The 65,066-nt window shown below is 39.1% G+C and overlaps 5 protein-coding genes across 7 annotated transcripts in view; all 5 read right to left on the minus strand.

The window, feature by feature from the left end:
• Positions 1–3,334, minus strand: part of LOC140927727 (allene oxide synthase-lipoxygenase protein-like) — a 21,066-nt gene extending 17,732 nt beyond the window's left edge. Inside the window, exon 1 of one of the 2 annotated variants that reach the window (XM_073377411.1) lies at positions 2,886–2,906. The gene's annotated coding sequence lies outside the window, so the exon portion shown is untranslated. Of the gene's footprint in view, positions 1–2,885; positions 2,907–3,204 lie in introns of those variants that run through there. The other variant, XM_073377409.1, reaches the window with a different exon arrangement.
• Positions 3,335–8,035: 4,701 nt separating this feature from the next.
• On the minus strand, positions 8,036–19,314 carry LOC140927729 (allene oxide synthase-lipoxygenase protein-like). Of its 2 annotated transcripts, XM_073377412.1 has the most exons (14): positions 19,250–19,314; positions 17,226–17,437; positions 16,424–16,503; positions 15,513–15,943; positions 14,956–15,144; positions 14,357–14,829; positions 13,624–13,887; positions 12,838–13,118; positions 11,660–11,860; positions 11,161–11,424; positions 10,591–10,792; positions 9,615–9,826; positions 9,033–9,380; positions 8,036–8,599 (listed from the first exon to the last, which is right to left on the minus strand). In XM_073377412.1, exons 2-14 carry the CDS (start codon positions 17,422–17,424, stop codon positions 8,420–8,422), a joined length of 3,324 nt encoding a protein of 1,107 aa, XP_073233513.1. In that variant the 5' UTR covers positions 17,425–17,437; positions 19,250–19,314; the 3' UTR covers positions 8,036–8,419. The 2 variants fall into 2 exon arrangements, with proteins under 2 accessions (XP_073233513.1, XP_073233514.1); XM_073377413.1 differs by lacking the exons at positions 17,226–17,437; positions 19,250–19,314 and having other exon boundaries at positions 15,513–15,933; positions 16,424–16,462.
• A 929-nt stretch (positions 19,315–20,243) lies between these two features.
• LOC140927730 (allene oxide synthase-lipoxygenase protein-like) lies at positions 20,244–45,162 on the minus strand. Its single transcript, XM_073377415.1, has 14 exons — positions 45,057–45,162; positions 40,017–40,145; positions 39,552–39,631; positions 38,736–39,166; positions 37,572–37,760; positions 36,354–36,844; positions 34,814–35,086; positions 30,833–31,116; positions 30,400–30,600; positions 29,113–29,376; positions 28,463–28,664; positions 26,978–27,189; positions 21,834–22,181; positions 20,244–21,515 (listed from the first exon to the last, which is right to left on the minus strand). The coding sequence occupies exons 2-14, from the start codon at positions 40,117–40,119 to the stop codon at positions 21,336–21,338; spliced, it is 3,258 nt and encodes a 1,085-aa protein (XP_073233516.1). The 5' UTR covers positions 40,120–40,145; positions 45,057–45,162; the 3' UTR covers positions 20,244–21,335.
• A 1,977-nt stretch (positions 45,163–47,139) lies between these two features.
• Positions 47,140–59,798, minus strand: LOC140927731 (uncharacterized). The gene is made up of 9 exons (XM_073377416.1): positions 59,663–59,798; positions 59,028–59,324; positions 58,691–58,730; positions 57,315–57,461; positions 55,427–55,637; positions 55,048–55,202; positions 52,174–52,288; positions 49,721–49,823; positions 47,140–49,400 (listed from the first exon to the last, which is right to left on the minus strand). The coding sequence occupies exons 1-9, from the start codon at positions 59,715–59,717 to the stop codon at positions 49,051–49,053; spliced, it is 1,473 nt and encodes a 490-aa protein (XP_073233517.1). The 5' UTR covers positions 59,718–59,798; the 3' UTR covers positions 47,140–49,050.
• Positions 59,799–61,564: 1,766 nt separating this feature from the next.
• The window catches only part of LOC140926622 (CD320 antigen-like), a 5,590-nt gene continuing 2,088 nt past the window's right edge, over positions 61,565–65,066 (minus strand). The window contains exons 5-9 of the mRNA XM_073376343.1: positions 65,000–65,066; positions 64,037–64,102; positions 62,972–63,094; positions 62,349–62,474; positions 61,565–61,883 (exon numbers count right to left, since the gene is read on the minus strand). The exon at positions 65,000–65,066 is cut by the window's right edge and continues 80 nt beyond it. Coding sequence (XP_073232444.1) covers positions 61,723–61,883; positions 62,349–62,474; positions 62,972–63,094; positions 64,037–64,102; positions 65,000–65,066 — 543 coding nt within the window. The 3' untranslated portion in view covers positions 61,565–61,722. The remainder of the gene's footprint in view (positions 61,884–62,348; positions 62,475–62,971; positions 63,095–64,036; positions 64,103–64,999) is intronic.

Raw genomic sequence — 65,066 nt, forward strand, 5'->3', positions numbered from 1 at the left:
GATTGCTCATTCAAAATTAAACCTATTCCAGTTTCAAATTAAGAAGTATACCTATCTGACACGAATCATCAAACGGATAACCCGTCTCACACGAGTAATACGTCTCTAGTGTGAACACGGCCATTTCTGTTATAATGAATGTCGCGCCCCGGCCTTGAGTTGGACGTTTGCGTGTTCGCTTTTGCTTTTTCACAAGATTATTTTTAATTTGACTATTGACATTTCTATGTGTAAAATAATATTAGAAGTGAAATACTTTATAAAAAGTATGATATATCAAATGTTAAAATTTTTCAAAAGAATAGTTTGTTTCATCCCGAGATGATCCGAAGACCTTTATTTCGATTTAAAGATAGAAAAAATACAGGTTTAACTTTTTGAAACAAAAGAAGTTAATTTTTAACTTTTTTGTTAACCGTAACTGAAAAAAATTAACCGATAGCCGTAAAAGAGCCAAAATTTTAGCCGATAACCGTAAAAGCCACCACCCCATTGAGACCCTCAACTTGCCCTGATTTTCATTTCAAGAAAACAGGGAAAAAGATTTTTGGCGGCGTATTAACCGTGACGAGATTGTAACTACACCAAAGCTGTCAATGTTGATGCATACCAGAAAAGGGACAACAATAGTGATACAGCAGGAAAAGGTTACAAACGAAACCCGACAACAGATGAACTATTTATTTCAAAGGTTCTTCTCTGTTCGATCCTTCTGTTGTCGAGAAAGCATCTTTAGTTATTTGCGACGGGCAGTTTTCATTTTGAGCCAAGCCAACTTTTACTCGATACATTTTCTAAAAGTTCGACACTTCCCTGAAAAAATGTACAACAAACCGCTCCCTGGAGTTTTTCTTGAGGCTACTCTCCCGCTAGAATAGACTTTCAAAAAAGTCCTTCGTCTGATTTTTATATGGCGCAGAACCTGTCGCGAATTTGTCGCTCGCTTGGTCGCTTCGCGGCCTAAAAAGCTTGCCCCCGCTCGCTGAGAAACATCGTGAAACTCGATTTTGAGGTAGTTTCAGTAGGTTTTTCAGAAGCTTTGTAATCTTTTAGCCATTTTTCTTGATTGTACTAGGAGCCCTTGTCGCTCTCTGCTAATTTCGAAGCCCACACTTTGCAAAACGATTTTGTCGTCTTCTTTCGTCTTGGAGTCGAGGACGAAAACGGACAAGCTCTTTTTTCTTCTTTGGAGGCATTCACTTCCGAAATCCAGGGAGTGAGCACTATACAACAGCGGCATGCGTATCAAATATGACAGGACTTGTCAACGATCAATTAAAATAATTAGCATAGAAAAAACTTTTGCGCTCCATAAGTCTGCACAGAAAAAACATTATTTCCTGGAATCTTTTTTAAAAGAAAGGTCTTGATGAGTTCTACTTTATGATCTAAAAATTGAAAATTTTGAAAAATGATGATTTTTTACCCTGGATGATACCTTAACTAAATAATACAGTGTATCAGTCACTTATACATATGAATAATTAGTACAACTCGCAAAACCTAAATGGGTTCTACATTTACAGTTGTACATTTTTATCGGCTCAATTCTGAACCCTTTAGAATTTTTTGCAATCTGCTTCAGTTACAGAAATCCGGTTCGGGGTTTGAATGATGGTAATAAACTATACGGTTTTAGTTTGTGGTCGAGCAGAGTCAGTCAAGGCGTTTACCTGGATAAATTACAAATTCAGTTTTAAATTCTTAATGCAATGCATTGATAGATCAGACGTGCATAATAAGGCGTGTAATTGGCAATACAAATAAAATGAACTCGACAGCCGTGACACAACCCATTTAACTCTGTTTTTGCAGAGGTATTCTTTTTAACTCTATTGCATTGGGAATTCGAATGTGTTGTTATAAAACTTCGCGAGTTTTCATCAGAGGAAATGATCGGACATTAATAAAGCGATTGTGCAATGTATTCAAGCATGAATGTCTGGCAGTTCAGCTCGAAAAAGTGCCATTGGACCAGAGAAAACCTGTGATTTTGGTACTGCAATCTGACCAAAATTGTCACGTTGGAAACTGAAATTTTATTTCATGATCATAAAAGAACTTCATCTATCCTGATTCCGGCCAAGGTTTGAGTGGTTTCATTGTGGTATTTTTTCTGTAATACGGTGAAAAAAAAACCAAAATCAATTTCTTTCCCAATAAGGACAAATCTTCAGACAATAGAACGGATAAGGCACAATTACCTTCATTAAACCATGATTAAACGTTGATGAACATACCCTTTTCAACGTGATTTTCTTAACGAAGTTACAAACATGTCAATGAATATTACATTACGTAGTATTGCGACTTCTCTCTTAAAAATGTCAGTTTGCTTTTCCAAGTATCCGACGCTGAAAACTCGAAATTCTACTAAAACAATGTTTGCACTTATTAACGTTATATTTGCCACACAAATTTTTTTTTTACTTTTTCCAATGTTGCATATTTAGTTGACGAGTTTTCAATATTGCCACGGACTGTGAAATCTTTAGCTGATATCTGTTCATATTCATTACAATTCATGCGAAACAAAATGCAATATCCAAAATGTACACGTTGCGAAATACAGTGGTGTAGATAGCAGAAAAGAACGAACTCCCTCGATAACTAGGAATACTAGGCAAAGTATGCAATTTATACTTCGAAATACTAAAAACACTCCGATGTTTAAAAACACCCACCACAATGTGCAAAATTGACTTCTTTGGGATGCACTGAATTTATCTACGTGCTCACCCCAGACGCTACTTGATCTTTTTGCACGTACAACACTAAGAAGCGTTGCATGCGACAATATTTTTTATGTATGTGTCTTATATTGTTAAAAAACAAACCTGAAAGGTTAGCTACTACAAGTATAGACGTCTTAACTTATAACATACCGTTTAGCCGTCTTGCAACAGGCTGCAGTACGAAACTTTGGTTGTATCTCCTTAGCTTGACCACAGCATTATGTTAATGTTGTTCAGTCGAGGGCGTGTTAGTCCAGGATTTTGAGGATTACGTGGAATGCTTTGAATATGGTCCTCTGTTTGCCCTTGGGACCACGTGCTCACCCCAGACGCTACTTGAGCTTTTGCACGTACAACATTAAGAAACGTTGCACTCGACAATATTTTTTATGTAGGCGTCTTATATTGTTAAAAAACAAACCCGAAAGGTTAGCTACTACAAGTATAGACGTCTTAACCTATAACATACCGTTTAGCCGTCTTGCAACTGGCTGCAGTACGAAACTCTGGTTATCTCGCCTTAACTTGACCCGAGCAGTATGTTAATGTTGTTCAGTCGAGGGCGTGTTAGTCCAGGATTTTGAGGATGACGTGGAATGTGAATACATGTATGGTCCTTTGTTTGCCCTTGGGACTGAGTCGAAGCTTAACCGAATTGCACTCTGGGATCGTTTTAGCGACGAATTTTGACCCAGTTGCCCGTGCAACCTTTTGACAGGAAATAAAAATAATGGTCAATGAAATGTTTGTTTCACCTTTTCTCGAAAATTTTGCTAAAACCAATCACTGCCGTGCATCTTGATTATTGATAAACTGATCTGACTTGACAATCCTGGCCCCAGTTGTTCAAAAGGTTGATAACGCTTGGATACCGCTAAGCGCTTAGCACTTGAAAGTATAAGCGCTATATAAATATTTTATTATATATTTGTTATATTATACCGCTATCCACTGGATAAATCTCTATCCACTGAATAGCGCAACTGGTTTTGTTAACACTTATTCACTGGATAGTGATTTATCCGGTGGATAGCGCTATCCAACGTTAGAACAACCCGGGTGTGGTCAATAGTGGAATTCTCCTTACGACTGGACTGGTTTGGCCAGCAAGTTCTGGTAAAATTAATGGTAAACGCCCATGTGTGAGGTCGGACACCTCATGGGGTTTAAACAACGTAGTATTTGTTATTACCTTTCAAAAAAAGAGGAAAAAAAGGATATTTGGCAGAAAATCTTGATCAATTTAGGTTTCTGGGAAACTGTCCACCTACCCCTCCCCTAACCCAACATTTTGCCTAAAGTGAGAGTAAGTGTTAATGTTGACTTAGGGGAGGGGTAGGTGGGCAATTTCTCAGAAACATAAATAAATGTAGTAAACCGTGATCAAGGTTTCCTTATTTTCCTTACTTTGGTGTTTCCTCTTTTCTCCTTGTTTTTCTTCCAAATTTATGATAAGGTTTCCTCAGAGTGCAGGGTTCATGAAGTGTCAGACCTCCTTCTCAGCTGTAGAATCTAGACCTCCCAACTGACTGGGTTGCTAGTTCTTCTTGGGTACTTTTTTTTCAACCTTTTTGTAGTGAAGATTCGAATTCATTGTTGTGAACCTGGTTGTGATGATGAAATTATTTAGCTTATCTTAACTGCGCTATACAGAGGCAATATCAGCCGCCGTTAGGCGGCTATTGCGGATTCGAGAATGTTTTTCTTTTTAGAACATTACCTCTAGTTCAAGGATAATCATTCCCCATGCAAGTCTACATCTTGAGCGCTTTCGCTATGAACTTGAGGGGTCTGTGGGCAGTCCTATCTTATGAGACCATGTCTGCAAGAGACCCTTGTTCTGGATTTAAACACATACTCACGCGTTTATGACTAACAAACGATCACCTTCTCTGAGGAGCAGAATACCTGTTAATGATGATCGTCTACGTTAATTGACTGTAGTATGCCATAACAAGTACGTTTTTATGCGTTTAAAAACTCCGATTGACCGGCATTAAAATAGAATATTACTACCAAGTCTTTTCGTACTGTTTGCAGGAGACCTGTGAACTCTCACGCAGGATACCCAAACTCATCACGCCGACCTGCGAGTAGACGCCTGTGTACTAGTTGAATAAATCGTAAAATGGCTTGTTCTGTCTACCAGCAATGTTTGAGTGTAAAAATCTGCTCAAAATCCTGCTTGAAACTCTATATAAGTGTGCTCGAATTGTGCTCGATACCAAAAAAATTCATCTATGTTTGCATAGTAGCCGTGGGTACATTACCGGAGCCATCCCCTAACTCTCCCCTCCCCTCTCTCTATCCCAGTTTGTTTGACTTGAGGGGCGGCTGTAAACAAGCTATATTTGCAAATATAAAAGGCAATCTGAGTTTAACCTTATAAATAATCATTATTGATAGCAAAATTAAACAAACTTTGTATAATTTCAGTTATATGTAAGTGGTAACCGTGACTTTTTGTCTTTAGTCTACCATTTCTGCCACAACCGATACAACTGTTATGTATATCCGATAAGTGATACTAATTTTCCATTATTCTGCTCATTCAAATTATGCTAAAAAGATTGTTTATGTATTACATCTTTTACAGCGGAGCTCCACGCGCGCGTGGGCGGAGCCCCATAGCTTAGTGCATCTACCATCCCAGAAAATTTGGCAATCACGTGACCGTACACTGTCCGACCGACCGCCCGCCCGACCGTCCGTCCGCACCACAGGAAAATTCAAATTATTCTTAAAAGATTGTTTATGACAGCTTTTACAGCGGAAACTTCGTCAACAACACCGTAAATCACGCTTCTCTGGAGATAAAACGGCTCCTTTGGTTGTCAGTTTTCCACCACTCTTGAGCCGCCATATTGGCTGTTTTCGAGAATTTCCGTAGTCGGCCCGAATCGGAAACTCGTTCCCAGTACTCCCCCGCTGCCCTTTTGGACGGTATGATTTAGGCAACACCGCGGCAAAACGCACTGCGCATGAGCACAAAATTTAACATCCCGTCAGCTTTTTATTTCGGGTCTAGTATATAAACTAATTGCGTAAGCATAACTTTGCCGTCGCGCTAAGTTTAAAAGCAAAAAGGGAGAAACAGACAAAAAGTAAACTTGTCGAAAGCAAAACATTCTGCCTGATTTGTTTTCCAAGAATTTGTTTTCCAGGCTTAATCTACTGTGATCAAGAGCTGATTATGGCTCTTGAATGTGATCGAAGATGATTGCTGTTTTTTGGGTGTACACATATGGCTATCAACTCGATGTAAGACGTTTCACTCCAAAATCACTTAGCCTTTCCCTGAAAAGTCACATGAATTTGCCTTTAAGTTAACTGATATGTGGATTCCAAGTTTATTGTTTGATTTAAATAATAAATTTATTAATGGGAGCTTCGCTTTTACCCCTGGCTAAATCTATATATTATGAAATTAAATAAACAACTGTGATACACAAATTAACAGTAGTGACGTTAGAACAGAGCTGTACAGTTTTATGATCGCAGCGTCTTTCTCAATATGACGTCACGTCCGTCATATTGATGTCCTAAAACAACGAAAAGGCCGCCATGTTGGTGTTTCAAAACAGTCCGGTGGGATATGAACATTTTTCTTATTTATAAAAAGGTTCCAATAAATTTACATCACTGCTGGCCACTTTAGCGGCGCCCTATTCTTGGTTTGCAACCACGTAACACGGCGACCATGTTGGGGGTCAATACAATAGAATTTTTTCTCGAAGAATCTACATGAAAATAGAGTTTAATTCCCAGAGGGGAAAAATGCTATTGTTCTTGACCACCAGCATTGCCGCCGTGACGTCACCTGCAAACCAGCAATACGGAAGTCGGAAGTCGGAAGTCAGGTTCAGCAATATCCAGGCGTCGATTTCGTATCGTTTTGTGAACCTTGTCCTTACATTCCCTTCCTCTTCCCTTCCACCTTTAGGATGACGTCGTTAAAGAAAGACGATATCACGTGATTGTTGTGCAACCACCAAGAACAAATATTTATACGTTTGACTGGTCCAGAGAATCCCAGTGTCCAAGGAGTCCATTGCCTGCGTCGCAGACGCTCTAAACCTTCTGTATAGAGCGTCTGCGAATGAGTGCACAATATCGTGTTCGAATCCCGCAGAGTCGCAAGGACATATGTCGGCGTTTTTGTTTGGCTAGTTTCTTACGCGGTTTGTGATAAGTCCGATTTGAATTAAGTGTTGACAGGCCAAACAAGACTTATAGCTCGTGACAAGAGTCGGATTGAGCTTGTGATAGTGTGGAACGTGACCTTAGAGTTAGCTTGAACAATAGAGGTTTTTCTTGCTCTCTTTTTGCGTAGTTTATGTAGTAGTGCGTGGAGTATTCTAAACTTTGAGCAATTTTTTTTTGCCACTTTGAGTCTCACATTTAGAGGTTATGAAGCTGCTCTGTTCCATGCATATTGAGTAATTAGTTAGTGTGGTTTATGTTTCGGCAAATGTTTTCTGACAGGATGTGATCACGGATGCAGTTTCTTTTACTTCTGTTGAAGCCTTAAACTTTGTTATTGTTCTAAATGCCTGGACCTGAATAGCTACACGTGTGTAGTTTTTTTTTTGGCCGTGAATATCATGATTTCCTACTTTGTTTTGACAGTAGAACTGCTGTTTCATTGTTTACTGTAAACGATCCTTGTCAACTTCCTTCTATTAATTTTGACATGTCACTGCACTCAACCGTTACGCACACGTAAGAATTAGGCCAATCGTGAGGCGCATAAGAAACCCGCAAGAAACTCGCCTATCAGAAACGCTTACATATGTCCTTGCGACTCTGCAGGATATTAGAACGAGTTTTTGTGCACTAATTCGCAGACGGACTATATTTACGAGTGCGTGGGCCGGCGGCAACGCAGTCTAAGGAGTCCAGGGAAACATTAGGGCCATTTATACCAGGAAAAATAAGACGCGTCTAGTTTTCCGAAGGACCAGTCTTTAAGTGATTGTCATTTAGCTCACGAAAAAAAAGCAATGTCTCCCCTTTCCCTTGCCGGGAAACGGTGTTATTTTTATTCAGTCATGTGACTTCGCAAAGAACTACTGTTTTTGGCTGTAGGGTGAAAAATGTAAACTATATAAAAATATCATAACATGGAACTGGTAACCTGAAATAACCGTATACATTAAAAATTCCTAGGTGCCAGTTATCTCTATGATAAACTGGACGAGGCTATTTGTCAGATTCAGAATGATCAAGGTCGAGTTATCGGCCTCGGCTGACAACACTTACCTCGACCTTGATTATTCTGGACAGTACGAAAAACCGAATCTAATAAATAGTTTTATTATACATTGTTTGGAAGAAAGTAACAACAAACACATATGGAGAACAGCTTGACATTACTCTTGGAAAAAATGCATTGCGCGCGAATCCTACGGCTTTAGTCAGATATCTACTCGCAGGTAATTAACTAATTTGTCCTAAGATTGCATTGATTCGCAAAATTAAGGGTAGCCTCTTAGACAGATAGACAGACAGAAGAAGACAGAAGACAGATAGTAAGTACAATGTATAATAACGCAGCGAAGTAAACGGTACCTGTAGTAAATCTTACAAACAAAGCATTATATAGTTAGTCATGATGTTAAAGTGATTACTCTTTATCTATGTACAGTAGTGATATATGGTAAATTACAAATATACTTGGTCTTCTAGATGCCGATTCCGTTTGGTACCCTTTCTGGAAGCAGGTAAGTATAAGGAACTTCCAATGACTCATTGCGTAACTTAATGGATCGCGAAATGCGATTGAGTTTTCCTTGGAAGCGTAAAATAGCCTCTCTGGCCGCCATGTCAGTGAAACCCCCGTCAGTGTAGTCGCCAAGGAAACGCTTGAAGGGAATAATAAAAACATATAGGAAATGCAGTAATATCAAAATTACAAACAAACCACTCAATAGATACAAAGCACTATTTGGGAAGATACCATCACTCAATCCCGGACACTCCCTTTTCGTGTTCATATGACGACGTCATTTTATTTAATACTTAATAATATAATTCAGTATTTAGTCGTGGTTTCAATGATGATAGTGGTATCGAATAGTAATCTTAGTCATCAATCAATGGGACATTTGGAATTGTAGAAGGCTGAACTGTGCCCCCCTTCAAAACTACATTAAATCAAAATCATGAAAAATGAACTGTTTTCTACTTTGCCATGGTAGCAAGAAGTTTCCTGCACTTGTCTGAACAATTTTTGTCTGAGATTGCTAGCCACAAAAGACAGGGTAGGCTAAAAAATATAATGAAAGAAATGGTTACCTCATCAGGAAAGATACGAGTCATATCATACACCGTCGCTATTGTGACTCCTGCTTGGTGCTTCGTGGCAAGACTTTGCATCATATCTTTCATTGACAACTTGCCTTTTTCTGTTGGCGGAGGTTGCCTCATCAGGGCCGGAGAATTTGGCGGGAAACCGAAGGTATCCATCTGAGAAAAGTTGACGGCTGCGTGTTGACAGGAGAAGGTGAAAACCATCATGGTAAGTAGATGAGTGAGTTGGTCAGCGGATGTAATGGACTTAGGGACGCCATGATCACTTTCGTCTTCTCTGATTGAGTAGCCGTTGTCGTGGAGATCAAGTATCCACGCTTGCAGCTCTGTGTCCTGTAAGAAAAAATTAAGGTCAATGGGGGTCAGTTGATCGGCGTCAAACGATCTAAAGAGAGTTAAGAGCATGTCATGCGTAGTTCAATGATATGTGTGGCCTTTGTTTTAAAATGGTAAGAGGCCGGGGGGGGGGGGGAGGGGGTCCAAGCCTCCCGTCTCCCGAACCTTGCATTTCCAGCTTCCACCCCATTTGTAATAGGCCATTTGTAATAGGCATTTTTTATTACTTACCTGCTGTATATCTTCATCTGAATGATAATAAAATGAGAGAATCTTGGTGATATACCCTTTTATGGCGTGCCACAGTTTCAAGGCGTCGTCACGGTAATGGAAATTAGGAAGCTTCTCCGGGTCATCCACGCCTCTGTCTTTTAAAACTTTTGGCAGATCGTGGGAGGACCAATTCATGGTCTTGTAGTACTTCTTCATCAGATTAATGTGACCTAGCAAAATGGTGATCAAGTGAATTAACAAGAATATAGCAGCAATAGAGCTACAGTATATTAAGTATTTGTATCATGCACTTCTTGAGGCCAATGGAGCTTAGAACGTTTTGACTCTGGTTTCATTCCATTTTCTTTATGCTGAATTGGGGAACAAAGAAGCTAGCAAGTGTAAGATGAAAGTAGCAAGAAATACTTTGACGCCAAAATATCAGGTCTTGAGTATTGTGGCTGAAATTAGCCTATCATTGTATTGGGTGACTTAACTAATAAAGAAATTTACTAATCGCGGAATTAAACGCGTGAAATTTAGCCCTGGGGGGAGGTGCATGGTCCTCCCGAAAGCTTTGGGTTGGATGTTCACCATGCTTTCTAAAACACTCACCCTATTTCTTACGAAAATTTGTAACATTCCCTACACTATTTCAGACCAAAATACGTGATTTCCATACACTATTTCAGAACAAAATAGATGATTTTTTCTCTCCCATTTTACACCTGAACAGTTGTTCTTTCACCTGTGTCGAGACCCTGTTTACACAGAGCACAAACCCTTATACTCTTTTTCAGGGCTAAACGAATTACAGTCCCAAAGGGTTCAAATACCTTCTCTCTTTATTACGGTTACGTACGAGTACCCCCTCTGGGAATTTATTCACGAATGATTTTGCCTGTACCGTTGATCGGTTGAGAAAGTGGCGCGTCATTAAGATCCACCACCATTCTCGTTTTCTTGTTTTTATATAGTTATAAAAAACGTATACCTCCTCCACCCACACTGAGAGTGTTATCCGCCACACCTCCAGCTGGAATCAGCCTTTCCCTGCCAAGAGTGTTGATGGCTATAACTCCTCGAATATGAGGTATCAGTAGCTTCCATAACGGATGCAATGAAGGAAGCTGTCGCCAACAAGCTACAGCAATCGGTTCCATGAACAGGTGACAGCGGAGGAGATGTGTGATCATCTAACAAAATGAAGTTAACATCATACTTCAGCTTGACATTAACGGAACTAAATTCAGGCGTAAAAGGTCAGTATTGGATATCGAAAAACTGCAAGATACACCTTACTCGTAAAAGGAGCTACCATTGCGCGAACCGTCCGGGAGTGCAAGATACAACGTGTGCCACGTAATAGAAAGGAGAAGCCCTTGGAAAGAGTAAGAAAAGGCGCGATTGGAATACCAGGGGATGAAATTAGTGGTAAAAGGGTCATCAAATCGACTAACGCACACAGTCGTTTCCTACATGAACCAAATCTTACTGGACTGGCAGGGTTGTTGAGGAGATTTAACAACGGGATAAGGCAATGGTCAAGCAAAGATATACTTACTTGATGCCACTGTGTGTCAGCATTCCGCAGCCACATTTTTGCGTAGATCCAGTCCATTTCCGTATCGTTTGGCGTCCATATTGGGTTGGCCTCACTGGGCACCTGATGAAACTGTATGGCTATGGGAACAATGTCTCCATTGCCTCTGACGTAGAACAAGCCCATAGCTGGGCAGGTGTAACGTCTCTCCAATGACTCATCCTTCTGGCCATAGTGTGGAATGTCTTCGAGAATCTCAAAGTCAACCATGTACACACGGCCATCCTAAAAAATATGGTTCTATGATCTGAGCTGATAAGATAAGTGCTTATCCTACCTGCCTTACACTGTAAAAGCGCATTGGGATGAGATAATAGAGAGCTTAAAATAAATACGTTTTTAAACGATACAAGTCAAACGGAAGTGGACGTTTTGCTCTCTTGGCCACTCGTTTTAGGCAAGTTTTTGGGCAAATCGTCTCTATCAGTGTAAAGACAACAAAATATGGAGAAAAACCAACCTCCATCGCTTTCTGTAAGGTATCGCTCTCGTCCAGCAAATTTCCAACCAGTTCCTGAGTGACAGGAAACTTTGACGGCAGTTCTATGCAACGCTTGATCGTGTCTGGGTTACAGCCATTCAAGAACTGCGATCCGTAAAAACGGTCATCTTGCCAGCGTTCGGCAGCTGACGGAACATCACCAACAAACGCGACAAATGCCTGAAACAAAAGGATTATTTCTTGCTGTGGCATTTTATTGGTTATGTCTTGGTAATTCCAGCCCCTCCCTCAAAAGTTGAAAGTGGGCACCTAAAGCTAATTGCTTTAACTAAATTATAAGTATATTGACGGAAGCTCCGCTCTTGGACTTGCCAAATCTATATAATATTGATAACCGTTTTTCTGATTCCTTTGCTGGACTTCATTTGGTGATAGAAAGGATCAGAAAGTTTTGCAGTACCAGGGCATTATACCGATCACGTTGACTACCTTTATTAGAATTTCACTATCCTTTCCACATTTATCGCCCATTTTTGATGTATTGTAATTTGTTCAGCTGTGCTAATATCTGAATATTGATGAGATAATCACGACTGAGAGATTTCTGTGCAGGTTTGAGCTCCCAGTATCGAAAAGACAAAAGCTGTCTAACCGGTCGTCACAGATTCGCACTCTTGCGTTCCGTTAAAAACGAATCCAAATGCGAAGCAAATTAGCGGCGAACAAAGTGGAAGGAAAAGAAGAAAGAAAAGAAGAACAGCCCAAAGGAAATAGCTCTCCCTAGAAAACTGTACGTGGTCAATTTAACTCCGCTCTTGACACACATTTCGTCATGTCATAGCCTGTATTAGGCTTTAAATTTCTAATGTGGGGGAGAAGAAGGCTCACTGTTGCCACGGATTTTAGCTTCCACTTACCCATGGCCCAGGAATTACTCAAAACCTAGCGAATGTCTAGACTTACGGTAAGTAGAATCATACAGTTACAATACTAGCCCTCAGCTGCACACTGAAAACGTATTGGATGTCTCCTGCCATTCCATGCGGGGCTATTTTCTAATTTCTTCTGTCATAAAGCGCAAACGACTTTGTGAAGCTATGTATTTAACTTACACCAATAGTTTTCTTTCAAAGGAGCGTTTTGTACAACAGCAGTAAGAAAGGAATGCGTTTTATAAAGACATCGTGTATCTATACCTTGCGATAGTCATCAAAGTCGTCCCAAGAATCAAAGAGATTAAATAATTTAATTAGCCCAAGATTTGCTAGCGCTTTCTGTTTGGCATTATGGAGGTCGTCTGCTCCTTCTTGTGTAAACTGGACATCTTTTGGGAGAGTGCTTATTTCAGCCTTCATGCAACCTGGTAGGTGGTATAAAGTAGGATCATCTGCCCATTGAAAGATTTCTTGTCTTTGTTGAAGTTCCAGCTTTCTCTGATTTTTCACGGCTTCGTGCTGCTCATGAGTGACTGTCATTGCTATGAAAAGGAATAATAAGTTGAGGTTTGAATCCGCTCTTACTCCATGCAAGCTTAATACACAGATCTGCAAAAAAATACTGGTTGAAATCAACTCTTTGACGGGAAAAGGAATCTATAATACTCGTCGCAGGCTAAAGCTGAGGATTTTTCCAAACCATATCTTCACAGCCCATTTTTGCATCTTTTCCTAGCATGCTATCCTTCTCTCCTTTTCCCAATGTCGAGTCTACCAGTTTTTTGAAGTTGACGATACGTAGAGGGGTGCACGTGACAAGCACTGTTTCCAATGTGACGAGTATGGTAGCATTAAGGTTAGGGTAAAGCATGTCCTTATATATGAGAAGGGCTTAGAGTACCAGCTGAACGCACCACTATAGAGAAAAACTCCTCCCCCGATCGGTAACTCATCAGCGCCATAGGTATATTCTTTTGTTATGGGATGAAAGCATGATTCAATTTTCCTAATGTACGGAGCTAAATAAGACAAAACACAAAAACCTACCTTTTCCTTCAAAGAAAACAGATTCGCTTTGCACCCAGCGATGGCAGGGGAACTCGTACAGCCTCTGAGGATTCTGGCTGCAGGTTATTAACACTTTCTCCACAAACCAGTCGCTAAACAGACCGTTCTGGTCATTATCCAGTTTAATCATCAATAGCTCGCCCACATCCTCTCCTTCCAAAGTGTATGTATCTTGAGTCCCCGCCTCGAAGTCATTGTGAAACCATTTGTCCATCAAAAGGGGTTTTGTTCTTCCATTTGTTCCTAAGAAATTGAGATAATAGAGGTTTGTAAGAGACATTCATCATCAGAATAAGAATGCGGGCTCAGTGTCATAACCTGATACAAACATTGTTCGTCTCAAAATTTGAGATATCTTCCCTGGCTCTTTCGCCAGGGGGCATTGTATGGATCGGCAGTTTGACCTTTGTAACACTTGATTAGTAACACGGTGTACACAATATGAGATATAGGCATACAGTATGCGACGCCAAAGGGTATAGTTGTACGCCTAGGATCTGAAATTGTGTATTGATATTAGCTGTTTGAAACTGGCAAATGGTAAGGTTTGGAACTAAGATTGGCAATTATAGTAGCAACTAGCTATACCCATTTACTTGTATGGCGTCACAATGCGATTTGAATTAGGGTGGTGACACTGGTGATGAGGCGAGGTGCTCTGGCTACTGCACCACCCCTGCTTTATTATAATCGTAATAATTGTGATCCTTACCGGTTATTGTGAGGGTCACGTTAGCATCAGTACCAGCTCCTTTTCTGTTCCCAGTTGTCACAGAAATGCAGTAGATTGATATATCTTCTTTTACAGGGGATTTCGGGACACTCAATTCACTTGAGACGATGCTGACTTTAGTTCCCAGATATGCCAGGGAGCTGTAGTCATAAATAGTCTTGGCAGGGGGAAGCGAAATAGACGGTGGGGCATTAGTCAATGAGGTGTGCGTGTCCCTAACTACGTCACCCGGCAAAAGTGACGTCAATTTTACATCAGCAAGGTCTAGCCAAGGGTGAGTGTCTTGATCCCAGGCTCTTGCCGCGTGAAGTATAAGGTGGGAGTCGCCTGGTTGAATTTCATGGAGTTGTATTTGGAGCTTGTATTGTATACCTTCACCCGATATTCGTTCTTCAAACTCTGCAGTTAAGTAGTTCTCTGGTCTTCTTTCCCCTATTGATCTCCAATTGTCCCTGCAAATGTGGTTTTAGATAACAAAAATTATGAAAGTGGTCGTTACATGACTTAAGAATTGGCATGTTATTGAAAAGCACAATTACTAACATCTCATATAGGCTATATAGTTCTTTCAATCTTACCAAGGAGTTCTTTGTTCTTGTTCTGTCATCAGTCCAGTCTCCACTCTGTAATCCGCGGGAACGAGGCGAAATTTGGCGTAACGTGGCTTGCCATCCTTTGCTTTGTATTCAAAAACCATCCACGAGTAATATCGTTGATCGGTAAAAGATTTTGGTGCTCGGCGAAAAACGGCTATGGCTAGGTAGAAACTAAGAATTTGAAAATAATAAAAATTGATGCGAAATTTAATGATAATAATAGCCTGCGTCGCAAACGTCATCTAATCCTTGTTAGTGACGTCTGTGAAACAGCGCCAAGATCCTTGTCCTGGGCCCCCAAAGGACTCAAAGAAGTACCGAAAATTAGTTCAACCTGATTGGCAAATCGACAATGGCTTTTTCGGCAGGTTAATCATTGCGCGTACTCAAATCCTGGTAGACAGCCGGAGACCCAGAAAAAGGCGGCACTGTTTAGCAGTTAATTGCATTAACAGTGTTGTCGGGACAAAAAAGATGTTTTTAAATAAGGTCAGGGAGATACATTTAATAAACAAATGAAATCTATAATCAAGACTTACTGCCAAGGATCTTCCAGACAATATTCTTTAAAAGCTTTTGGGCCCTCCTTTAAGGCTGATAACATCTTGTCAAAGCTAAAAATGCTCCAAAATGCCGCCTCTTCGCCCGTTTGCATCATCAGATCAAAAGGGGACTCCGAGTCACAGTCGGCAAATTTTAAAGAAACTGTTCTAATGTCCAGTTGTGCATCGTCAGTTGCCATAAAGTTACTGTGACGCAAACGCACTGGGAACACGTGTCCTTCTGGGAAAAAGTCGTGAGCAGGGAGGAGTGGGTTTTTCAAGACTGTTACGGCACCTATAGCCCCGACTACATCAGGAGAAGTCCCTTGTTTTTGCGTTGCCAATGTCCTTAAGGCGTAGGCGATTTCATATTTCTTAACAAAGAGCTTCATTTGTGATGCACTGAAGGGTCCAGAATCTGGAGGGGGCTTAAAGAGACAGGACTAAATCAGTGAATTTATCGTTTTTATTCGACGAGAGTTACGAACGATTTAACGGGTGACTTGTTGCAAGAGTGATGCTGTGTTGTACTGATGAGATCAGGGTGTGTTTTATAACTCCCGTAGAATTTTTGTGGCACTCTCTCTGTGTTTTTCCAAACGATACAACGCACAATGATTGCCGAAAATTTGACTCACTAACTTGATAGGTCCGAAATTCGCTTGAAGACTGGGACCGGGTTTATGAAAATTAGCCTCCTTTTATTAGTATTGTGATATGATGGCCTATTGTACATGTTATGAAACAATACTTGGGATATTTCTTTGTATATGACAACTCAAATAAACCAATTTCTTGGTGCCAAACAAACCAGATTCTCTTCAACCCGTACAATTCAAAATGTCAGTCAGCTTTCAGTCAGTTAAAAAATATTTTGGTGAAATCTTAATGATTTGACGAGTATATACCTCATCAGCCTCTTCCATCTTTCTCTTGAATAGTTCCTCTCCCATAATTTCCTTGAAGATCTTGAATCCCATATTTTCCCCTGTGAAAAAGAATTTTCAGATAATTATTTCCTGGAAGCCAACATATAAGCAAACCAGACTAAAAAACAGATGTTAATGAATATTTAAGTCGGTGCCAGGCCTGGTTGCAAGTTTCTTTTTCTCCAGCTTCAACACGAAAAGGTTTTTGCCACCCTGCCCTCTCCCTAAAGAGATAAAGAGATAAATCACTTTTTGTAGATGTCATGTAATTTGGCTAAGTTTTTATCAAATACATGGCCACGATTGTGGCTAAATGTGGCATGAAATATTGCTACATCTTTTATGCTGCTTTCAGCAAACCAAACCTCAGGCCTGGCAATGCGCTTAAGTACATACATACATACATTTTTGTTGTGTTTTGAGGTAAAAGTACAATTATAACATGCTCGCGAGTAGCTAAGCTAATCTAGGCGGGTCATGTTTACAGGAAATAAATACAACTAAATACAACTAAAAGTAACAAGAAAACTAAAGAAACTAATTAAATTGACAACAATGACTAGAGACCGACTGATAAACTAACGGTATTACTAATAATAAATGACAACAATTATGACAAGAGACTACTGATACACTAAACGATATTAATGATTACATACTAAGAGGAAAACAATTCAACTTAACTTTTTGAACGATTTCTGGAAGATCAATATAACAGTCTTCTGAAGCTAGGATCTTAGTTAAGGTTAAGCGGACTAGAGACATAAAAAGTAATTCTTACATTCGATGGACTCATGCTTAGTTTCAATCGACCTCGGAACCTGTATAACTTGTTCATTCTGCACTGTTTGGCTTGGCGCCGGCGTCTTTATAACGTGTTCACTCAGCACTGTTTGGTTCGAGGCCGCCGTCTGTATAACTTGCTCATTCTGCACTGTTTGGCCGTTATTCTTTCTCTTCTTTGAAGTAATGATCCCCATATCTATTTTCAGCCTGCTAAATGAAAAAACGCTTCGTTAAAGTTCTAAAATCTCTGTGTCAAAGGCACTAAATTGTACACTTCAGCAATGCAGCTCTTAAAACCATTTTTACAATTCAATCTTGCTTGATTTTCCTGGCATCTAAATTTTTGACAGATCAGATGCCCTCTTTTTCATGGAAGCACCAAATTAGCTTCCCCTTAAATATCATTTCCACAGGGTATATTCATCAAAGTTTACCGATGGGGTAATACAGCTACAATCAATCTGAGTTTGAACGAAAACAGTCTAGTACATAATTATACATCTTCTTTTATTTTTTTGGATGATTTTACCATAAATATAAGTTCATTTCCGTCCTATTTGACAGGCCAAATTTTTGTATCATTGCCATAGATAAAAAGTCGGTGATAAAATGAGCATGATAAACCTTTTAAAACTTTTTCTCTTCCTTTAAATTGTGTTCAGTAACCGTCTTCAGCCTCCCCTGCTTAATTTTGTAGATATCTGTTTACCTGTCCATTCCGCCGCAATATTTGGCTTCTAAGATGTTTTTATATTTCATACAGTGTAAATACTGCCCTAAAAGAACTGCTATATGATATTGTTAGTGCATTAACGGCTCTTCTGAACGTTTTTGTTTTACATTTATGCTTTAATTTCTGGGCAATGAACCTAATTAAAATAAGCCACGAAAGATAATCACAATTTTAATTCCCTCAGTTTTTTTGCTCACAGTGGGACCCGAAGAAATTACAATCTGTTAAAAACCTTTGCTCCGATCTGCTCGGTTGATAAGGTAGTGAAGTCAGAACCGCGCGGACTTCGAGACGCCAACTTCGTTTTTAGGGACCTATATAGATAGATATGATTCCTACAAGGCAAGGCCTTTCCCATGGGTTTATTTACTACTAGAAAGAAGATTGATCGCGCTCAGTTTAATAAAAATAGGATAACGAAAGTTCTAAATCGCCAAGTCGTTTAAAGTAGATATGGATCTGTTGTCTTCTCAAGTGACGCCGGTAGTTCTATGCCAGATTCATATTTTTTGTTTTATTTCACTATGGCAGAATTTTAGCCACCGTTTCTGTCGAAGGCAGCTATATGAGACCCCGTAAATCATTTCTGTAACATTCAAAGGTTACCGATGGGTTATAAAAGGAAAGACGAAACAAAATCAATCTACTGCATTGTCACTCCAGACGTAATCAAAACTGTTCTGCAAGTTCGGCAAAATCTAATTTTTATGCATGGCTTTCTCAATTTCTATTAAATTTAAACAATCTGCAGAAACTATAACTCAACTTGCGCCGGTGACGTCATTCCCTTGAGTGACTGTATTTTATAACCTGACCGTTACTGTTTTCCACTTTCAGAACTGTTCTGCGCATGCACAAAAGCAAATGAAACTGACAACAACATGGAAAAAATTGCGTAAGCACTGTTTAAAGGGAAAGAAATGTCGCTAATTAATTTTCGCCAGCTTGAAAGACTTCGATTCTGCAGTTCGGTCACGCTTGTTTTAATTAAGCTGCAGGTCTGTACACAGTATGATATTGGACGAACTATTAGTTAAAAGCAGCAATCTCTGTTACACTGTTTACGAGAACAGAGCTTGCTTTTTTGTGTTGAGATACGAGATAATCTTTCCCCAGAAAACATGTCGGAGTTGGCATCCTCTATCAACAACAGCGAGAGAAACATGCACCGTTACAATCTTTTGAAGGGAATATAGAGTTGCATTCCTTCACAATCGCTCCCTAGAAACACATCACATAAACAATATAAAAAAAATGATTCTGCCATTAATCAGATGAATACTCACCCTGATGCAATCGACCTTCTGTTTAGCTGCAACTACAATGCTAAGCTTTCTTTGTACAGTATCTTTCCTAGTTCATGTCTTTGCGTCCCCTTTGTACGGCTTAATTCCTTGAGTTCACGTCAGGCGTAGGTGCCTTAATTAAAACAGTCTCATTCCTTAGCAACAACAATACAACAGTGGCAAGGTGCTAACCTGAGGGCATTTAAAGCTAAGCAAGGTACAATATATAGAACAAAACCATTATTTTCTATTATTGAAAATCACCGAGGCTTCTCTATTCAATGTCACGCCATGAATCAACATTTTTTAAATCAACATTTACAAATACTTAATTTTACATAAATTATACAACGTATTTGAGCACTTTTGAGTCAACAATTCTTGCGAAAGGGTATTAAAAGGTAAAAGCGTTTGTGCAAAACTGGGAATCTGCTATCATCTTGCATTACATGCTAACGACGACTGCTTCGAAAGCGCGCGCTGAGTTGTTCTAATTCCTCTTTTTTTTTTAACAGGAATTACAAAACATTTCATTAACACATTGTCCGAAGCTATTTAGCGTGTCGACGAGCATTAAAGGTCGTGATGTTGATCACGGTAGGCAAATTAAGGTCGTAAAGAATCATTTTCGCAACAATGAAGAATTATCTTTGCTTGGATACCTTACTCTGTTAGTGTCTTCCACTCGCCCCTCGCCCGTCCCTGGGCCCTACGTTTGAAATTTTTTCCGTTTAAGGTCCTACGTCATGTAGTCACGCACCCTTATATGACATGCAAACGCTGTACAATCGACTTCATAAGATACATTTTGTGATAGTCTCACATCAACTGTGCAGCCGTTGCTCGAAAGACCCCTAAAAATTTCAAAAGTATTTTATTTCGTTCAAAAAGTATTTTATTTCGTTCATGAGACAAATCTCTTGCATACTGCTAAGACTGAAATGTCAGTGCATGATAGGCAAGGAGGGAAATTTGTTATTTTGAAATGTCATGGTGAATAAATGAGGAAAAACTTTATTTCATTTCTTATTCACTAATAATTCATTTGTAATGCTTATAAGGCCTCCTACTGCTGAGCCTGCATGTCTACAGTCACCTCCTCTCCACTCCCCGATTTTGTTTGAGGATATAGAAGGAGCGGCTGTACACAGGTTACCCACTGAAACCTACTGGTACAATTCAAAATTAAAGTACATGCTGGATCTTTCAATGAACAGTCAAAGTGGACTGCAAGTTGTACATTGTAAAGAGGATTTTAAAATCCTTAAGTTCTGATTAGTATATTAGTCACACTGATGCAACAATTTGAAATCACTATTGCTTTATGCACATCAAACTCTCTCTCTCTCTAAAACTCTCTCACGTAAAGCCGTTTGGGTAAACACGGTTTAAATTTTTCCTTCCGTAAAGAAGTATTTAACCACCAATTTTTGTTGACTGCAAATCTGGCCAAATTAAATTACAGATCAAAGATTTCTTCCGGTCAGCAGCTTTTGAAAACTACTTTCCAGTTTGCAGCCATGATGATTTTTGAATTAAGGTCAATCAAGCCAAGTTTTCTGAAAAATTATTTTATTCTTAAAATGTATGTTAATTCAAATGATAAAAAAACTGTGATATATTCCACTCCACGCAGAGGACGTATTTAATAAAAATGTATTTAAAAATGTGTTTAATAAAAATAAGCCTGAACTCTGTTTAATATAACACAAATAACGCCATTAGTGCTAAATACCACTGATAAATAATTTAGATATTGTTTATAAGAATAAACCTGAGTAAAGAGCCGACATTTTGCGACGCCAGCAAAGGCTTCCCCGCGAAAAATTCCACTGATGACTTGTCACTACACATGCAGACCTGTGTAGTACTTCTGATTGGTCGTGCCGCAAGTTAAGTTTGCTTCAATTAATCGAAAGCACTACCCAGATCTTGGTAGACACGTATCATCGGTATGGAATTTCTGCGCTCGTTTCTCAGCCGTCTTTTCGCGGGAAAACCAGTAGTGAGTGTTTTCTAAGGCTTTATAAAAATACTCCTTTTATATTTGTAAGCCGGTATATGTCTAGTTTTACAACTGTGGATCCTAGATTGCGATGCTGTTAGGCGTCCCCTCTGGGAGCAGATAAACATAAGGGATCTTCAGCTTTTTATTTCGCTCTTTTATTGACTTGGAGATATTGCTGATATTTTCTTGGAAACGGAGAATGGCCTCCAAAGCAGCAATGTCTGTGAAGAGTCCGTCGGAATAATCACCTAGAAAACGCTGTTGTTGGGAGAAGAATAATGAAAAAAAATTAAAACGCTAAAATAAAACAAGACGAGTTTGATTTGCATGTAAAACCCCCTGAGATTCAGCTTTGCTTAATGCGTTTTTTAAAATTTACTTTATTTCTTGAATACCGGAAAGTCCAGGATTTCGTATCGAGAGCTGAATTTTAGCCATTTGTATTCGTTCAGTTATTCAATCATCAAGTCATTTTCTGCATAACCCACCAGTACAGTCAGTATATCATCTTCATAATGCCAATACTCCTCTCCCACCCCTCCCTTTCTGACTCCCAATAATGCTCTTTCAAGTTACCTCATCTGGAAATATGCGTGTCAAGTCGTACACTGTTGCTATGGTAACCCCAGCTTGGTGCTTGGTTGGTAAACACTTCATTACTTCTTTCATTGTTACACTATTCTTCTCAGTTGGAGGTGGTTGCCGCATCAGGGCGGGAGCATTTGGCGGGAAACCAAAGGTATCCATTTGCGAAAAGTTAACAGCTGCATGCTGACAAGAACATGTAAAGATGATGATGGTCAGCAGATGGCTCAGTTGGTCAGCGGTGGTGACTGAAAACGGGAAGCCGTGGTCGCCTTCACCCTCTCTAACTGGGTAACCATTGTCGTGAAGATCACGAATCCACGCTTGTAGTTCCGTGTCCTGGAAGAAGTATTAGATCAATTAGGCTTCTGGAAAGCTGCCCACCTACCCCTCCCCTATGCTAACATTAACACTTACTTCTCACTTAGGGCCAAATGTTGGCTTAGGGGAGGGGTAGGTAGGCAGTTTCTCAGAAACCTAAATTGCTCTGTTCGAGAACGAGACTAGAAAAGACGTTGACAGAACTGTCACATGACATTTCATAGAGAATACTTCATGGAAAGTGCTGGCGTACGGTATTTACGCACGAGTTGTTGACGTATCAGAAATCAAACGAGTGAGCGCAGCGAACGAGTGAGATTTCTGATACAAAAACAACGAGTGCCTAAATACCGTAAAAAGCACTTTCCATGTGGTATTGTGTTTATTATATACATACTGAGATATTCATCATTTTGGCGGCCGTTTGATTTTAAATCTTTCAAAAATACTAAAACTTGCCGCTACACACTTACCGCAAAATGACAACGAAAACGAAGTATCAGCTTTTTAGTAAAAACGTTTGTTAAAAACATAAATGACGGTAAGGATATGAGGTAATCCAAGAACTATAAGTAATCTTAACTGTTTGTTGTCAATGAACAATTAAAAATGAGTGAATTTAAGTAAAATGGCCGGTTTCAATATAAGCTTAAAGGTCAAATGAACCAAAATTTCGACCTTTTTTATTTTAGTTCAATTCTAGCGAAATGTGTTTAATATGAACCAAATAAACATACTATGAAGTTTCAGCTCAATTGAAGCAAGTATCTCCGAGATATTCGCTATTAAAAATTGCTATTTTTTGGCCCTTATCTTCGTAGAGCGGTCGGAAAAATTGTCGGAAAAAACAGCTTGTGACGTCAATGTTGGTCAGGTGAAAAAAAGCGGGAAATTCAAAACAGAGTTTTTCGAGTCGACTTTACGCAGAAGTGGTTTGTGCGATCATAAACCTGGAAAGAACAGGCAATTGGTCTTCAAAAGTTGCAAGCTGTGATTATAACCTTCTTATTATTTAATTTTCTCGAAGAACATCATAGTAAAACGGACTTTAACGACATTTACCAATTTCCTTGAGTTGTTCTGGAAATGTGCGTGCGTAAGTCCGATTTTTTTCAAGATGCATTCACAAAATGTGTTCATATAAGGAAGTTCCTGGATATGTAAGGTCCGGAGCTCCACCGTGGACACAAAAACACAATATCTTTGTATAATAATCTGCCCAAAGAAATTCAAGTTTGCCCACAATGTGTTTGAAGTCACTGAACTTTGTCGCAGTCGAGCTGATATTTTAAAACCCACGCTCGATCGGACACTTCTATCTTCGCAGATCACTGAAATATAAACAAAATCCTCAATGTAGAAGTTTTGGCGTTGATATGTGGACAGAAAAAGAGTTAATCATTATCTAGTAAATCTTCCCCAAGATCGGTTTCAAAGCAAGCATAGTTTTTTAAACTTCATCGTTTCGCGCAGATTAATTTTGTTTTGTGTTGTCAAGCTGAACATGCAGAACACTTGTCAAAAACCTACGCGTAATGTATGATTTCCTTCAAACAAAGTTAAAGTTATATTATTGCAAAAACTTCTTTCCAATTATGTATAAGATTTAATTACCGATTGAGGTCACTTTAAGGACCATAGACGCCACTTTAAGCTGGCAAAGAGATGCGACAAGCAAAGAACAATTCCATCACGCAGAAAAATCAGCTTAATAAGTGAACTAAAAAAAGCTTCAATAAGGTTGCAAAACAACAAATTTTCATTAAAAAAACACAAGGCTTAAGGCTCTTATACCTGCTGACAAAGACGAAGTGAATTTTCTGTAAGGAAACAACCTACCTAAAGATCTTAAAAGCAAAAGATCAATTGCAAGCTTCGCAGCCAAGCCATGATTCCGACTACTTAGCTAGATTTTTTAGCTACTTTTAAAAACTGGTTCATGCGAGGGTCTTCATTCAAGTTAAACTCAGCAAACTGAATCATTAAAAAGTACAGAAAACTGCACATAAGGGTTTGTTTTGCTCGCTTCAGTCAAATCCAGCTCCAGCAATTGTTTATGGGCAAAGAGTCAATTGTTTTGAAGCCAATGCCAGTTGTCGTTCTCAGCTACTTCACAGCTAGTGAAAAGGAAAATTTGCGTACAGAAAGAAAACAAAACTACGTAATTAAAAATGAAAAAGAAAAAAAATACTCTGACTATTATTACTTGAGCAACAGAAAAGTGATCGAAGTAGTCTGTTCTTCTCGGATAAGCTTGTTAGCCTTCTATAGTTACGAGGAAGTTTTAAGCGCTCAAGTTTATTCACTAGCAAGCGTTAGCATTACGGTTCTTTGACATAAGACAAGGATAAAGCTGTTTCTGCAAAGGTAAATGAATCTGGGCATGTAAAAAAACTACTAATAACAGAATGCAAGCGGGTTTTAATTCAGCCCGGCGAAAGAAGGCAAAGCTTTGGACACAAAATCAATTCACAAATCGAATGCACAATTATCAGAAAAATACAAACCTCTTTGGCAATGTTCAAAACGTTTTATTCCTCTTCAGACAGACGGATTGATCTGCTTTTACTCTAACATTGGTTGTTCTGAATCCAAAGTAATTTTCAAGTGACGAAAAACAACAACAACAAAAACAAAAAAAAAGCCTCAATACAAGGAGCAAACGTTCGCACCTCGTGTATTTCATTCAGTCTCAGTCAGAACTCTCACAGAACGAGACAAACAAACCCAGGCGATAAGGGATGCGCAGAAGCTTGCACAGAACGTTTTTCCGCCCTGAAAGACCAACATTGACGTCACGTAGTCTCCAGTCTATCACGCGGCCATTTCAGAAACGTTTTCGTGAAGTCTTTGGAAATGCTCGGATTTTGATCTTTTATCTTTCTATAAAGGCTTGGGAAGAAAAATCTTTACCCAAATCTCACTTAGGATGGTTCTTTTTAGTGTTTGGTGAAGGTAAAGTGACAAAAGAAAATAGTCAATTTTTTGGTTCATTTGACCTTTAAAGCTTAAATGAAAGGCAAAGTAGCTCCGACAAAAAGCACAACAAAAGCTTACATCTCGTTCTGTTTCCCCTTTCCGCTGTTGTTTCGCCGGCTCTCTACCGTTTTTTTTATCGACAGTGAATTAAACGAAACTATTCCACTCCATTTCCGAAATGTTTTTCACTTTTTAAGCGAGAAAAACCCTTTGAGTAAAACTTTTCTCGTTGAATGTGTGCGAAGCGGCGCTGCAAGCTGCAATAAAAGGCGGGAATTTTGGCGCGAAACTCACACACCTCTGTGGCTTCTGATTGGGCGTATTATTTTTCTCACACGTGAAAAAACATCGTTCGCGATTCTGATTGGACGTATCATATTTTTCACGTGTGAAAACCATCGTTCGCTCCTCTGATTGGCTAGAACTAATTTGCGTACGAAAATTTACGACATAGCTTTTTGGCGAGTATTTCTCAGTATGTATATAATAAATCCTGATATCTATAATTGCTCTCCATTATTTCACTGGCTGCTTGCAGTGACAACCTTGTATCTCACCCGAATTAGCAAAGGAGACAGGTTACTTTAACTCCCAAACGTGCAAATAATAGAGAATACTTCATGGAAAGTGCTGACGTACGGTATTTACGCACGAGTTGTTGACGTATCAGAAATCGAACGAGTGAGCGCAGCGAACGAGTAAGATTTCTGATACAAAAACGAGTGCGTAAATATCGTACAAAGCACTTTCCATGTGGTATTGTGTTTATTATATACATACCGAGACATTCATCATTTTGGCGGTCTTTTTATTTTAAATCTTTCAAAAATGCTTATTTGCCGCTACACACTTGCCGCAAAATGACAAAGAAAACGAAGTATCAGCTTTTTAGTACAAACGTTTGTTAAAAACATAAATGACGGTAAGGATATGAGGTAATCCAAGAACTATAAGTAATCTTAACTGTTTGTTGTCAATGCACAATTGAAAATGAGTAAATTTAAGTAAAATGGCCGGTTTCAATATAAGCTTAAGCTTAAATGAAAGGCAAAGTAGCTCCGAAAAAAAAGCACAACAAAAGCTTACGTCTCGTTCTGTTTTTCCCTTTCCGCTGTTGTTTCGCCGGCTCTCTACCGTTTTCTTTATCGACAGTGAAACAAACGAAACTATTCCACTCCATTTCCGAAATGTTTTTCACTTTTTGAGCGAGAAAAACTCTTTGAGTAAAATTTTTCTCGTTAAATGTGTGCGAAGCGGCGCTGCAAACTGCAATAAGAGGCGGGAATTTTGGCGCGAAACTCACACACCTCTGTGGCCTCTGATTGGACGTATCATTTTTCTCACACGTGAAAAAACATCGTTCGCGATTCTGATTGGACGTATCATTTTTTTCACGTGTGAAAACCATCGTTCGCTCCTCTGATTGGCTAGAACTAATTTGCGTACGAAAATTTACGACATAGCTTTTTGGTGAGTATTTCTCAGTATGTATATAATAAAAGACACTACTTGATTCTCTTGTTCGTAAATACTGAAAATCAATATTGGCGGAGAGTCTCATTTGAATGGTCACAACATAGGCTTTGATCATAGACTGTAAAGTAAGAACTGCATACTTAATAAAATAGTACCATGTGAAAGTACTGCCTAAGGGGCTTCGAAGGATTTCATTCACAGACTCAAAAGTTAGAACTACAAACTACATAAATAGCACCATGTAAAAGTATTGCTGAACAAGTTTCATTTGAATGCGGGAAGTTAGAACTAAATACGAAATATATAGTTACTATCTGCGCGTATGATCTACTAAAATGTCCGAAAGGTACATAACTTACATTCCGGATGTCTTTGTCAGAATGGTAATAAATCGCTAAAATGTGGGTAACAAAGTCGTTGATGGCCTGCCATAGCCTGAGCGCATCGTCTCGGTAGTAGAAGCCAGGCAATTTTTTTGCATGATGAACCCCTCTTTGTTCAAATACTTTGGGCAAATCATAGGTTGACCAACTCAAGTCCTTGTAGTATTTCTTCATCAGCAAAATGTGGCCTAACACAAGAATAAATTAAGATAAAGTAAGGTTAAACACCTAAGATTTTTTGCGTAAGAAATTTGGTCTAGAGATAACCGAAAGACAACGATTAGGGCTGGCTCAGGCGGTAGAAAGCTGGCCCGTTAGCGCTAGGCCGCATGTTTGATTTCCGGGGTCTAGGCCATTTACCCAGGGTCTTTAAATAATCACGCCCGGTTTTAGCTACCACCAAGAGAGGATAAAGGGGACAGAGAAGGCATCCCCCATACACACCCTAGTTATTTTTAGAATCGGGATAAAGTTACCTCGCGCGCTGCGTGGATGTTTCGTGGAGGTTTCGCATGATTAAACGCCGTGGAAAACATGTCGGGCGAAAGGCAATGAAAGCGTAAAGAGATCGAGAGCATTCCTGAATATTGACGCGAAATGAGTCGGCGCTCACCTGGGAAAAGGGAATCGCTAGACTCTGACAACCCGTAAAATCAGTTTAACTCGAAGTTGTCGTAACCTCAGTGCTTTAATAAAATAAGAAATTTCGCCGGTCTATTGAAACCGGTCGTTTGTACAATAAAGCAAGTAGGACGCCAAGTGTTCTTTTTGTTGAAAAATAAAAGACTAATAAAAGAATAAATATCAAACCAGAAATTGCTCTCTTCAAACTGTAAATTATGAATGATCCTGAGAGAATATTCTGTGTGTTAGGGATTTCCCTGCTGTACTGTTAGCTCTAAACAAGAGAGGAAGGGCGATTCTTTTTTAATTTCCGTTTCGCTGACACAGCTTTAGTAGAAATCTCTCCGTAGTCGTTTTCGTCGACAAAGCGAATAGCAATATCGCTCTCCGCGTCTTCCCCCATTTTGTTCTGCGTCAATTCGTGAAGGACGCGTGGCTCTGAGCGTGGCTCATCCATGCGGAACACATTCGCGCTATGCGATTGGCTGTTGTCTAATCCCCCTTGGGATCTGTGGTCTTAAAATTAACTCGAGACGAATTACCTGTGGAATAGGGTGTGTATGGTGGATGCCTTCTCTGTCCCCTTTATCCTCTCTTGCTACCACTCATTTTTAGTGAACTATGTAACATCCTACTTTTGTAGGAAAACTTCCTTTCATAAGTACAACTTACATTACCCACCATCAACTCAAAATTATCGCGGCGAGGAGACATTATATAAAAACAAGTTCATGTAAGCAAGAACAATTACACAGAATTTTTTTGTACTTTTAGGCCGTTATATGGTAAAGTAGATACTTTATAAGGGTAACAAAAACCTCCCTCCCATTGATTTACCTCCACCTCCTAAACTAAGCGTGTTGTCCGCCACACCACCGGCAGGAATCAGCCTTTCTCTTCCCAGCGTATTAATGGCCATAACTCCCCGCACGTGAGGTGCTAGTAACTTCCACAGAGGGTGGAGAGAGGGTAGCTGTCTTCTGCAGGCAACAGCAACAGGCTCCATAAAGAGATGTGTTCGAAGAAGATGCGTGATCATCTGCAAATACAGTGAGAAGTTGCTAAAGAGTCTAGCTATCCACATGACGTCACGTACGCCATGTTGGAGTGTCAATCCTGTTCTATGGGGGGTTGAACTCTTTTCTTATGTTAGCGGTTACTTTTGTTCCAATACATTTGTATAGATGCTGCCCACGTGAGTGAAAACGCACACTGTAGACCTTTTCGAGGAATTTAATGAGCTGATTGATCAAATAACTATTTTCTAAAAATTGTTTCACAAAACCGAAAGCCATGAAGGAAGATACTCTCAGCGTTCAGTTCTTAAATTCAATTCTGCCAGGCACAAAACCAATGTTCCACTTCAAGTTGGTAAAAACTACATTATACTTTTCAGCATGATTTTTGTCATGGATACAGAACTTATCAAAAAGACTTAACGATCTATGCAAAAGCGCCTTGTGACTAGTTCCCGTGAAGGTCATTACCTGATGCCACTGCGAGTCTGCATTCTTGAGCCACATTTTTGCGTAAGTCCAGTCCAGTTCCGAATCGTTGGCGGTCCATATTGGATTGGTCTCGCTAGGCACCTGGTGTAACTGTATTGCTATGGGAACTATATCTTCAGTGCTCTTGACATAGAACAGGCCCATAGCCGCGCAGGTATAACGCCTCTCTACTTTAGTATCGTTTTCTCCGTAATGGGGAATGTCTTCGAGAATCTTGAAGTCAACCATGTAGACACGTCCATTCTGTAAATAATGCAAGGAAACCAATGTAGGTCCGCATATGAGTCCCCTAGAGAGGAGTCTTATTTAACCCTTATAACCCCAAAAGTGCATCAAATTTCTCCTTGTAATATCAATGCTTTGTAAAACAGGGTGGTCATGAGAACTGAGTACATGATCAGGGAAGATGAGTCTAATTGATACTTCAACAAATTCTCCCCACTACCTCTATTGAAAAAGTATAGGACAGTAAATGAGAATCTCAACTTTGATATTAGGGTTTAAAGGGTTACGTGTAGCCTGCGTCGCGGACGTTTAATCTAACCCCAGTTAGGGAAAAAAAAGAAAAGTTACGGGAGGGTGGGGGGGGGGCTGAGGAATTTTTGAGCCGCAGGAATATGTTTTCGTTATCATATTCCTTGTATGAATTTTTTTTAGGCCGTGACATGAATATTTTTTAGGGTTAATTGGCGTACATGAATTTTTTTCATTTAATTTTCCCTTGCGGGAATATTTTTTTGTACTTCGCCCGCCACCCACCCATAAGTTTTCTAATGGCCCGTCCATAAGCAGTGCCGATATCCTTGTTCTGGGTCCCTAACGTATTCAATGAATTACCGGAAATGTATTTCGAGTTTCCCTTCAATCCGATTGGCAAAACGACGATGGAATTCCTAAACATGGCACGTTCTCCAATCATGGTAAACAGCTGGGGCCCAGAACAAGGATTTCGGTTCTGACAGCCTTGCAGACGACTTCAAGCACAAGTTTAGTATGTGGTGCAGGCTTCCTGTGATTTATACCAAAATATACCGTAAAATTCATTTTACGCGTGTGCGTGGGTGTTTCGTGTTAAAGTTATGCCGATACACTTTACCCTCAATCAACTTTTTTATTCATCCATGATTTCTGCTACTTTAACGCTTCAAGATGGCGTCTCACGGAGTTGAATGCTGCAGGTAGCTAGCGTTAGCTACAAGTATGAGCATAGTACAAGCTAGAATAATATTGCAACATTTAATTTGGGAAAGCATGATATAAAGTTACCTGCATTGCCTTCTTGAGGGTATCTCCCTGGTCCAGCAAATTGCCGACCATCTCCTGTGTGACTGGAAACTTGGATGGCAACTCGGTGCATCGCTTGATAGTATCTGGATTACAGCCATTCAGAAATTGCGATCCGTAGAAGGTGTCATCCTGCCATTGATCGGCAGCTGGTGGAACGTCGCCGACGAAGGAGACGAATGCCTAGAAAAGGAATTTTTAAACTTTTCCCTTAAAACTGTAGTTGGTTTATTATAAAAAGATTTGCTCGTCAAATTTTACAAATAACGTCTTAAACGGCCGGCAAATAAACAGGACCAAAGAGTTAAAGTGTTTTGTACATCAGTTGATAAAAAGCCACAAACTTAAATTCCCATTGTCTACCAAAATTAAAAAAAAAAATTATCAACTTTCGTACATTTTGCTCACCGCTTACCTTACGATAATCATGAAAATTTTCCCACGATTCAAAAGCATTCAGCAATTTAACCAGACCGAGGTTAACAAGTGCCTTCTTTTTGGCGCTGTATAAGTCATCAATAGCTTCCTCAGTAAAACGAATGTCTTTGGGAAGCTTCCTTACGCTTTCAGCCTTGATGTATCCGGGGAGACCCATAAAATTAGGATCGTCTCCCCATTTGTAAACCTCTTGCCGATGTTGGATCTCCAAGTGTCGCTGCTTCTTTACTGCTTCGAGTTGTTCGTCTGTGATCAGTTTGGCTGTAAGAAGAAATATGAGGTTAGAACTGGCACTTCTTATTGTGCTGTACGGAGCTTAGCAGGTGCCTTTGAAGGTGACAACACGAGAAGACAATTAAGGTCCAAAGTGGCTCATTATTAGGAGGTCTGGGCGCATGGTAACCCAGAAAATTTTAAAATATAGGATTGATCCAATATGAATAAATAAACGCCGCGTTCTTGGCTATGAAGCTGGAAAGACTTAGTGGACGAATAACCGAAGAAATGCGCAACAATGAACCTGGTTATTTGGAATAGTGGGATTGGTTATCGGTATTTAGGTATTTTATTTATTTGCCACACGATTACGATAATTACAAAAAGATGCCAAAAGAAAAAAATGTAGGAAGAGATGGCGAGGAGGCCTAAAAGAACCTATAGAGCTTATGTTAATTAGGCCTCCTCAATTACAATTTTTCGAAGATAGTATAAAAATTACGGCGACGGATACAACATAATATGAGGTGAAAAATTAAACTAATCAATACTACGGAAGTTTACAAATGTTGAATATTAAAAGGCTTTTTCCCAAAATTTTTGTTGGAGTATACTAATAATTATTACAAATAAATGCCTTAAGCGCTCTTTTAAAGGAGAAAGGTGAGGAAGCGTTGATGATGTTGGTGTTTAAGGTGTTGTAAAATTTAGGTCCTTGATAAAAAACGGAAAATTGTTTGGTTCGAGTACGACAGAAAGGCAGACGAAATTTACACGAGTTTCTTGTATTATACGAATGAATTTGACTTTGTAAGGTAAATTTACAATGAAATTTTAAAGGTAGAGTATGGTTTTGATAGGAGTACATGAATAAGCCTAGTTGTATTAAGTATATATCATGAAATTTTAAGATACCAAGATTTTGAAAGATTGGATCAGTATGTGCATCGAAAGTTGTTTTAGCTATAGTTCTGATCACTCGTTTCTGTAAAATCTCAAGACGAATAAGGTTAGTTCTGTAAGTAGAGGCCCAAACTAAGTTGCAATAAAAAAGGTATGGATAGACTAGAGAAAAATATAGTGTTCGTAAGGTTTTCGTGGATAAATAGAAACTGGATTTACGAATAATTCCTGTGCATTTAGAAACTTTATTGGCGACATGTGAGATTTCAGATTTCCAATTTAAATTTTCATCCATGATTACTCCCAAGAAAACTGTTTCTTTTACTTGATCAATTTTTTGATTATTAATTAAAAGTTGAATAGTTTGATTTGTACGCTTTTGAGATGGTTTAAATACAATGAATTTGTTTTTTTTCAAGTTTAATGAAAGCCTGTTAGCTCTAAACCATATTGACAACTTATTTAGCTCAGCGTTCAGTATATTAGTAAGGCAGTCTTTATCCTTGTGAGACACAAATACGTTTGTATCATCAGCAAATAATATCAGTTGTAATATTGTTGACGTGTTGATTATATCGTTGATGTAGAGCAGAAAAAACAAAGGCCCTAGTATTGAACCTTGGGGAACGCCACACATGATATTAGCACGATACGAAACATAACCATTGTATTCTACAAATTGAAGTCTGTTGGAAAAATAGCTCTTAATCCATTTGAGAGCCAAGCCACGTATGCCATAGTGTTCAAGTTTATCAAATAAGATGGAATGATTGACTGTATCGAAAGCTTTCGAGAGATCTAAAAAGACACCAACCGCTAATTCACCATGATCAATAGCAGATGAAATTTTTTCATGCAAATCAATCAAGGCAAGCGTCGTAGAGTAGTTTTTCCTGAAGCCGAACTGGTTATCACAGAGAATATGTAAATTAGTTAAATAATCATACAAGCGATTATAGATGATTCTCTCTAGAAATTTTGAAAAGCTTGGTAGAACCGAGACAGGCCTATAGTTGGTGAATAGTGACTGGTCATCAGCTTTAAACAGTGGTACCACACGAGCTATTTTCATTTGATCTGGTACAACGCCATGAGCGATCGATAAATTCATAATGTGAGCCAGAGGTCCCGAAATGATTTGAATGGATTCCTTAATTATAGACATTGGAATATTATCGTATCCAGCCGCTTTCCCGGAAGCAAAAGATTGAGCAATGGTAATAATTTCATCCTCTGTTGTTGGGCTAAAAAAGATTGACTCTCGAAATGATCCAGATAGAAAATCTTTATGTGAACAAGGAGGAGGCTGTATCTTCTTTGCGAGGTTGGGACCAATACTGGAGAAGTAGCTACAAAACCTATTTGCTACTTCCACTGGATCAGAAATCTCCTGACCGTCTGACTTAAATATTGTATTTAATTGAGGCCTTGGCTTTTTTCTGTTTAAAACTTCGTTTAAAATTTTCCAGGTCGCATGTGTATTTGATTTAGCATCTTCCAATTTCTTTTCATAATACCGACGCTTAGCCAAGCGCAAGGTGTGATTCAATTTGTTCTTATATCTTTTGTAGAGTGAACAATTGTCGACTGTTGGAACTTGAAGATATTTTTTGTAAAGTTTATTCTTTGTTTTAATTGATTTAAGAAGAGCTTTCGTTAACCACGGTTTTTTAAAGCGCCTCTGCTTTCTAGTCGCCTTCTTGAGAGGGAAGTAATCGTTATAAATCTTTGTATACATTTCATGAAAGCGTTTGTACGCAATATCTGGCTCATCACAAGTTTTAATCGAAGACCAATCAACAACTTCTAGTTTTTCAACAAAAGTAGGAATATTATTCGGATTCTTATCTCTAATAAAGAAGGGGTCTTGTCGACATCGATTTACCGACGTGTTAACGTTACCTGAATGAATTGAGAAGACGGGTAGATGATCTGAAATGTCAGTAAATAATAAGCCGCTTCTCGAACGTTCAAAAAAGTTGTTCGAAAAAATATTATCTATTAACGTAGCAGTATGTGAAGTAATTCTCGAGGGACGCGTAATCAAAGGAAAAAACATATTAGAGTACATTCCATCTAAGAATTGGCCTGTGAGGTGGTGATTTTGGTAGTTAATTAAATTAATATTAAAGTCCCCCATTAGGAAGCATATTTTGTTTTCTCTAGAGATATTACCTAACAACTCATTGTTTGTAGACAAGAAATCGTCGAGTCTATGATTTGGCGGTCTGTAAACAATACAAACAATTATATTTTTTTCTCGAGGTCTTATTAATTCAATGAACAGTGATTCTACAGTATCAACATTATGGAGGGACAAATCTTCTCGAAGTTTGAACTCTAGATCGTTTGAAATATAAAGCCCTACCCCACCTCCAGTTCTATTTTGCCTATACTTGTGCAGAAATTTGAAACCATTAATATCGACCGAATGAGCAGAATCGTTTAGCCAGGTCTCAGAAATTCCGATTACAGAAAATTTTATGTTTAAGCATGATAGATAATCAGTCAGCTTTACTAAATTATGAGGAAGACTACGAATATTAAGATGTAGGAAAGAGAAATCTGCATCAGAATAATTTTCGAGTCTGAGCATTTCGTTAAATTGATTTTCAATAAAATAGTCGCAGGGTGTCTCAACTGCATTAAAATTAATGTCAGGATCAAGACTGCCAGACTGTGTCAATTTAAAGCATAGCATTGTTATAACATTCTAGGACTTGCCTAACTTTCACTATCCTAGGAGAAAAGACGCCTTTTCTGTCCACTTTTTACTCACGGCGTGTGAAACAAAACCGTTATAAGGCGCCTGCTCTAGCGGACTAGCTTATGTACATACCTTTTCCTTCAAAGAAAACGGACTCACGCTTCACCCATGCGTAACACGGAAATTCGTAAACCTTTAGAATAGTGGAGCTGGTAGTTATCAACACCTTATCCACAAACCAATCGCTAGAACGATGGAAAATGCCACCTTGATCGTTCTCCAGTTTTATCATGACTGGTTCCCCAACATCGTCCGCCTCGATGACGTAAGTATCTTCTTGGCCCCTCTCGAAATCGTTATGAAACCACTTATCCAATACAGCAGGCTTTGTTCTGCCCTTGGTTCCTTGAAGAAAAAAAATTATTTTGTTATACTAATAAAGACATTTTGTCGTTTTGCAGGATGTCTGGCGCTTATGAAGGGGTTTCCCAGAGGGGTTTTTGAGTCGGAACGGGATTATATAGACGAGATTTTGCGATGCCGGAATATAATCCGGCTGGGATTGTTGTCTTGAAAGAGTCGATATCCTGTAAGAAAATTGAATTGCAATAAAAAAAGTTTATTCTATAAATGCTTCCGCGAGCGGGTAAATGAATCGAAGCCAATCGTGTGTTGTGATTGGTGTATCTTAGCCGCAAGAAAAAATGGTTCTCTTGGCCATGTAATAAATCCTCTATTGACCAAGCGTGAGGTTAAAATGGCTGAATGTTGGCCTTGTTTTTTTGTGCGTTTTTATTGATCTCTAACCTGGGTGCCAGAGACTTTTCTAGCGCGGTTACCGGTGTCTGTTAAGTCTTTATAGTGACCCGCGCGAAATTCCCGTCGCCGCTCGCGGTTTCGGCCTACGGCCGAAGATGTGTCGGCCTTCGGCCCACACCGAAAACTCCCGCCGTACGCGAGAAAAGCCTCTGGTACCCAGGGTAATTGATCTCGGACTTTAGCCAATATCCAGGCATCTTGAGGGGGACATTGGGGTACTCAATACCGCAATTCTGTAAGAAAAATTATGAAAAACCGAAATACCGTTTCGAAAATCAACGAAATACCGATACCGAATTTACGATTGGTGACGCTTACTTTAATTTGTATCCATCTCGACTGTTTGTTTCTCATGCATGTATGCACCATTGTATGCACTAGTAATTAACCGCAGCCATTGCGAGAAAACGTGAGAAGACCTTAAGTACATCGGTACAACGCGTACGATCGAAAAGCCCGGTCAATTAACTGTAACTATTAATTAACTGTAATCATTTACCAAGTTTTAAGTCTTCAAAATATTGACCTGTATTAGACAGGAGAGCGCAAATGAACAGTACCACAATGCCGAGAAGGATCTTCTTTTACCGAATACCGTTAGCCAAAAACATGAAAACCCGCATACCGCAAGCCTAGATGATACCGCAACATCGCACAATAAAATCATGTACCGAAATACTGCTTAAAAAAAAGAATCAATACCGCAATACCGTAAACCCCCATGTCCCCTTCCATCTTGATAATAACGTGTATTTCATTTCGTATTAAGCGGCATTTACGTTTGATTTCTTGCCATAAACGTGAAAAAATTTTTACATCATAGATTCAAAATATGTCTTATAAGTTATCTCACCTGTTATTGTCAGCGACACTTTAGCATCTGTCCCGGCCCCTTTTCGATTTCCAGTCCGCACTCGTACACTGTACCTTGCTCCTTCACAAGCATGTTGTTTGCAAACCTCTGATCTTGGCTTGTTTGAGCTCATTTTATTTGAAGAGGAATAGACTTTAGACCGCAGATATGCAATAGAATTGTAGTCGTAGATAGTCTGTGCCGGAGGAATGCTAATTGTGGAAGGGTGGTTGTCAAGTGAACAACGAGTTCGCTCAACTACAGCAACAGATAAAAGTGACGTCATGGTGACGAGAGCTAAATCCAACCACGGATGGTTCTCATGGTCCCATACTCTTGAAGGGTGAAGAATTAGGTGCGAATCATCAGGACTTACTTCATGTAATTGTATCTGGAGTTTGTATATAATGGGGGCTTCCGATAAGCGCTCTTTAAATTCAGGGATGAGGTAACTTTCAGGACGTTTTTCATCCTCCCATCTTGCAGGCTCCCTGAAGTAAATATAATAATTGAATGTAACAACAAATTCTTTAAGAAGACAGATAAGGTAACGATTCGCGCAACGCGTCGCACGGGAGAAAAACACTTCCCTTAACATGGAGAATGGTGGTAAAAATCGCCGCCACAAGCCGCGCAAATAATTCAAACTCGTTTCATTTTATGCGCCTTTTCGCGGCGTCAAAACTCTAAAACGACAACAATTCCTTATCACGCACGAAAGCGACATGTCCCATCACCAAACGCAAAAACATGTCACCCGAGCTGCAAGTGCAGAGTGGTTGTTCGCAGAGACTTGTCACCAGTAAGAGAAAATAAAGATTCTCTCTTATTTCCGTCCAGTAAAAAAGGCGCATCCATCCACGCGAACGCTACAAAAGTTTGGACTGACAGAATACATTCAAAGGACTGTTAGAGAAAGATAATGTGTTAACACAGATCACCTGCGCTCCGAAAAAACTTATATACTCTAAAAGGAAGGAAGAGCTATAGAGGAAATTCGACATAATTGATTTTGAGTTACCTTGGTTCTCTCTTTGGGCGTTGTTAATTGGCTAGGGAAAGGGTAGTGCCATGGGATCGTGAAAGGTCTTTACTTTTCTGTCCCCTCCCTTCCTGCTTTTACCGGCAAGCGCTCCGGTGATCCCGACCTATTTCACCGTCAATTTCTGGCGCCTCATAAAACAAGAACTGGCTGAGTTTGTTGCGCACACTACTTACCATGGTTTTCTTTGGTCAAATTCTGTTAATAGACCAGTCTCTGCTCTGCCATCTTGGGGAACGAGGCGAAATTTGGCGTAACGCAGCTTGCCATCTTTTGCTTTGTATTCATAAGCCATCCACGAGTAATACCGCTGATCCGTGAATGAGTCCGGAGCGCGACGGAACACAGCTATAGACAGGTAAAAGCTGCAGAGAGAAATTTTAAAGATTTATAAATGCGTTATTGACCAAGCGTGAGGTCAATTTGGCCAAGTTCTTTTTTGCGTTTTTATTGACAGAAACGAAGTCGAGGTCAGTAAAATGCATAAAAAGAACGAGGCTAATATTTAGCCATCTTGACCGAGCAAGCTTGACCAATAAGGGATTTATATGGCTAAAAAGATAACTTTTTCTTTCGGGACCAATGCGGGAAATCCAGAGCAGGTAAGATGGGCCCATCGTGCCCGCTCGTGTAGCCAATCAGAAAGCAGGATTCGCTTCATATTGTAAAATAAAGATTAAATTCCTTGCGCAGCATAGCTACTTAATTGTAAAATCGACGCTGTTCATGAAGAGTCTTGACCGACGTTTCGGCAATGCTGCCTTCTTCAGGGTTAAGACTCTTGAACAGCATCGATTTTACAATTTTCAAATTAATATTCGCTTCATATTGCCCGCTCGCGGATGCAGCCATATAATAATAGCGGGTATTACATGGCTAAAAGACTTACGATTGATCACGTCATTAAACATAAGCAGATGCGGCTTTCAAAATCCTTTGACCATAAGACAAAGCAGTAGAGACTACACTTTAGAGAGAATTACTATCAGTGTGAAGTTAAAAGAGCCCCAAGGTATTAAAAACGTTTGGATTCTAAGACGAGGACGAATTTCCGCCACTGAATACTAAGCAGTGCGCACGTGTGAACCCAGCGTCATTTTGGCTGGAAAACGTGATAACCGCTGCCATATACTACTGGTCTTAACAAGAATGTCAGAAGCTTCATTTTTATTTAGCTTCCTTCGAGGAAACAGCTGCTGCCTCCCGCTTAACAAGAAGTCTAAGGAATCTGGGTAGGAGATCGACTGTTTTCCCAGACTACTCCATCTGAATTAGAGAAGGCTAAGTGAGCTGGCAGAAATTACAAAAGAGAAAAGAAAAAAACAAAAATAAACACTTACTGCCAAGGATCCTCAAGACAGAAAGCTTTAAACGTCTTAGGGCCTCCGGTCAGTGCTGTAATCATCTTGTCAAAACTGTAAATGTTCCAGAAAGCCGCCTCTTCGCCAGTATGCATCATTAGATCAAACGGCGACTCAAAGTCAGTGTCAGCAAACTTCAGAGAGACCGCCCTCACGTCCAGCTGAGCGTCATCGGGTCTGGCAAGATTAGAATGTCGGAGACGCAATGGAAACACTCGTCCGGTCTCGAAAAATTCGTGTTCGGGGAGGAGAGGGTTGTCGCATACTGTTGCTGTTCCAATGGCCCCTACACCTCTGGGGTGAGTTCCGCGCTGACGGGTTACAAGTGCTTTTAAAGCAAATGCAGTTTTGAATTTAGCCACGTAACGGGCCATTTGAGAAGCGCTGAAGTTACCAGGTTTAGGTGGTGGCTGCAGAAAGAATGGATTTTAATGACCGTGAAAAACACAAAAAACAGGTATGTTAACGTGAAGGGAAAAAAAGTGTCTTTTGGATTGGTACAATAACTGGTGATTACCCATCAGCTACCATTGGCAAAGCCTACATTTTCTCTCTGTTCTATAACGATCTAGGGATTGCCAGTTTTTCCATTGTGTACGTCAGAGAAAGAAATGATGCTGATTCCTTAACTGTAGCGTATAACAAAACTTGAAAAAGTGACCTTTTTTCGGTACTCATTTTAAAAATCTCAATACAAGCTAATGGGTTAACAATGACATTATGACCCGCCAGTGTTAATAAAAATATTGGTCATGGGGTCGGGACAAAAATAATCGGATATTACTCTGTACTTACTTCGTCCGCTTCTTTCATTTTTTGCTGAAATAACTCTTCTCCCATTTTTTCTTGAAAGTATTTAAAGCCGAGATTTTCCCCTGTAAAAATAAATTAGCGATAGAGAATGATGACAACGATACATACTCCGGTTTTATCAACAAATATTTAACCAGAACTTGTGACTGTCTACGGCCACAAATAAAAAAAGGGCAAGTATTGCGGGCGCTTGAAGACCGTTAGAAGACCACAGAATAATGTATTTTTTCATCTTTCCATGCCAATGCGACATGGAAAAATTACCCCAAATCATACTCTTGGAGGATTCCATCTTTTAAATCACTCTAAGTCTATCATTTCCTGTCGCAAAATCCTTTCTCATAAAATAAACATGATACAGAGAAAACTTGTTCTTGTAATTTAACATTGTGACAAGAACGCTTATGTCAACACTGCCTCAAATTGCCAAAGAATTTCGACACTTACAAGATGAGAGTTCTTCTCTGCTTCCAACAATCGACTTTGTTTTTAAATTATTGGTAAGGCCATGTTTTACTTTAAATTTCTTCTTTGAGGGTGTTCCTCCCATGTTTCAGTCTTGTTATAAAAAAAATCCTGAGATGAAAAAAAAAAAGAATCGTTAGGTGAAATGAAATGAAGCCCTTTTAATTATTATAGATTAATAATTTGGTTGGCTGGTGTTTGACACTATGATTGAGCACAGACAAATTGAAAAAAAAAACTATTGCGTTGCATTGGATATATTTTTGGATATTCAAATTCACTATTAAAATTGAACAGAGAAGTCGTTACGACACCGCGTTGCCATGATAGCAAAATTTTTCAACAAACCGTGGTCCTGCAAATATGGCAAAAGCAACGAACAAAACTGACATGACTTGTATGAATTTCCTGTACACGATTGCACTCAGGAACAAAACCGCAGCCCATACTTTTTTCCATCGTACAACAATGCTAATGACCGTCAAGAAAGATTGTTGAGTTCCAGAGATATTTTGTTTCTATGGTAACGTGACGTCCCACTTCACCTCTCTATCGTACAAGTTTGTAAAAGGCACAGGGAATATTAATTATAGAAAAGCTATCGCTGTGTTGCTATCTCATCAGCATAAAAATAAAAACATAGCTTTAGTTTCGTAAGTGCATTAACCCTTTAAACCCTGATATGAAAATTGAGATTCTCACTAACTCTCCCTATACTTTTTCAATAGAAGTAGTGGGAGAATTTGTTGAAATATCAATTACACTCATCTTCCCTGATCATGCACTCAATTCTGATGACCACTCTGTTTTCTAAAGCATTGATTTAACAAGGAGAAATTTCATGCTGATCACTCTAAGGGCTTAAAGGGTTAAAGTCGAACCTCTAGCTACTTACGGCGACCTCTCTATAACGGTCACTTTTTGCCGTGTAGTCCATACATTAGAGACTTTAAGATCCAACGACGCGACGGGAGTGAGAACGTCGCTTAAAAAGTGAATTTGCGTTCTTTCAGTCTTTATCGCAATTATTCTTACCCAATTATTTTGTGAAATGTAGGCGAACCCTCCTGGAGTTGAATTCCTAGGCACCATATCCAAGTACAGAAAGAGAAATAAAATTTCGTCGTTGCTTATTTACGCCCTCAATAAAACGCGAAATTAGGCATGTTCACGTCGTAGTCGTGCAAAAACGGGCAGAGAAATGTACAAAAAAGCGTGGTACACGTGCAAGTTGTTGTTTTGCTAATAAAACCTACTGTTTTTTGACGTTCTTGTTGCCGTCCTCGTCGTTGGATCTTAAAGCTTAAAATCCCTATTGACTCTTGTTTAAACCTCTTAACAGCAGCCGCTTTCTTTTGTCCCCAAGAGGTGGCCGTTGTACAGAGGTTCAACTGTAGTTGAAAGATATAATAAGGAAACAGCACGAACAACACGAATAAACGTAAAAACTAACCTGAATTAAGCAGAGAGATTCTGTGTGTAATAAGCAACATTGAATGAATTAAAACTAGCCTTTTTAGCCTTTTAAATCCTTACGCGACACGCCTACTAAGGAAAAGACCCAGAACTGAAATTCATCTGGTGGAAACATCAAACCAAATAAGGCTCCGGTATATTGTCTATCTTATTGTGTTAAGATTGCGAATGTTATACATTATCAAAACCGGAAATATCATGCTACGCCGAGGAAGACAAAGAACGCCATTAAAGCGCTACTTCGTAATTAAAATAATGGTGACCCTTACTCTAATTTTGTATTCATAACTGGAGGAAATTAGGGATTAGAGTCTTAATAGAGGAACCCAAGGAATTCAATAGTTACCCTGAAGAATCTGTTCGGAAAAAAGCTAGGTCATCCGTTAAGTCCTGAGAGTGACCAACATCAATTTTCTCCCAAAATAACAATACATAATCAATAGAAAAAGTTATGAGAACTGATAAAATGATCATCACAGGGGAAAAACTTTGATTTTATATCAAATTCTCTCAAGGAATTCTTTAAGGAAATGTATGAAGGTCTGTCTGGAGAATTTGTATGTGGATATCGGGACTTAAAGGGTTAAGCTAGAGTTTCAACCCAAGATTTCGAATTTTGGGTCGTTGAGAAGGGCACGCGAGAATTTTCTCGTTTTGGACGGAAGTCAGGTTTTGTGAGATACACTAGCATTTCCACCGGACACATTATACTATGGCCTTAAATGATGAAAGCGTTTCTGAAACAAAAAGTTTTTTTTCTGGAGGATTCTATATTCTTACCCCTTATTCTTATTCTTTCTATATTCTTACCCCTTCCTCTTTCGAAACACCCGGGAAAGTCCCCTCGTAGAGCACTGCAATATTTGTGCTATATAGGTAAATACCGCTGTTAGGGTAGACTTCAAGCGGAACTGGAAGTGTATGTGTAGAATTAAGTAATTCTAAACTTTTTCCGAGTGGCTGGTAGCCTGATTTAAACACAAGAGAACCCTTGTACAAGCCATTTAGACTTACCCGAGGTCCACTACTTACTTGCAGTCTTCGATACTTTCGAACAAGTCGAGTGAATTTAAAGAGATTAGAATTAAGAATAACTGCAAACGGCAAGAGCGTGATACAATCTGTCATATGCGGAAATGAGAGCAGATTAAAAAACTTGGTTTTGAAATCTGTTGATTCTTTTTAACAACATAAAAATGATCTAAGTGCTACAATCATTGCAGTTTTGTTCTCGAGGATTCTAGCCTTACTTATCCTTTCCTCCTTCGAAACACCCGATAAAGTCCCGGCCTCGTAGAGCATTGCAATATTTTTGCTATATAGATATATGCCGCTGTAAAGGGTAGACTTCAAGCGGAACCGGAAGTGTTTGTGTAGACTGATTATGTAATTCTAGACTTTTCCCGTGTGGCTGGTAGCCGGATTTAAACGCAAGAGGACTTTAGACTTACCGAGTTCCACTACTTACTTGCAGGCTTAGATGCTTGCGAACAAATCGAGAGAATTTAGAGAGATTTAGAATTAGAATTAGATCTACAATTACGAATAACCGCAAACGGCAGTAGCGAGATACAAACTGTCATATGCAGAAATGAGAGCTGATTAAAACTTGGCTTTGAAATCTGTTGATTCCCTTTAACATCATAAAAATGATCTAAGTGCTAAAATCATTGCTGAAGCAGTTTTCCGGCGATGTTTTGCAATGTCTTTATGGGGAAATACGTAGCAATTTCTAGTTTATTCGAAGCACGATTTCAGTTTGTAAACTCAGTTCTAGTGTAGACTTTATTAAAGACTTAACTCCCTTTAATTTAAGAAATACGGTTACCTCGGGTAGCCCCATATCATATCATACATGCCCGAAGTGAGGAATATGATTTATTTCAGATTTAGCAGCGTCTCTTTAAATAAAGCTCGCGTAAGTTTGTCTCTATAATGAAAGGCAAAATTTGTCATTGGTCCAGTTTCATTTTTTTTGCTATACCAAGAAGAGAGGAAAGAAGGGGAGGAATAAACCGGCGTTTAATGATTATGGTACCATTTAAAAAAAGTCACATGCCGTAACGAGGAGAAACACGAGGAGACAGGTTGGATCGAAAGGTATAGGACGAGTTCACGCAGCTAGCCGCGAGATTTCCTTCAGGGGAAGCCCCACCTACTTCCCCTTCAGTTGGGCATGTCGGATCATTATAAGTTTCCGGGAAACTGCCCACCTACCCCTCCCCTAAGCCAACCGTAACACTTACTTCTCACTTAAGGCAAAATTTAATTTTGGCTTAGGGAAGGGGTTGGTGGAAAATGTCTGGGGGCTCCCATATCGGAGCATATCGAGGTCGGGGATAACAACATGAAAGTTTCATCAGCCGAGACAATTCTTCTTATCGATTAAAAATGATGAGAAACATACGACAAAATTATCATTTCAGTTTTCTGTAACCAGCTCGCGGAGTTTCCCTGACGATTAAGGCCGATACACACGAGTGATTTTGCTCCTGGAGCATGCTTCAGGGGCACGCTCCGGGAGCAAAGCTCCTCCGCGTGTATTAACGAGTTCATGGTTATACTTCATCCTCAAGAGCAGAATTTCCACCCCGCAAAATGCTCCACGATATCCAACCGGTTAAATATTTGGCAGCAAGCGCCCTGGGCAAACTGAGCGAAATTGAAAACGCTCCCTCGTGTGTGTACTGACACGTGCAAAATGAGCCTGGACATGCTCCGGGAGCAAAACCCGTCGTGTATCGGCCCCTAGACGTCGATTTGTCGCCGGAGCTTCCGCCGCGCGGCGAACCTTGCGAGACCAAAGTTGCTACAGAGGTAGAAATGGGAGAAATAGTCTACGCTCGGTTTCTGAAATCCAAATTAATTTTGATGCAAAGTTATCATGCAGATGAAATATTTGCTTTTATACCCTTCCGAAATGCCTTTGTTCTTTTTGTTAGTTCAAAAGGGCCAGTCGACAATTTCGTGGGTGCTTTTGTGTGCCTTTCATTTTCACGACAACGGCTTAATCCCCTTGGGCGTTGAAACATAAAATGACATTTGCACGAATTTGCATCCGCCGGCTTGCGTTCGCATCTGGTAATGCAAATGTAAATATTGGGCTTTTTTGATTGATAAAAACTGTCAGGAAAAACAGCATTGACGCTGCAAGCAGCCCTTCCGCTATTCCAAGAATCAAGTTATGAGACGTTATAAACGTTATTTTATAACCTGAAGGAGAATCATGTTACAAGTCAACTGATAGCTCTTGTTCTACCACATTCAACTTAATGCCACCTTGTTGAAAATAGAGTACACACGTATTCAGAGAATGTTTTGCCTTCATTTTCCTGATTTGTTAAAAACGACGAAAGCTTGGCCGCCTAATTAAAATGAAACTGCAAGACTTCTACCACTGGGTCACCCTTTAGAGCAACATCAGTCCTTTACATAAGCTGCATAAGTTGAATACGTGACTAATTAACCTACTGTTTGTTGTAAATGAGTCAATATTTGAACTTACACAGCAATTTTACACAATGCATTTCTAAATACGTTACTAACCTTTCCGTTGAGACAGACCAGTGCTTGGTTTTGCTGTGGGCCACGCAGTTCCGTCGTCTTATAAACCTTGAGAGGAACTGCTAGGTGACGGTAACATCGGCAGTGTGATCAATGCATATCAAGTGTTTTTTAATGGTCACATCATAGCCCACTGCTAATGTGACGTCATTTCGATTTCCGTTTCCGGCAATACGCCCACTAGACAGAACTCTTAAAAACATACTCATCGAACGTTTACCCTTCGAAAGCCATTTAGTAACTACATCAGTCTTATCGAACTTAGTGCAGTTTCGTACGTAGTACATGATTTTGGCTAAATGACCTCTATCTCGTTCGGGTAGTTCAGTGATTCACGACAAACTGCATGCATGAATTGGTGACTTGTTCACGCAATATTGATTAATATCGGCACGTGGTACGATGTAAACAATAACTAAGATTAAATAAAACATCATTACATTAAAAAAGCTGTGCTATATTTATGTGTATATATTAAGAAATAACTGATGCACAACTGAGAATCAGTGCTGTGTTAATTCGACGTCATGGCACGGCCAACTTGAATGAGAGGCCAGTATCAAGTAAAGCGGGTAGTCCATTTTGCAAAGTGAGTAATTATAAGTATCTGAAGTATTTCAGTGTTGATTAAAAAATTTCCGTCAGTTTCTCCTTCTCGCTGGCATCATATATACGCCGCTTGCAGCTCGGTTTTGCCTTTTACATGTTGATTTGAAGAGACTGATATGATATTTGTAAAGGATGCCACAGGGATCCCTGTATTAAGTCAAACTATAAAATAGCTAAAAATAACAAGGAAGTACAATGTAGCCTGAGTATAAGTCCTTCCTTCCCTGTTCACTTCTCTCTTCTCTTTCTCCCGCAGAAACAATACTCAATAAAAATAAAACACAAACTGCGGTAACAAACGTGATGAAACAACGCACGTTGCAAAAAAAAACTAATGCAATCAACAATACAATACAATACTTTATTCAAGAGATAAAAACTAAAGTTACGGTTACAAAATGTCTAGAGGTTAACCCCATATAAAAGATTCCCCAAAATAAGAGATGAACAGCTAAATTCTAGAATCTAAAACATTAAATACAGAGAGAAAAATCTAAAACCTAAAAAGCTAGAATAAAAAACATCATTTGCATATCATAATAAAAACTATTTACAATCGTATCAATATTGATATAAATCCTTAATCTGTTACGAAATAAAGTCAGCGATTTTAAAGAGTCGACGTTTCGTATGTAACAACAAACATCTTCAGAAGTGACGGTTATTAAAACAGATTACACAGTAAAATTTAAACATCTAGAAAAAAAAAACTGGCAGCTAATAAACAGGTAAAAACAATAACTAATAACAACAAATGATGATGACAGACTCAATTTAAAGTCTGCATGGAATTATAATATGTGATGCTTTTTCTCTACTAGCGTCATATATAGAGGATATTACATGGCCGCGTGGAGATACGAAATTTCTCTTCGAGTGTTGAAAAATTTTTCAACACGAGAAGAGAACTTTCGTATCTACAAGCGGCCATGTAATGTTCTAGTTATTATATAAATACCAATGAACTACCAAACCATTTCACTTTAATAGTTTTTTGGTGTGAAAGGGTGCGATTTATTATGAAGCCATGGCAGCATATTTTCACACGTGAAGATATCAAGTTTTCGCCCGAAGATATTTCATTGGTGTTTATATAATAAATTGTAATTTCCTGCAGATTCAAATTGAGTCTTTAAAATCTTAGTTTTTTGCAACATGCGTTGTTTCATTACGTTTGTGACCGCGGTTTGTGTTTAATTTTTACTGAAGTTGAAATGCTCGAAGAATAACAGGTATAAAGTGCAATGAAACCCTGTAAACACGATAACTTTAGGGCAGTGCCAAATCCCAAGGACGGGAGGGGAGGGGGGAGGGTGTCGGAGGGTGGCTATTATTTTAAAAGAACGGAGATGCTCGTCTTAGAATAAGAATTAAAGGAGACCGTTGTCTAAGCCACTTCACCCTAAAAGAGTGGATCATACACCAACATAGTATTTAATGACGTTTGTTTCACTTTTTTAAAATAGAAATTTTCTTACGGACAAGCCGAAGAGATATCTTTTAAGAATTAAAATATTGGCTTTGGGGCTATTTGCATCAAATCTGACGTCACTGAGAAGTAACGGCTGACGTAGTGTTATTCAAAAGTGCTTTATTCGTATTTTGCCGTTTTCCCACCTTATTTAGTATTTTATAGGCCGGAGTTTGGTTGTTTTATGCTAAGGAAGATTTTTTCCAGAAAACTGGTTGATAGAGAGTTTGACTAGCTGGACTGAACTTTAAAAGTTAGTTGTACGGTCCGACGCAAGATAACTGGGGGCGAAACGTCGTAGCCTATCCATTAGACATTGTCGTTGTCGTTGTTGTTGTTTCTTTTTTCATTTATTCACCTCCGACACCTTAATTACGCTAACGATCACATATTAGTATAGGTAATAGCATCATTTTTAGTGATTTTTGGCATAAATACCACGAGTGATATTTCAAAATCGTTACGCCAAATTTCACGAGCCGTCAGGCGAGTGAAATTTGAGACAATTTTGAAATATCACGAGTGGTATTTATGCCAAATATCATGTACAAATCATGCCATTATTTGTTTATACTTCTTCCCGCAAAAGGTTTGTAATTTTCATATGTAGGTATTTCAAATTAAGCTGAAATACCACTGCTCTAAGCCAATCAGATTGAAGAAATTTCTCATGTAGTAGTATAATAGGTAAAGAGGCGAGGGAAATTATTAGAATTTGGACAAAACATGCGTGAAATTATTCCCTTAATTTTCAATCTCACCATTTTATTTCACACCACTCTCTTATCAGCGTCCTCGTCGTGGTAGTGTACGCTTTACATTTGTAGTTCCTTGATACACATTCAGTGAAAACATCATTGTTAGCTTGAATATAAGCCTATTAAGTGATCTTACTAGAATAAGTTGGAATTCAAAAATCTAAATGAATTCATGCTCTAATATAAACTATAAACTGTTGTGGTTCAATTTTATCCTTTGTTTAAATTTTATTTCCCTTTGTTTTAAACTAATTATCATACACTACCAGCCCCTAAAACTAAGGAAAATAAAATTTATATAATCTAATTAACGATAAAATTGAACCCCAACAAAAACAATAAATTAGTTTATTATTAAAAAGTGGTTGGACGGTTAAGACTGACGGCAAGCCCAACTATAGCTACGTGGCGTGTTGACAAAATCGGCTCCTGACAAAGTCTAAGGCCCTTCCCTTAAAGCAATTATTGTTAAAATGCACAACCATGCAAAAAGCCTCTTTTGAGGGTCTACAACAGGGTTGCCGTCATCCAGACCCAAATTTTCGCCCATTCTCGGAATCCCCATGGCTATTTTTGACATCCCACCTAGAGTGTATACTTTTTAATTACCCTGTGATGCAATTTTGATTCTTCTTCTCAAAATGGCTTTGCCGTGATTCTGTATGTACTTGTACGGTCATGCAAATAAAGCTCGTTGTTTTTGTATCCCGATCTCGCCTCAATTTACTTCAAAATCCCGAATCCTGAGATTCAAATGAGGGAAATCCCGGATCCCGAGATTCAAATGAGGGAAATCCCGAATCCTGAGATTCAAATGAGGGAAATCCAAGATCCCGAGAAGGGAAATCGCGAATCCCGATATTCAATTGGGGGGAATCACGAGTCCCGACATTCAAGTGAGGGAAATTCCGGATCCCGAAAAACCTACTGGGGACCCTCCTCTATGTGTTAGGTGCTTAACGTCAGAACCGCTGGCGGACCACCTCTTCTGTTGGCATTGCGACACTCAGCACGTCGGCGAAAATCAGTGGCTTGGGTGGGATAGGTAATTGCTGGCATTCTAGTTTAACGAAGCCGAAATATTCACTTTTTTTGCTTTTTCCCGGCTTTGGTATCCTGTAGTACTATCTTAAGGAGGCTACGAATATTGTTTTGCCAGTTTCTTCCAAAACGTGTCAAGAGATTTCATCAAAGTAGAAAATGTAGTCCGTGTGGCTTTTGATTCCCAAGGTGCTTCGCGACATGAACAGTGCGTCTTGGAGCACGTGGGGTCGCAGACAGTTCCCTTGGGGCAACAGTGCCAGCTGTCCCCACAATCCATTGCGTCCTCTAACATACAACAGCCAATAAAGGAATTGGAATACTCATTAATACAACAGGTCGTGTTAGCGGGGCAGCCGGTCAACTGTCGTACGTCTTGCATCGATTCTTCTGTATGCTGTACGCAATACTTTCTTGAGTCCATATTATCATTCCTTTCCTTAGAGGCTGCTTAGACAAGAGTTCAAAAAATTAATACACAAATAAATTTAATTGATAAATATAAATCAGTAAAAATAATAATTGTAAATGAACGAAAATTTGCTTGAGCAATAACCGCTAAACAAAGTTGTACTTAGAAGTGAAGTCTAAAATATCATAACCCATTTAATTTAAATGAATTGGAAACGACGCCCGTTGAGTAAATTTTCCCACATATACAAATGATTAATCTATAAAATTTTTTTATAAAATCTTGGTACTGCCACGTAAGCTTTTAATTTTTATAACATTTTTCTGAATCGTTTGTATTTCTTTTTCTTTATTACCTTTCAATCTCCTTTTTCTTTCATCCGTATCTTTTTTCAATAAACTTTTAAATCCTTTAGAGACTTTCTTAGCCAAACTCATATAGCCATCTCCGTTTAGATGCTGTGGACGTAAAGAGAGAATTAATCAGGTCATGACCACAAACCAAGTTTTGAGACCTTTTAAAAATTACCGAACCGTTTAGCGTCCGATCGTGAAGAAACAAAAGCCTTGTAAATTTATTAATTATTCATTAAAATGATGACTATTAAGAATATAATAGGGAGAAACAAATGCACTCCTGTAAAAAGTGGAATTTTTTTTAAATACAGTTCCTACCAAGAGACTATAAAGGGGACAGAGAGGGCATCCCCCATATACACCCTATTCCATAGGTAATTCGTCTCGAGTTATTTTTAGAATCGGGATAAAGTTACCTCGCGCGAGGCGTGGATGTTTCGTGGAGGTTTCGCATGATCAAATGCCGTACAAAACATGTCGGGCGAGAGGCAATGAAAGCGTAAAAAGATCGAGAGCATTCCTGAATATCGAAGCGAAATGAGTCGGCGCTCACCTGGGAAAAAGGAATCGCTAGACTCTTTGACAACCCGTGAAATCAGTTTAACTCGAAGTTGTCGTAACCTCAGTGCTTTAATAAAATGAGAAATTTCGCCGGTCTATTGAAACCGGTCGTTTGTACAATTTAGGGAGTTTAAGATCCAACGACGCGGACGACAACTAGAACGTCAAAAAAACAATAGGTTTAATTAGCAAAACAACAACTTCGCACGTGCAACACACTTTTTTGTTCATTTCTTTCCCGTTCTTGCACGACTACTACATGAAAATGCCTAATTTCGCGTTTTATGGAGGACGTAAATAAGCAACGACGAAATTTTATTTCTCTTTCTGAGCTTGAATATGGTCCCTTGAAATTCAGCTTTAGGAGGTTTCGCCTACAGTTGACAACGTAAGTGGGTAGGAATAATCGCTATAAAGACTGAAAAAAAAAAAAAAAAAAAAAAAAAAAACATCAAACCAGAAATTGCTCTCTTCAAACTGTAAATTATAAATGATCCTGAGAGAATATTCAGTGTGCTAAGGATTTCCCTGCTCTACTGTTAGCTCTATACAAGAGAGGAAGGGCGATTCTTTTTTAATTTCGGTTTCGCTGACACAGCTTTCGCAGAAATCTCGCTGTAGTCGTCTTCGTCGACAAAAGGAATAGCAAAATCGCTCTCCGCGTCTTCCCCCATTTTGTTCTGCGTCATTTCGTGAAGGACGCGTGGCTCTCAGCGTGGGTCATCCACGCGGAACACATTCACGCTATGTGATTGGCTGTTGTCTAATCCCCCTTGAGATCTGTGGTGTTAAAAATAACTCGAGACGAATTACCTATGGAATAGGGTGTATATGGGGGATGCCCTCTCTGTCCCCTTTATAGTCTCTTGGTTCCTACTGATTGTTTCGTTTCACAGGAACATTAAAATATTTGCTTTAGGGGCGTAACTTACTGGTGAGGACAGGTTTTGGCGCGAGAGCACGAAATGAGAGGTGCTAGACAGGCGAGAGGGGTCTTTTTGAAGAGAAAAACAAAAACGCCTTTGGGCAGGCTTCTATTAGGCTGTGTCTCTCCGTTCTTGATTGCCAAAACCCACCAGAGCGTCCCAAATAACGCCTGTTGTGCAGGCTATATTCGCTTCCTATCGGTACGGGTTAATTTACAATGGCTCACCTTTGGCTCGCCATTATAAAAGCCGTTGCAAATCCTCTCGCTCATTCTTATTTAGATGATAGATCATGGAAGTAATAACAAAAGGCGCGTTATGAAATCATGAGCCAATGGTGGTTTTCTAAAGCGAATTGGCGCTCGTTCTCTTGGCTCGTGCATCAATTATGGGTTCTTGAAGGATTTATGACACATCTTTTGATGAAAAAAAGTAGTCACAATCCCCAAACGTGGGTGCGCCATATTGACAATACCACAACAACAGTGACAACTACAACATAAAATTATCGAGTAATACAAACATTTGTGTGGTGAGGGAGACAATCGCAAAGTGTTATCTCCCCGGCCCTCAGTCTCGACCTCGATTATTCCAAATATCACAAAAACCTCATCCGATATTTTACTTAACAATTATTCCGCGAGTTCGAATGGGCTATGAGTCAATAGCCCATGAGGCCGAAGGCCGAATGGTCTATTGACTCAGAGGCCATGAGGGCGAGAGGAATGACTGTTTTAGTAAAATCCAACTAGTTGGTCAAAAATAACGAAACAGAACAACATTAGCTAGCAAAATACGATTCAGTCACCAATATTTTTGTTTTCAAAGCCGGCGCTTCTCGCTACTAGCGGGCTATAACACATAGCCTAGTACTAGCTCAACCAATCAGTACTCAGCATTGACAATAGACCTCTAATTGGATTTTACTAAATACTGATATAATTTTCACGCGGCTTAGGACTTACCAATTCTGGTTGCTCTAGGTACAGATCACATTTGTTCAGTGCTTCACCATCGCATGCTTCAATGACGGCTTTGTAAAGATCAACTATGTCAATTGGGTCATCTCTTTCCATTTCTCTAGATCAAATGTATCAAAAGATACAAGTTAAAAAGAAATAGAGCAACATTTTGGTCTTAATCCCCCTTCAGCAAATACACTCGTAGGCCATTAAAAGCGATCACTCTGTTACTAACATGACTAACGGGCTTGTCAAGATTATATATCGCCTTAAGAGAATCTAAGCCAGTCTTGGATTCTAATGGAGTCCGGAATCTTTGTCAGTGGAACTCGGATTCGGGATTCCAATCCTTAGTAGGATTCCGGATTCCTTGAGCTGTAGTCCGAATTCCAAAGCCCAGGATTTCTTGTTCCAAAGCAAAAATTTGCTGGATTCCAGATTCCACAAGCAACGGAGTACATATGCATTCCGGAGTCAGGAATGCGCATCACAAGAAGAGCAACAACAACGAACAGGGCGCAAAGACAGCAAGAAAATTTAAGCATTTGAAATTCGTAAGGCCATTTTTAGTCGCTCGAAAGGTGCTGATAGCGCTTTAATTCCAGTCCCAGGATGAATCCCTTTCCTCCGGGTATTAGGTAAAACAATTGTTTGCCCAATCGATGGTGGTTTATCCAGTGAATGGCTTTATTGGCAGAAGGGAGATCGGTTCGCTTTTTAATCCGTCTGTTATGAGCGCATCTTCGGAGATGTATCTACTCTGCAGTAGAGCATCGGCGTCAGAACACAATAATTAGCTCGGGGACAGTTCAGAGTTCCGCTGCATAAACATAACTTTAGCCGAGACGTTAAACAGTGTGACGGTAAGATTTTTCGCAAAAAAGAAGGAAAAAACACTTTTGTCTGTAATGTGTTTAGCACGAAACTGTCAATTGGGGACACTTTTCTTACGTCTCCATCTGGAGACGGGCCCGCCATTTTACGTATGATAATAATAATAATGATAATAATAATAATAATAATAATAATAATAATAAATAAAGAATTCTTTATTAAAATCTTATAAAAATCCTATAAAAACTACACACAAAACTTTTGTAAAATATTCATAAACATAAAACGTCCACATTCATTATTATATAAATACAAATTTCCGGCAAAACCCCTTCACAATTCAGAATTCTAAGATACTAATTAAAAACTAAATATATGTCCACGATAGACAATGATAGAAAACTATTTACAATTGTGAATAATTTAAGAGTGGGAAAAGGAAAATCAAGCATTACTAAGAAAAAAACTATCAAAAATCTAGGCCTAAAATTATGAGTGCAGATGTAGACCAGCTACAGCGAAAGTGAAGTCTTCTGAGACCTCACGTGATTTGAATGGATATCTAGAACTTCGGACGCATCTGTGTACAGTTCTTAATATAGCAAATGATAACTGTATTCGAAGCCAAGAAATAACGCTGGCGTAGGGTTCATCGTTCTTAGTCGAAAGCTTATTAGCGAGAGTTCTTAAAATAATAATAATAATAATAATAATAATAATAATAATAATAATAATAATAATAATAATAATAATAATAATAATAATAATAATAGATTGTGTTCGCAACATGAAGAGACAGTGGACCATATTGTATCTGGATGTGAGGTATTAGCCAAAACAGAGTACATCTCAAGGCACAATAATGCTGCAGCATATCTCCATTGGAGCATATGTAAAGATCATGATATAGAGATTACAGACAAATGGTACGAACACGAACCAGAGACCGTGACACACAATAAAGATAACAACATCACCATCATGTGGGACATGCCAGTCAATACTGATAGAACTATATATAACAGCGAACAGACCAGATATCATCGTTAAAGATTCAGTGAATTCCACCTGCAAACTTATTGATATGACTGTTCCATCAGATAGAAACATCGCACTGAAGGAAACTGAAAAAAAATGCAAGTACAAAGACCTAGAACTAGAAATACAGAGAATGTGGCATATGAAAACCGTAGTGATCCCTGTGGTTGTTGGTGCGCTTGGTACAGTGAAGAAGGGTATGGTAGAAAACATCAAGAAAGTATCAGAGAGAGCTACTATGACAGAGATTCAAAAGATCTGCACGAATCCTTAGAAAGGTGCTCAGTGTATGAACAGAATGATTGACTTGAGTGACTGACGCTCTAGGTGCATGATTTGCGCCCGGCTGATGCACAAAAAGAACACCAGCAAAGATTGTGATAATATTAATTAATAGAGATACTACTACTACTACTACTACTACTACTACTACTACTACTACTACTACTACTACTACTACTACTACTACTACTACTACTAATAATGATAATAATAATAATAATAATAATAATAATAATAATAATAATAATAGCATTTATTTAAACAAGGTAAAAATTCAGCAAAGCTGATGTAGTCGTATGCATAGCAATAAAAAACTTCCTAACTAATCACAATAAGGCTAATATAAGAATTCTATGTATTTACAATAACAAACAATTCTACACAGTACATCATTATAATATATGTGGCTTAAAAATACACTTGAGTGACTTGTTACAAGTCTCAATGTCATGAATTGATCTCGTTTGGTTTTCGCGAGCCTCGCGAAGGTCTAGCCGCTTGCAGTGCAAAGGAAGTACTTTCATTTCTCAGTTATTTTAAGACTCTGGGTATTGGTCCGGTTCCGGAAATCGAACCCAAGACCTCCCGTTCTGCAATCAAGCGCTCTACTTACTGAGCCATTCCTTCTGCGTCAACTCAGGTCCCTGATGCCAGATTTAGGCCAGGCCATCTAATCACGCAACTAGTCAACTATAAGATGAAAAGTCTACCTTTAAGTCTTACTTAGTGGCGGCCTTGTTGTATTCCTGAAGTATTTCGTTTGCTGTTTCGTTGTAGGGAACTGGTGTGGAAGTTGCGAAAGCAATCATAGCTCCCGTTTTTAGCAACTTTTCCTTTATTTTCCTCAGATTTTTTGCGTATTTCTTCAAGGGAACGTACTGTCAAAGAAAACAAAAACATATGGTACAAGATTACTTTATAGAACATCATGCAGTTTATGAAGTTCATATGTTTATAACTCTAACAAGCGCCAATCACTAGCAACCACGGTGTTACTAATTGTTCCGCTCAGTAAATCGAAACCAGCGGTCAAAACGTCACGATCAATAATTGTTATAATTGACATAATTGGTTCAGAAAGGATTTTGGTTTTTTGTTTTACCTCTCTCGGGAATCCACAGCAGTTAATATCGTGAAGTCCAGAATTGAAAATAATTGCATCGTAATTGACGGGCTCATAGACACTTGACGATAAAAACATCGGCAGGCACTTAAGGAGATAACTCGTGTCCAGGCTTCCCCCGTCACCCGACCAGGGAGCATGATGAACAGTACAATCATCTTCAAGCAAATCAGCTACATACGAAGAATATCTACCGAGAAAGAAAATATACAACTGTAGATTATAGGGTACCAATTTCAGGCTTCAGCTATACGAAAAGGAAAGGGATTTCCCTCATTAAAGTATATGGAAGGGTAATAAAATCGTCATTTAGGTCCGTTACAACGAAATTCGTTGTATCGTACTGCGCGTTTTGCAAACTTAGAAAGGATTTTGGGTTTGTTTGTTCCGTCAATCACTTAATTAGTGAAGGCGGGGTTAATGCAAATCCCAATGTAACGTGCTCGCCCAGCTTGGCTGAGAATGACTCTACACTGCTCACAATAGCAAAGAAAATCGCGATGGTGAGTGGATTTTTTGTCGAAGGAAGGAGGCAGACGTTGCTTTATTCTTGCAAGTGACAAGAATGAGAAAGATCATAATAAATCTGCGAAGCATTATTGCACGAAACAAGACGATCACAAAGCAACGAACCTTGAAATACAAAACAAACAAAACGGATCGAGATCCACCAATCACGAATCAAAAACCATGACCTTTTGAACTCGTGCAAGTAAACATGTATTTCCTAAGAGGTTCGCTAAGATCATTGACGGAACAGAAATACCCAAAAATATGCAAAACGCGCAGCGTGATACAACGAATTTCGCTATAAAAGGTCCCTAAAATGTGATGGAGAGAGAAATTTGAAAATCTCTCACTTTCGTAATACGTCAAATTTCATCTAAAATAATAATACTCAAGCCCTTGTAATTTCGAAAAGACTTAAGTTCTCCTAGGATGACCGAACAGATACAAATTTTACAGCGCCGCTTAGAATGCATTTCTGTATAGCCTAAAAAGTGTTTTCAATGTATTTAGGACGAAATCGTCGTTGGGTGCCCCTGTATACGCAAAATGTATTTTTTTTCTCCCGCATCCCATAATAATAATAATGATAAATTTTATTTATATAGCGTCTATATCATTAACTGTTCTACGCGCTTTGCGAAAAATGTAATAAAACTCTAAAAAAATCTAACAACTGCATATATAAGTATGAAAAATAAGTAAAAATCTATTTATAAATTAAGAAAAAGCTTGGTGAAATCAATACCGTAAAATTCCGAAAATAAGCTCCTCCATGTATAACCCCCTCCAAGTATAAGCCCCCCAAACTCGTAACGCAAAAAACCCTCCGATAAATCGCCCCTCCAAATATAAGCCCCCCGGGGGCTTGTACTTGGAAATTCCCTCAAATACAAAGTAAAACAAAGTAAAAACAGTAAATTTCCTTCCAACTATAAGGCCAGCCCAATCAATTTTGAAACGCAAATTTCCCTCGATAGATAAGCCCCTCCGAATATAAGAGTCTCCAAAAATAAGCCCCTCAAAAAGGGCCTTTGAAAAATATAAGTCCCAGGGCTTATTTTCGGAATTGTACGGTATGTTAGTCTTTAAGAGTTTTTTGAAAGAATTCAAGGAATCGGCATTTCTTAGCTTAAAGATGCCGGTTTACAGTTCCATAATTTAGGTCCTGCAATAGAAAATCTTCGATCACCATGAGACTTCAGCGTAGATCTCGGGACTTGAAGTAACTTATTCGAGCAAGAACGCAAAGAGTAGGAGCTGCTACAAAAACTGAGCAAATTGGATCCCATGCCAGTCAATGCATTAATGCAAGTGACTAGAGATAGTTATAGGTAATAAGGTCATAGAGCGAACATACCCAATGCTTATTGAGTCTCCCAAGATAAGACATTTCTTTTCTTGTTCTACGGTTGTGGATCCGGACTCATCCTGAGTGTCGTGAAGAGGGCCAGGTCGACATATTCTTTCTGCGTCAGTCATATTAGACGGTATAAAATCCAATAGCCTGATATAAAAGTGGATTCGATTGTCAGTTGCTTGTTGAAGTATTTAACAAGAAAATTTAAACTCTAAACGTTACTCGACGTTTCTTTCAAACGTCATTCTCGAGAGTGAGAAATGTTAATTTTACTAAGTTGTTTTTTTTACATTTCTCATGCTTGAGAATGATGTTTGAAACATCGAAACGCCGATTAACGTTTTTAAGTTTAATTTTCTTGATAAATGGATTCAAAAGTAATTATTGAATACAATCTTTAAAAAACACTCTTCCCTAGCTCTCCATAGAAATTGTTTAGGTTACCCTTTGCGATTAATAACACCCCATCCATTGCTCCCTAGGGAAGATATTGCTCGTTTAGGGTAGTAGTGAATAGGCCTGTTTCGAATGAATTCTCACAGAATTATTCGTCCAAATCAGAAACTGAATCTGTTCTATTCCCCCTCGGCCCGGGGCCCTATAAATTCTAGCCTTTCGAATTTGGCTAAGGCCTATATAGCATATTCAGTCACATGGCCATCTCTCTATCAGTGATCGTTTTTACGGGTATTTGAAGCTACTTAAAGCTACACTGAAAGGAAAAAAATCGAAAGAAGGATTTGTGGTCACACATGAGAATCGAACTCGGGACCTCCCGCACAGAAGGCCGCGCACTAACCAACTGCGCTAATCCTTCTTCCTAAATAATAAGTAGACATTTTACTTGCTTATGACACCAACATGGACGCTGTTTAATTTTTTTGGAACACCAATATGACTCCATGACGTCATGTGAAAACGCTCTATTCCTGGCCTGTCTACAGAGACAGATGGTTGGTCCGGACGTAGGAAAAGGTTGGGTAAGATCAGAGAGTTCCGAGAGTGGTTAGATCAGAGAATAAATACAGCAGATTAGTTGGGGAGGGCAAGATCAAGAATCGAACAGACTTATGATAACAACATATTGTGGGACAGTCCATGATTACAGTTACAGATGGATCGAGGCTGGAGTTGACCTTGTTTTGATAAAACTCTTGCTGCTTTCTTGTGTAAATCATATTGTTTTTGTGCTAACTATGTACTTTTAAAGCGTTATCTCCTTAACAAATCAAAGAGGCTTTATATTAAACAATAACTGGGGAAGGTTACTTTTATTTAACTCTAAAATGCCAATGGAATGGATCAGTGTTTTTCTGTTTTTTTTTTTTTTATTCCTGAATACATCAATCCGAACGCAGCAAAATACATGTACCTACTTTTTCATCGCCTCAAGAACAAGCCACTTTCCTAGTCTGCCTGTTGGGAAAGTTACACCGTGTAAATTAGCATTTTATGATAGAGCCGTTTCTAATGCTTTAATGTATTATTCTTCTAGCTTCTTTCCTAGGGATGGGTTGTTCGAAGCCTCTTGTTAAAATTGATTACGCACCCATGAAGCAAATGAGTTGTTATGGTAACAAAGCCTAGATTTTTGCGTAAATAAGTTTTTAATTTCTGTTGTATTAACATTGAATCAAAGAATTCAGGAAGCCGCAACATCAATGTTGACATTTAAAAAATGGAATTAAGCCACTGATAGGCGGTCCGGCTTACCTTCGACATCGTCGTCAACGGGAATAACTTTTTGTCCCTTAAACGTGTCCACTCCTTCCTCATTGTACGTTGTTTTCTCTCCTTCGATGAATTCTCTGTTGCTAGCCTTTGTCTCCGTTATTGAATGCGGTTTAAGTACATTATCCTTTCTGCTCACAAAAGTCGTTTCAAAGTTGAATAGCTGGCGCTTTATATCGTGCAGTAGAGGAATGAAGTCCTTATGAGAAGGTCTGGCACCTAATCTTTGTTCGATTGAGTTAATAATAGCATAGGCTTCTGTAAAATTCCACTGCTTTCCTGAAGAGAAAAAACATAGTGATTCAACATGATTAATAGTGCATTTGACTAATTCACTTGTACGGGTAAACATTCATTTTCAACCTCGAGGTCAAGCAGCATTGCGATTGATGATATGTCAGAAGCAGGTAGGTCGGTTGATCTTGAAAGATCGCCAACCCATAGATCTGGTAACGGTATGCATTTTTCTCATTTCGAATGGTGTCTAACGTTTCTAAACTAAGCTTACAGGCTATAGAAGCTCGTATAGACCCATTAATATAGCATGATCCACACAAAAAAACCAATTCAGATATAACAGTAATTTTGAGGTAAGTGAAAAAATATTTGTACTTCACCTGCAGATATCTGAGCAAATGAGAACAACAAACCAACAGCGAAGACTTGAAGCATCTGTAGACGAATGTTGACAGTTCCACTCGTGGGTTAGAAAACATGTAGTATTTTTCGTTCTTTAGTTCTCAGAGCAAACACTGGCACCTATTGAGATTGAAAATCTTCTCTGCGTTAATTGCTGGCTAAGAGGTGTCATGTCACATTAACAGCAGGTGCCTGCAGTGCCACCAGTTACAGTATGTTTAATTTGATACCAAAATGAATCTGCTCGGAGCAACTTCAGAGTACTGTCAAATAGGAGACGGAACAATAGTCTTAACCAAATTCCGCTGTGAAAATTATTACAGTCTGTTCATCAAGAAACTTGTTTCAGGACCCTCCGAAGTAAAAAAGCTTCTCAGAACTTCCCGATTGGGGCGATTGTTTTGTGAATATATACGCTGAGTCCTCCAAAAAGAATAAGCTTAGACAATTCACTTTTAAGGTTGTGCACAGAATAATCACGACACTGAAGAAAGAACTACTGAAATATAAATTAGCCTCGGATGATAAATGTCCATTCTGCCTTAATCCAGATTGAATTGAACACACCTTCTTGTATTGTCAAGAGTCAAAGGAATTCTTTTCCAAACCTTTAAGGTGGTTTAACGAATATCATAAAGAGAACGTACAACTTTCATACAAGCAAATTGTATTAAACTCAACGCAAACTTCGTCTGTTTGTTTTACTACAAAAGAAATACTTGAATGTGTACTTGTAATTCTGCGAAATGAAAAAAACAAACAAACAAACAAAAAAAAAATCAAACAACAAAAAAGTGACAATTGCCCCAGTCAAATAAGAAGTCCTTAAATCATTCTTGCCTGCACTCCCGAACGTAAGTACAGACAATAATTTCGAATTAAACGGGTCAGTTTCTTAACATCAATGTTCCTCTTTCGTGAAAGGTAGTTTATGAAAATGGGGAACTAAACACATACAGCAAACAACGTATACGTAATGGTATTCTTGTCATTCTTGGGCAACTCCCGCCATCTTGGACGTTGAAACTGTCAGAGAGTTGGGACGAGTCAAAAATGCCATTCGTATTCTAAAGTTGACGTAATGAGCTTTTGTTAAAAAACAAAAATAACAAAAAAACAACAATAACAACAACAACAACAAAAAACCAAAACGACCGCTCCGCAGGCTAGGCCTCGCTAAAATATTGAGCTGATTGCGAAAATGTAATATACAGTGTACAATGTTTGATCTGATTCTACAGTCATTGCTTTAGTTCTACATACATATACTGATACAGCGCTAGCGTTAATATTATCAGGATGAACGTTCACGGAATTTGCTGTCTAAATACTTGCAGAAAACGATTTATTTGCCATCTATCGATCATTAATACAGTCTCAGGAGGGAGTACATTCACCATTTTGCCTTCTTGTGCAAATAAGAACTTTTGTTTTTTTAAACCTCGCTGAAATTACTGAATTTAAATATGAACGGAAAAATTACAGTTTTAAGTTGATTGCTTAAGTAGTCGTAAATTACGCTACTGTGCAAATAGCTATTGGTAATTCAACGAGCAAGGGCGAGGGACCCCCGTCTTCTTGCCGCAATGGGTTGCTGTGAATGAGTGGATGCGCTCAAAATATCTGTATGGTATGTATCTTACGACGACAATACGGAAAGGTGATCTTGGGACTCCATAAAGGAAAACGTATCGAGGAATGAGGCAGAAACTCGTTCTAAAACTGAGAGTAAATAGTTTGAGAATTGGCAGACGGGCGGGTGTACCCGCCAGGACCTTGCCAAACGAAAACCCCTCGCAAGTTTACAGGCAATCAGGGGACCAATGAAAATTTCCCACTCACCGCCATAATCTTTGAAATAGTTAATGTTCAAACAACCAAAGTGTACTCTTACTTTGCAGCCAGGTTCAAGACTGCTGTGTTTATTCACTTCACATTGTCCCTCTGAATAAGACAGTAACATTATCTTTATTTTACATGCCATTTATATCTTGCCAATAAAAAATATTAACTGACTATTTTTTTTTAGTTTACATTGTTACAATTTCTTGTTTACTTCCACAATTTTCATAGCTCGCTCAGCCTTGTCAGTGGCTTCCTTGGCTTTTGCCATGAGTTCTTGAGCTAAGGCTGCAGCTCGTTTGGCTTCCTGGGCAGCGGATATCGCTGCCTCTTCTGCAGCACGGGCCATGGATTTAGCTGTAAGATATCAAATGCAGAGGGCTGAATAGACAAACGAAACGCTGAAATCTCAAGCCAGCCAGCCGATACTGAAGACTTACACTTTTATTTTACAGGCGACCAGAGGAGCTCGCAATCCTATTCTCCAGGTTGCTATAAGGCATGCGCGGCACGTATTTAGCCATTATTCGTTTGGGCTCCCGCGCACTAAGAACGAAAGAAATGGACAAAACGCAATCTGATCACACGCATTTGGACCTTCTTTCACTCGAAACCTGATCACGCCTTCTATCACATGAAACGCAAAGCAGCAGAGTCGGAGCAAGAGCGTTTTGACCTGCGATTTCCGTTGTTCATGTTAAGGTGTTTGGGACTGATCACCTAGTGCCCCTTTGCATTAAGAATCTAAACGAAGCTAAACGATGACTTTCATTAAATCAATCACTCAAGTGTCAACTCCCAGTCAACATAACTTCTCCTTACCAGTCCTCCGCTGTGGACAATTATGCTCATCCTTGTTGTCGTTGCAGTCATTGATGCTGTCGCACACCCAGGTCAGCGGTAAACATTTGTCTCCTTCGTCACATGTAAATTTATTGCTCTGGCAAACTATAGAAAGAAATAGGAAAAAGAGGTTAACTCAACCGAATTTTTCTTTTTCGATGTACCACATTTTATCTCTTGCCATACAAATCAAATTGCTTAAGACTGATTAACAGTAACCTAATGTCTAGACGACACATATATACCATTTTGTAATTGACTCCCTGTTCTGAACACTGAGGCAGAAACTTTGACACTATATCGAAATGATCAAATATTGAACGATTTCTATGAGGCTGAGCGTTTCGAGGGGGTGTAAGAGGTTTGCTTTATTAAAAGCAGGGCAGATCTTTTAATATAAAGTTATAAAAATCAGTCTGGCATTCTATGGCAAGTAAACAGAAGTGAAGGCACTTTAATATGCTCCGGCAGAACATCTAACTGCTTTATTTAATGCCTTCACTACAACCAAAGTTCACCCTTTACACTATTTCACCAGTTACGTACAGCAATTAAAAAAGACAACGACTTGACATTGATGGCGAGGCATGAGATGCGCTTACCAGGATTTAAGGGACAATTTTTCTCGTCCGCACCATCTTGGCAGTCGTTGATACTGTCGCACAAGGAACTCATAAGAAGACATTTGTCCCCTTTGTCACAAGAATAAGTACTTCTGGGACATCCTGAAATAGTCGTCAAATTATTGAAAAGGTATTATCAGATCAGGCGCAGATCCACACCGGTTTCCCCCTTTTTACGGAAATTGGTCACATTTTTCATAATAAATATATTTTTGATGGTTAAAACACTTTCCAAGTTGAAATCTGGCCAATATCCTGTCTGAATAACTCGGAAACCCAGGAAAGGGGACTTAAGGAGTAAAAATCCAAAAAATTTCCTGAGGGAGCCCACCCCACTCCCCGGACCTCACTAGAAGCATGCGCCTTCGGCACTTGTTTAGGAAATCGGTCAGTATTAGTTGTAAGTTGACAGCGTCTCTAGTTATAAAAACCCGCTCTTTCAATAGGAGGCCAAATGCAAAATCTTTCTTATGAAAAATGAGTTTCATATGTATTAGAATAAAAATTGATTTTTTTTATCCGCATCGACTTCGCGTAACCTCATCTTTTTAACAGAGGAGTGGAGCAGTTGAAAAGTGGCCTGTTACCTTGGTGGGGCACTTATCAAAGTTTTATACGGGTAGGTTCCACCTCAAGGTCCAACTCCTGGCCTATTTATAGACCATTTTGTGACGGAAAAGGTACCCTTTCGTCTACCATCTATTGACAAATGGTACCTCTTCCAAATACCTATTTTAGAACAGTGTATTCCTTTTAAGTGCTGTTAACCGCACCCTCTTATTAATACGAATACATAACTAAACCTAACCGGGAAGTTTTTTAAATTTTCTCTTCTCTGTCATAAAATGAGTCTGTTAGCTCTTTTTGTCAACTTTGCTGTCCGAATTAAGGTGGATCCATAACGTTATAACCTCGGATCATTGCACATTTCTGGGAAACTGCCCCCCTACCCCTCCCCTAAGCCAACATTAACACTTACTTCTCACTTAGGGCCAAATGTTGGCTTAGGGGAGGGGTAGGTGGGCAGTTAACCTAACCTCTTACCACTCAGTGATGATCGGCTGGTGTCCTCCGAACCATCTAGTGAAGTTTCTGTTTTCTTTGAGGCGACTGCAACAACATGAACAAAAAACTTCCATTAATTACCCTGTGGTACCATATTCGGGGTATAGAATTATAAATTCGAGACTTTGCGAGACTGCGAGACCCTGGTTTCAAAACTCCGAGATCGAGACTTATCAATTCCAAAGCTAAAATGACCGAAAACGCCAATGAAAGCCCACCAATATACTGCTTTCTTCTTGCTCTACTGTCGTAATCTAATAGCTCAGTTCGATAAGCTGTTTCTACGAACTCTGAAAAATTCGACTCCTGAAGACCAAACGGAAAGAAAAAACGTTATATTCGAGACTCCAGAAACCCCGTGAGCGAAAAAAAAAAAATCGAAACTTCGAGACGCAAGAATCACCCAAAAACGACACTTCGAGACCCATCACAAACCGCGCTTCGGAGATTTCGAGATCAAGCCAAAATTTTCTGAGACCCACGTTTTTCGAGCCCTTTCTATACCCTTTTATTTTGCCAAAAGAGAGTTTAAGATTTTACTAAGGCGACGGCAATGAGGACGTCATAGCAACAATTTTAAATCCGCACAGTTTTGGTACATTTAGCCAGTTCTTTGCCGACGATGTGAATTATCTAATCTCACTTTTTAACGAGAACGTGAACAAATGACGACAAATTTCTCTTGTTAGACTCTAAACTTTAATTTTGCCTGCTTTTGGCAAAGTGAGCGAGGGAGTAGGATAATTGCGCTGGACTTTCGAAGAACGTGACGCCACTTTTTAGAAAGAGTGACGCCTTCGCCACCATTACCTTTGTCGTATTTTCAACTCCAACTTTCAACTTTCAACTATGAAAAAGTGTATGATACTTGCAGAGGGCGACTCATAGGCCTAATTTGGAGGGAGCTAAAGGAAACAAACAGTTAGGGTGTGTTTAACTTACTGTAAGAGGGAATAGTTGTGGTGTTACCAATGAAGCAGTTTCTCTCGTCAAGTTTATCATCGCAGTC

Source organism: Porites lutea, chromosome 2 (genome assembly GCF_958299795.1).
Source record: "Porites lutea chromosome 2, jaPorLute2.1, whole genome shotgun sequence".
NCBI classification, from domain to species: domain Eukaryota; kingdom Metazoa; phylum Cnidaria; class Anthozoa; order Scleractinia; family Poritidae; genus Porites; species Porites lutea.

What these genes read in the sequence shown, in the direction of transcription:
- LOC140927731 (XM_073377416.1), bottom strand. Translation starts at nt 59,717, where the DNA reads ATGCTTCAAGTCTTCGCTGTTGGTTTGTTGTTCTCATTTGCTCAGATA. An exon ending in CGTTGACGACGATGTCGAAG is followed by an intron (nt 58,731 to 59,027) that starts GTAAGCCGGACC and finishes CTTTCCCAACAG; the next exon opens with GCAGACTAGGAAAGTGGCTT. An exon ending in GTTCTTGAGGCGATGAAAAA is followed by an intron (nt 57,462 to 58,690) that starts GTAGGTACATGT and finishes CTTTTATATCAG; the next exon opens with GCTATTGGATTTTATACCGT.
- LOC140927730 (XM_073377415.1), bottom strand. Translation starts at nt 40,119, where the DNA reads ATGGGAGGAACACCCTCAAAGAAGAAATTTAAAGTAAAACATGGCCTT. An exon ending in AGTGTCGCTGACAATAACAG is followed by an intron (nt 35,087 to 36,353) that starts GTGAGATAACTT and finishes TTTTTCTTCAAG; the next exon opens with GAACCAAGGGCAGAACAAAG. An exon ending in CACGCATATTTCCAGATGAG is followed by an intron (nt 21,516 to 21,833) that starts GTAACTTGAAAG and finishes TCCCAACAACAG; the next exon opens with CGTTTTCTAGGTGATTATTC.
- LOC140927729 (XM_073377412.1), bottom strand. Translation starts at nt 17,424, where the DNA reads ATGGGGATCATTACTTCAAAGAAGAGAAAGAATAACGGCCAAACAGTG. An exon ending in CTGACACACAGTGGCATCAA is followed by an intron (nt 10,793 to 11,160) that starts GTAAGTATATCT and finishes TCATTTTGTTAG; the next exon opens with ATGATCACACATCTCCTCCG. An exon ending in TCTCAGTGTGGGTGGAGGAG is followed by an intron (nt 9,827 to 10,590) that starts GTATACGTTTTT and finishes CCATTTTGCTAG; the next exon opens with GTCACATTAATCTGATGAAG.